Source organism: Alosa pseudoharengus, unplaced genomic scaffold (assembly GCF_046254945.1).
Source record: "Alosa pseudoharengus isolate Yale_2024_CS ecotype anadromous, Long Island Sound unplaced genomic scaffold, YU_APseudo_1.1 YU_APseudo_1.1_scf_3, whole genome shotgun sequence".
Taxonomy (NCBI): domain Eukaryota; kingdom Metazoa; phylum Chordata; class Actinopteri; order Clupeiformes; family Clupeidae; genus Alosa; species Alosa pseudoharengus.
Window position 1 is genome coordinate 24,451,785 of NW_027468718.1, and position 57,861 is coordinate 24,509,645.

Consider the following 57,861-nt stretch of genomic DNA (forward strand, 5'->3'; position numbering starts at 1 on the left):
TAAATCAGTCAGCTTTGATGACCTAATGGTTTTCAATTCAGAGCCCCAAATTACTCCTCTCTGTGAACTCCGTTTAACAATAACTAGACCTAAGCATGCATTGTAAATATATAAATATTGCACTCTAAATGTGTTATAATTGTTTCTATTTGTTGCACATCTACAGGTCAAAACATTGTTGTTAATTATCGAAGCTGCGATGGTGCTAATGACATCAATAGTGTTTGAAGCGGAATATAATATGGCATCATCTCTTTTGGCAGCAACTCACACAGGAGGGGACACACTGAGCTGAAAGGGAGAATAATATAACCAACAAAACAATACAACGGGTAATTGATATATTCATATTAATCATGACTGCTTAATTGGATAGAAGAATATTGCTCTAGCCCTTCATTCAGACGACTGAAGCTGCTATTTTAAAAACATTGCTCCAAATTGCAGATGGCATGATAAGTGAGGTAGACATTACAATAAATTAAAGATATAACCAGAACACAGGATAACAAAAAATACACCGCTGAATATAAATAGATTATATTTGTGTTCGGTTACTCCAAATCATTTCAAAACATTTTTGTACGATGCAGCACAGCTTTATTTATTGCATGGTATTATCCAAGACACATGTAGGCTTTTAGATCACAGTTTAAACATGAGCTTTTCTCGTACTCGGATACTGATTGCAGGTGTACTGAGCACCGAGCACCGTGACAAGCAAAGGTACAGTACTTTAGAGAAAGTTGCCTTTCCAGAAGGAATGAAGAGTGCTTTCAGAGCGAGGCTTGATATCATTCTAACAGGAGACCTACTCTGGGCACCGAGTACAGACTTCTGTCTACAGAACTGACCTGCTGCCCTTCCAGTAGTGCAGTCCTTCTCTCAGAATAGAGGTAGTGAGACAGAACTACTGTTTACTGTACTAAAGGCTAATGACTACTTTGGTCATTGTGAGGGAATAAGTAAACGTGCAATTCGTGAAAGGGTCAAGGCACAGTATTCTTCATAACAACTAGCTCTGCCTGCTTGTTCTGACAGTGGACTCTCCTCTCATGTGTCACAATGTGAGAAGTGCTCGGAGCTGATAATTTTTTCCTTGGTATATCATACACTCATTGGTTTGTAGCTGTCTGAAACTGATCGTAACCTGAACTGATCTGTGTTTATCCAGAGCAATGAAACACAGCGTCACTTGTGATCACAGCTGTCACTGTGGTCTACACACGTGCACAGGAGCAGAATGGAACAGATCATACCTCATTTACTAATAAACACAAAACTACCTCACACGGATCTGGCACAGAGGCTTACAGGCACTTGCTCCCAAGATTTTCAACTGAGTTGTAGCGTGCTGCATTTTACATGTTATTTCAAGTCTGATACTACCATGCCTACAGCATGCCTGACCTTGGCTGAGCTGTACCCATGATAGCATGGTCATCTAAGCAGGTACTGCACTATACCTCAATCACTAGGAGACAGGTGTGTGTGTGTGTGTGTATGTGTGTGTGTGTGTGTGTGTATGTGTGTGTGTGTGTGTGTGTGTGTGTGTGTGTGTGTGTGTGTGTGTGTGTGTGTGTGTGTGTGTGTGTGTGTGTGTGTGTGTGTGTGTGAGACATCCTCTGGGTCCTCCTCCCAGAGTGGATGGCTGGCGCGGAGAGGGGAACAGGCAGGCCCAGTCTCTGGTGCCCTACAACGCCGTCTCAAACAGAACACAGCTGCCATCCCGCCTGGCCGCCTTCAGAAGGCCGTTCACCATACGTGTGCCGCTCCTGTTCATGAAAGACTGCAGGGCAAATACCAAGACACGGTCAACTAGAGGAGCATCAGGGAAGCGGGACATTCCACTAACATTTGGTTCCTTTGGGTCTTAAATGTAACCACTAAAGAAAATTATGACACAGATGTCTATACAGAAAATATATCACCAAACAAGACAACATTCACACTGGGGTTTTTGCACCTTAAAGCAAATATTTCCTGACAATTGTTCTCTCTGTAACAGGCACATGCTGTGACAGCCTGTAGTATTATTAAGGCTGCTTGTGCTCCTTGTCTTGGTGCTCATGTTTATTACAGACTTTTTCATTTGATAAAAAAAACTGTCTGTGAAGTAGCAAAAAAGAAACAATCAATCCACATTTTTGTTAGAAAAACATACTGAAACAGTTGGCCTTAATATTAGATTTACTTCAAACCCCTGCCTTTTTTATGCAGCTTACACAAAAGCACCGACATTATCAGATGATTTAATGTATTTAAACCTTGACTGACAAGCATAGAAACCTAGAACTGGATCTGGCAAAGCTCTCAGTATGTAATAAGTGGTGCTAGACGTGCCTGGGAGTTGGAGTAATCTGATCTGGGGAGAGCGCCCTACAATATAGAAAGGAGACGTAAGGACCTGAACAATGTCTCCTGCAATCCGCCTCTGTGCAGAGTAAGGCGATACCAAATAAAGCAGCAGTGTGCTGAGTCTTTCAAATCACTATTTCACCAATTTCTAGCTGTAGCGGCCCTGATACAGCCGCCCTGATAAATTTGTACCGGGGACACAGAGGAAATGGAATGATGCCTACTTTTTCTTATTTCACAAAGACCTGTTTGAAGTTGCAATGTCGTATCAGCGCTCCCTGACAGATGCACATAAAATGGAATTGAACAATGAATACCAAGACCCTTATCGGAGAAGTGGCTTAAGGGGAAATATATCACAAATGAATTTCAAAGAAAAAAAAAATTAAGTATGAGCACTATTACAGTAATCCCCATAGAAACTTTATCCCAAATCCTGACAAAGTTGAACCCAATATTCCCAAATGGATAGTGCGGCAAGGAAGCAGCTTTTCTGGAATTACTCAATTTCAAAATTATATTTCTAAAGGGAGATAAGATGGATGTCTTCTGTGATAAAAAGGTAACCAAGCGATGGAACGAGGTTCTGAACCAAGTCCAGTTTCACAGAGACGGAAGCTAGAGTGCTACGTTCCAGTGGCTGGGAGGAACAAATGAAGAAGGGAAAAAGAAAAGAAAGAAAGCGTGATATACGGACAGATACTTTTTTCATCTCCGACAATGAAAGTGATAGAAAACGTCCTGGCAATTTCACTGGTGGTGACAGAGACAGGGCACAAAAGCACAGACCTAGTGGACAAACAGTGAGGTCACACATGTGGGTGTGGCTACCTGTTTGGCGGTGTGGAGCAGGGCGGCGGCCTCCTGCTTGCCCGTCTGCTGGACCATCTTGTAGAAGATGCCCTCGTGGTCCTGCAGCAGCACGTAGGGCTCGTCGTACTCGTGGATCCTTCCAGCATCCAGAACCTGCAATCAGTCGCAGGACACAGCGCACATGATCAGGGCGTGGGCCAGGCAGCCATGTACTTATTAACCTTCTCAAAGCAGCACCTCAGCTCTTTCACTGATGACTGAGGGACACGCCAAGACAATGAGAAGGTTCAACCATCTATTTCAGGTGACTCATATGAACGAGAAACTTGTTTGTTTTCCCAACTTGCTATAACACCCTATATAGACTAGAGAAGCAGTGAGGGGCCTTTCAGCACTTCATAGGGGGTCATCAAGTTCATCTATTGCACTGTAATTAACTGACATACACACACACACACACACACACAAACACACTCTCTCTCACACACACACACACACACACACACTCGCACACAATTTATCAATGTGTTTTTTATCTTAAAATGAAACACTGGAATAGAATGTCATTTCCTGAGTAGATACATGACTCGTTCCATACAGATAACCGTATCTGTGACCAACAAGCAGAGACTGACAGACCTCCACTTTACAGCCACAATGGGGTCAAAGAGCAGCTGATTTAGCTTAGTAACAGACCTATGAGTCCATTAGGGAGGTTTATTATTGAGGACAGCAGATTCACAGGGGTTCCTGAGCCCCTCTGTCACTCAGACAGTGCTGCAATATGGGGGCATTTGACACCAGGCCTGGGTGTGGATGGGCGCCCGCTGCGCGGCATTTGGTTGTCCTCTTCAACCCGTGCACTGGCCTCCTGACCGCCGGGTCAAGCCCTGTCCTGGTGGACGGGGAACAAATGCCACCACAAATGGCACTAATTGTCACCTCTGCAGGCTTTGGCATGGGAGAGGGCAAAGATCAGGTGGCACAGGGCACGGGCAGAGCTCTCCAGCAGCCGACCAGCCCGGCCCGACTGAGAGGGGCCCAGGCCGGCTGTCACAGGCACGGGATGTGGAGCACTTAACAGCACCCCGCCAAAGCTAAACACACCCAGTCCAGTTTCCAAGCACAGGAATATCTGACCCCTTCAAGTTTGCTGGCAAGAAGGAGTAGACTAGAAAGCCTTTTTGTCTTTTAAATGGGGTAAGAACACTTACTAGCCCACTCAGATTAAGTGTGACACTTTAGACATGTATGGGTCAGTGCTTATGCGATATGATAATTGTGTCCGTTTTAGTAACACGTCTCAATTAACATCCCTTATTTCCCTTTAGAGAATTGTGGAGATCCACTTGAAAAGACTTTGTTGAGTGGTAATTGGCAATTATGTTGAACAGAGCTGAGCCAATTTCCTGATCAGGAATAAAAGGGAGACAAATGTATCAGAGCAAATGATGCCTTAATGGCTGTATTCCACTGTTCTGCTTGAGTCTCAGTTAATCCACTGTGAACTCTGTAAATAGGAGACGGTCCTCTATCAATTTAACCGTATACCAAGAATCTATCATTACAGGCCTTTGGCAAATATTGAAACAGACAACTAGGCTTGGCCTTGGCAGAGGTAATGACAATAAAAGTCACATTACAGACACAGTTAACAGCTTTAAACAATAGGGTTCCATAACATCTCATCTGAACTAGCTGTTCCTATGTGACATTTCTAGAACCACTACATAACAAAAGGGAGGGAAGTCTCCCTCTGTACTCACCAATATGCGGTCACTGTCTATGATGGTGTTGAGGCGATGGGCAATAGTGAGCACAGTGCACTCCTTAAACTTCTCCCGAATAGTCTTCTGAATCAGCTCGTCAGTCCTGAGGGAGAGGAGAGCTCACATCTACCATCAACCATCCACATTCAAATATCATCAAACAGGCTATGAACGTTCTATAAGTATATAAGTAAGTATAAGTATAAGTATATATACTCTTTTGATCCCGTGAGGGAAATTTGGTCTCTGCATTTATCCCAATCCGTGAATTAGTGAAAGCACACAGTGAACACACAGTGAGGTGAAGCACACACTAATCCCGGCGCAGTGAGTTGCCTGCTACAACAGCGGCGCTCGGGGAGCAGTGAGGGGTTAGGTCAAGGGCACTTCAGCCGCTTCCTACTGGTCGGGGTTCGAACCGGCAACCCTACGGTTACAAGTCCGAAGTGCTAACCAGTAGGCCACGGCTACCCGAAAGAATTTGTTTCCACCCAGTGAATGAACTAAAATGAAATCCACTATAAGCAATGAACCTTCCATTGCTTATAGTGGATTTGTGCGTAAGTGTATATGTTTCTATAGGGGAAGCAGGAGTGCATAAGTGCAGTGGAAGTGGGAAGTGCATATGTGTATGATGATGTACCTGGGGTCCACATTGGCCGTGGCCTCGTCGATGACCAGGATGCGGTTCCTCCTGAGGATGGCCCTGGCCAGACACACCAGCTGCCTCTGGCCCACGCTGAAGTTGGAGCCGGCCTCGGCCAGCAGCGTCTCCATGCGGCCCGGCATCTCCTCCACCACGGCCCTCAGCTGCACCTGTGCAGGGGGACAGAGGGGCCAGCGGCCAATTACCCCTCAGCACAAAGGCCTCCTGCCGGCACCTGTTTAAACCCTCCACGCCCCAAACACCCATTAGCTGCCCGCGCACAAAGCAAGGCCAGGTCCGGGGCTGACCCGGGCCAGTGCCCACTTGTGACCGGCCTCTCTGGTTCTAATCCAGGCCATCAAACCCATTGAGGGGGGCATGCAGGAGCCCGAGCCCCTCTCAGTGGGGGGAAGCCTTCATCCCACTGACACTGGCAGCCAAAAACATCTCCCCAGCACTTTTCAATGGCTCCCAGTTACAAGCCCCACATTGAGCTGGGCCCCACGGCTCTAATGGGATTTCCCCCCACGCCTTGTGGCGAGCGGGCAGGCTGAATGGCCGCATTGTGCTGTGGGAGGGGGGGGGTGCGAGGGATCCTCCCATAGAGCCGTGATGGGGAAGCGCTGGGAGCCACGCAGGAGTACCTCTTGGAGTGCATTCCACAGGTCCTCGTCCGAGTGCTGGTTGAAAGGGTCCAGATTCTTCCTCATTGAGCCCGTGAAGAGAACCGGGTCCTAGGAAAATGGAGGGACACACAAAGAGATAGAGAATGAGAGAGAGAAGGAGCGCTTTGGGCTTAAATGAAGCGGGGAGCAGGTTGAAAGGGTTAAGACAAGCTTTACAAAGCAGCCGCATTCAGCAAGGTGGAGCTACTACCACTAACCTTCCGCACAACAATGCAATCAGTAATAAGTTCAAATGATTGGCAAAACCAATATAATAGACTAAGGATGTAGCCCTGCGAGTGTCTGCTTCACCTTCTTAAGGAACAGCAGTGTTCATCCTATTTGTCCAAATGCACAAACACATTTATCTGTTTATTAGATGTTATGCTGTTATGGACGTTTAACACAATGGCAGAGACAATCTATTTGTAAGCCTTTGTAAACTGATTTGATACTTTCAAAGACTGGCATGCAATCACTGCACCTGGAATGTCAACATGCATCTGTAAATAACATATCCAACCCCTCCTGAAAGTAAATCACAAAAATGAAAAGGTTTTGACTTTGTGTCACATTATGTCACGTTACGTTATATCCCAAAAGGTTATGAGTAAAAAGATGAAAATACCAAAAATAATGAACACAGTTGTAAACATGGCTTTGTCACCTGAGGCTGAAAAATCTGAAGATAACTTACTAACTTAAGCCGTAGTAATGCGTGGTAGCCACAAACAAGGGCCTCCTAAAATGTTCAAAAACATCAATTTGAGGTACAACCCTAACAAACAACCCCTGAGCTCTTCTTCACACAAGCATAGCTTGGTTTACAAATTTCAACCATACAACAGTCCCCATGAAACAAATTATCAATGATACGTTTGATAAATTTGGTCTGGCAAGGCCTTGACTTTTTCCAATTGTTAATTAAATAAAATAAAACTACTCACTCAACACCAACCCAGCAACACCATGTTGGGTTTTAGAAAAGATGCCACAATGTATGGAAGACTGGAAGCTAAGCTAGGACTGGAAGCTAAGCTAGTAGCTTCCAATGCTGTTCCAATAATAACCCCTGTGCGCCTTGCCTCCACTCATATTGTAATGTTTCTACACATCAGTTGAAGGCCATAAAATGTTGAATGAACTCAATCAATACACATACTGCACGCCCTGCATCTATTCTTTGCTAACAAATACAGTAGGGATATGACCTTCAGTGGTGGTCAGCGAAAAAGACCACTGAGAAATCACTGACCACCTAAGGAAGCTATAACAATTGGCTAGAAGCCCTCTTTCATGTGTGCTCTGCTCTGCTTGAGAATGGTCCTCTCTGCTGTGTGGCCTTCCACAGCCCTTCAAGTGGGCCCTCAGCCTTGCCCCTTCACACCTAGCACAGAGGAGCTTCGCTGTACATTCAAACATATTATCACCCGGAGAGAAGAAATACTCTTTTCTGATTGGCTGGTGGGGTGGCTATTAATTCTGAATAACAGGACACCGTTCCATATCAATGCTTATGAATGGTAACTATAACAACCATAGTAGGACGACGGTTGCGAAGCGTTATCCCTTACTTAACATTGAAGGTATTGGAACTCAGAACACTGAAAAGACTCCGAACAAGCCCTTGAACAAAGCATTTGCAATTCACAGAACGATGTACTGTAGAAGAGTATTTGCACATGTGCATGTGTTCTTCCAGTAACCCTTTTATCAGCAGGCAAACACTGCTGGGCTTTCTGTCCATGAAAAATGACTTATTTGATGACATGTTTACAAGCTTGACATCAATCGGAAAACACTCTGACTGGTCCGTTTTGCCCATTGTAAACAATGCAGATAAAAGAGAGGCGTCAAAGCCTGTTAACATTCACAATGCAGCCAAGGGAGTGGAATACATCAGCATTTAACACAGCAGTAATCTTCTCCCCATCACGTGTCCAGTTAGCACCACGAGAGCTGGAGAGTGGAGACAGATGGGGAGCAGTGCGATGCGTGTTATTGACAGACACTCGCCAGGCGCTCTTGGCAGAAGAATTCAATCTGAGGAGCTATGGCTTCAGCACAGTTACTAAAATCAGTTTCTAAAAAAAACAATGTGCATTCACACAGCCTGAGATCTACCTAAAATAACAAGACAATTTCAGTAAGGTAGATCCAACTGCATGGAGTTTGTGCTTACCTTTCGTCCTTTTACCCTCCAGTTGTTGTTTTTTTCACCGAGTAATGCCAATAAGCTTTCTTCCTCCAGCTTCAGTAAACCTCAATGTCATTAAAGCAGCTCAAGTCCCAATTCAGTAAAGGTTTTGTGACACTCTTTAATTGAGGATCCGATGTTGAGTTGGACACACAGCTTTTCCAAAGGTTGATTATGTGCTCCAACAATTCTAAGCCCGCTGTTTGCTGGGAATTCATTTCTGCTTTGATGTCATTCCTCTAGTTTCAATAGAACGTGAAATGGATTCTTTTTAAATGCCACATACTAATAGAAGTTTATCATAATCAAATCTAAGGGAAGCTGGATAAGAATGGAAGTGCTGGCAGCCGATGTATGGAATACATATCAGAATCTGCAGATTCCCAATCACAAGGCACGGCAACAAGCATCTTATTTCCAGTTATTTTCCATTTGAAAGGCTGACTGAATATCACTTAAACTATAAGATGGTGGGGAGGAATATAAAGAAGGTCTCCAAATGTACTACACATTTGTAATGGAGCAGTGGAGGCCATGAGCAAGGTGAAGTCTGAAATATGGGAATCCAGGAGAGGAATCAAATATAATTTCAAACAGGAAGTCAGCAGAAATATGCAAGCTTTTGATGAGTACCTCAACATGTATTGAATAGCAGAAATTCCCATGCTTTAGGTTGAATTACCAAAATAAATGATTCAGGGGTTGTTTATTTGATTAAGGATGTGTTTATAGCCTAATAAAAAGACATGCTATATTTGCAAGTGTGCAAAAAGACACAACACACACACACACACCTGTGCAAAGAAAGAAACACACACACACACACCAGGCTCGCGGCTCGTGGAGAACATCTCATCCTGATCGCTCAAGCTGAGGGCACAAGAGCTGCTTTAGAGCGCGGAGAAAGCTAATCTGGAGCAGCGCTGATACCAGAAACCCATCAAGGCCATGACAAGCCCCTTTATGAACTTGTTTTGCAAATCTCAGCTGCAGTCTCTCATGTGCTAAACAACTCCTGCTGCAGTAAATAATGGCAAATGAGCAATCTAAGGGGAAGTGGCAAAAACTCTCCAAAGCAGCTTTCACTTTTTTCCCTTCTCCTTTGAGGGTGGAGTGTGGAGGGGGTGGGGGGAGTAATCTCCTGTCAGTTATGGAGCTCCTCTCAACCCAAAGCAGCCGTGGGCCGCGTCTTCCCCTCCACTTTCCTGACACCAACCCCCTGGCTGGCATTTTCTTAATGTGCTATCGGTTTCAATGAGCGGAAATAAAGTTAAACTGTCTCAAGGCATCCGTTTGTCTCACTTTCAAGCCCCTACAGTAAGCGAAGACTGAAATACTCTTCACCGCCCCCCCCCCCCCCCCCCCCCACCCCACCCCACCCACGCGTGTTAAAACAAACAGGCCGTGTGAATAAGAGCCAAAACGTACAAAGGTGTTAGGTGTCACATGACACTTGGAAGCTTACCTGCCAAAGACTGAACAATTTGCCTGGGGAAGGCCACAGAATCATCATCCGCATGGGAGAATATCCGCTTACGTTCACAGCGCACACTCAGATCTCTCAGAGTGAGTTGTTTTTATGCACAATTATTGTTAAAAACTCTGAGCTTGCCTCATCTTTTTGGACAATGAAATGAAATGAAAGGTGTCTCTATCAGTTCCTACCAGCCCCATAATTCCATGTGACAAAACAAATCAGCATCAAAAACAAAGTAAAACAAATCAGCATTAAAAATCAAAGTAAAACAAAGTTCAGAGCAGCTGCAACAATGGCGCAGTACCTGTGGGATTATGGACATTTTCTGGCGCAGGGTGTGAAGGCCGATCTCGGAGGTCAGCACGCCATCGATGGAGATCTTGCCCTGCGGCTCTGCCAGGCGGAACAGGGCCGAGACCAGCGAGCTCTTCCCTGCCCCTGTCCTGCCCACGATGCCCACCTTCAACACAGCACAGGAGCTTTGGGTTGGTACACATGCGCAGATCAATAGGTCAGTGCACCTCTAGTTCAGACAACACTGGCCTCTTCACTATACCAAGTGAATACGTATAAATACAAAGAAAATCTTTAGCTTGTTTTCACTTGTTCTCCATAAACTGGGCACTTTATAGAGATAATCAGTGTGTTTGTATTGCCTGCTGTAAAGGCCCTGCTTCTGGGTAAAGAAACTTCCAGAAGTTTTACTTCGTATTCGTCCCTGTTCTCCACGTCCTGCTCCTGTGCCCATCTGTCAGTGCTCCGTCAGCGCACTGCTAACACGGGAGACGTGCCGTCGTCTCCAGATCCCGGCCGCTGGCTCCTATCAGCGCATCAGTTGTTAAACGAGACAACCCCGAAAGACATCTGACATTAAAAAGGCAAAAGAGCTCGCAAGTTTCAGCCACAAGAATGTGATGCTATCTCATCCTCTGCTGATTTGGCCTCTGAGGGTGCTATCATTTGCGTTCCGCATGAATCTCCTGAAAGTTGCTGTGCGCAACCCCTATATTGTGCGGATCTGAATCTGACAGAAGACCCAGAGAGCAAAAGCAGGCTAATCAGCACACTAACAAAGCCACACAAAAGACTCAGAAGAAGGCAAATTAATCCAAGAATCTAGGAGTTATCTTATTTTTTTTGTCATATTAAAATGGAAATGTTGGGGAGGAAGACTTTCCAACAGCTATCAAAAGTATCAAAGATGATCTCAATCATCTCTGTCTGTGCTATTCATACCAGTGGTAACACTGTGCGTCTCTTTCACAGCCTGTCAGAGAAATGGTACACTACAGATTATTATACGAGAAACACTAGATTATTATGCCGTATGTAAAACTACGCTGCTGTCTACATGGACATGGTATGGCATGTTCTGGTAATATGACCTGAACTACTGTAGCTGGCTTTTGTTTTTGCAAACATTGACATACTGTAATGTTTGCTTCAGTGTTAACTTTGTTAATTCATTGCTATGTACAAATATGTCTGCAGCCCTGGATGGTGCCGTGTCACACCTACAGTACAGTATATCAAAAAAAATAAACACTGGATTTGTGAAGCCTGTCTATTTCAAAGACTTGAGCAACAAAGAGGTGGCAGCCTTCTCTCTGCCACTGGCTGGGGTCAGGTGGTGTTAGTGGTGCAGTGGCCCTGTGAGATAGCCGTGTGTACCTGGGGACGTCTGACAGCAGCTCTGCCACTGGCTCCCAGGCCTCTGAGGGACCATACGGCTGCACAAAGCCCCTAAAGCCCCTCAGCATCAGAGCAGGATCCCTCCTCCCCAGGGCACACACCTCCTCCTCCTCCACCACCACCTCCACCACCCCGCTATTTATCAGCCCATCCATTGTGAAATCAGCTGGCCCTGGCCAACCGCAACCATGCTAAATGCTCTCCACCTCAGCCCTTTATCTCAGCCCTCCGTCATGCCCCTCTCCTCCTCTCCTCCTCTCCCCCTCTCCTCCTCTCTCGGGGGGTCCTCTTGTTTCCTTTACAGTTTCCCCCTCCACCATCGCCGTGCGTTTCCTCTCCTCACTCTTTCTATATGGCGGCGCCGCGCCGCGCCGCGCCGCACGCCCTGCTTGTTGTTTCCTTTCATATTGTGAACACATACTGTAGCTGTCACCGCTCGGCAAATTGCTAATGAGACCAAATGGATCCACTCCAGCGCTCTTAATTGCATTATATGTATTCCATGAATCATAAATTGTATATTCCTGAGGGATCGTTTAGCACAATAATAAGTTGCTTAAATAATTGATTTTGGGGAGGGGACATCATATGGAAAGGAGCAACATTACACCTTCTACACACATATTGATTAAATTCCACCAACGAGCAGAATATTAAAAGTGCATGCATTTCCCTAAGACTATTGGCAAGGGCTGCGCCAGGGTGTCATCAGCAACATGTGGACTCAGCATGCACAGTGTCAACTTCTGAAGATAATTAATGTGCAGGACCCACAAACACCACAGAGGTCACTATCTGCGTTGGCCACCCATGGACATATCGGAACACGAGAGGCAACGCTCTGAGTAAAACACTCTTGCTTTCTTGAATTACTGACTGGAAAGAAAGTAAAGAATGATGAGTGGCAATATCTAAATAGTCATCACATTCAATTGTTTAATTCTAACACATTAATTTGTCAAACACACAAAATTGGTATGATACAGATAGTATCCTAAGCAATACATAGTTTTTAAATGAAGATGCTCCCATGTGAAAGACTAACTGACCTTCTCGGTGGGCTTGATGGTGGCTGTGATGTTCTTGAGCACGAGGGGCCCGTCCTTGCTGTAGGAGAAGTTCACCTGGTCGAAGGTGATGTGGCCGCTCTGGGGCCACTCTGGCGGGGGCCTCTTCTGGGTTTCCCAGGGGGCCTCACTCTCCAGCTCCGTGTACTCCACCACCCTCTCCACCGACGTCATCTGGACACCACAACACACACATGACATGGCATTCCGCCACTGTTCACTATTAACCATATCAGCTGTTCCATTAGAACCCATGTTAGCGGGATACTCTTGGTTATTAGTGCCACATAGCTGCAGCATGAAGAATCCTTTTCTATGCTAATAGCCCTACCGCCACTGTAGTGAGAGGGATATGGATCACCACATGCAAATAATACATTCAGGCAATACATTCATGCAAATACATTCATGCAAATAATACATTGACTGGACAGACATATATAATCTATGCACAATCTGCAAATTTCAAATCCCATGATAAAAAAAATAACTTCACTTTATTTAACAATAATACGTTTCTGTGCTGTTCATTTCCTTCAGTACAGGTGCGGCGGATTTTGTGCTTGGTACCATATTCTCCACCTCTGCGCTCTGCCGCACTCCCCACTGGAACATCCCGACCAGGGTGATGGCGTAGGACAGAGCCAGGCCCACGCCTCCCGCCTCCAGGTCTGTCAGAGAGCAGGTAGAAATAAAGCGCTGCGTTCCACACCGCCACTCAAGCACACCAGCCCGCTCTTGTGTTCCCTTTGAGTCCCCTGTGTGCTGTGTGCTGGGTGCCTACCGTCTCTGAGGAAGAGGCATCCGAAGGCAGTGATAGTGACGAATATGGAGCAGAGGCCATCCAGCCGCACGGCGAACCAACGGGAGGTGGTCAGGAATAAAAACCAGGCCTCTGACAGACAAGACAGTTTCACATCACATCACGGCACACACACTCACATTTGGGGAAATTGGACTAGGTGACAATACACACACACAATCACACACACACACACACACACACACACACACACACACAAGAACGCCCACACACACACACACTCATTCATTTCTACGCATGAATTACGCATTTCTGACAGCAGTTCACAAAAAATGGCTTGCGCACAACACAAGAATGGCACAAATTCAACAAAAAAAGTGTACATACTGAGAATGGTGCAAACACACACACACACGCACACACACACACACACACACACACACACACACAGCTAGTCAAGGGTCAGACCAGAGTGCAGGTCCTGATGTGCATCAAACATCTGCTGGAACCTCTCCTGGGCTTTAAAGGCACGGATGGTCCACAGCCCTTGCAGGGAGGAGGAGAGGTGGGAGAACACTGGACTGCGGGCTGATGACAAACACATCACATGTTTACATGTTTACATACACGCAATGCTATTCACATATACTTTTCAATTTGTGTGCAATTTTTCATACAACCAACACATTCCAATAAAATGTCAGTGACCACTGTCACTATTCATTTCCCTAATGTTGAAAAGGAGTTAAAAAATAAACATTCTGCTTTCTAAATCATTTGGTGCTGCACAGACAAAAGAAACCTAATACGCGTTTCTATTGCCAGGAGTGGACAATGAGAAAATTCACATTTCTGGGTGAACTATCCCTTTAACTCCTCTATGGAGAAACACACTAGGCCGGGGAAAGAGGGAATAAAAGTCGGTTCCCCCTTTTCATTAGCAATTAGCCAAACACAAAGGAAAGAAGGCTGGGTTTGTGTGAGGACATTTTCCCCTTTATGGCGTCTTCAGGCCCGGCCTGAGCCTTTGGCATGGTAGCTCCCCGTGAGGAGGATGCTCGGCTGCCTCCCATGCCCCGGCCATGCCCACTGGCATTTCTGCCTTTGTCTGGCGTGTCATGAACCTGCAGCACTCAAGGAGACTGTGTGTGGGCAAAACTTTAGGCCACGGCCACCCTTTGGCCTTTATGCTAATGGCCCAGGCTCCTCTCAATGGTTCATTTGCATTTTTGCCTTTTTTCTCTATTCACTTGCTTCCCAAACAGTGGAGGGCAGAGCTGTGGCAGAGAGAGTGAGAGAGAGAGAAAGAGAGGGAGAGAGAGAGAGAGTGATAGAGTGAGAGAGAGAGAAAGAGAGTGAGAGAGAGAGAAAGAGAGAGAGAGAGAGAGGGAGAGAGTGATAGAGTGAGAGAGAGAGAAGGCTTTCGTACTTGTGGACTCCAGGCGCTTGATGTCTCGGGAGGTGTGCAGGAAGTACCGCCGCAGATACAGGAAGACGGCAAGGAGAGGAATTATGGGAATGAGGATCCACGGGATGATGACAGAGGCGACGATAATTACACCAAAGATCTGCAGAAACACCTGGACATACAGAGAGAGAGAAATACACAGAGACATGAGCACATGACATACTCGGGTCAATTCAGTAGTATTCACCATTTAATTCTCACACAAACTTAGAGCCATAACAGTAGTACTTGCATAAGGGATAATGTATAGAACGCCGGTCATTATCAGGAGGGGTATTGTTCCGTCCTGAAGGGACCCATTTCCCCATAATGACCGGCGTTCTATACATTATCCCGCTTATTACACGGCTACTTGCTAAAACAAAACAATAAACTGCTCACGATATGACTCTTTAGCCTGCCTAGGCTATAGCCTATTTGTTACCGTTCCATCAAGGCTTTTGCTGAGAAACAAATAGTTTGCAACAACACACGCTGAACTTGAATCAAACATTCTTTAGAACACAGCTGATCAACCGTCTGCTTTCCCTTTTGAATGAAGTTCCAGTCCTTGCTTGCGTAGTGATTTGAAAGATGTGAATTAGAAGCACAAAACTCATTTTCCTTGACAGCGGTCTGTTATACTTAGCAATGGTCCGTTATTGAGAAATAGCAGACCACCGAACATTGGGGAAGGCCCATTCAAGTGAATGGAGCATTCTTCAGCATTATGAAGAGCCCTGTAATAACTCCAAAGAATAGTTTACAGACAGAACTTTCCAGAACTTACTGACTTAAGCACAAAAGAAAGTAGACAACAATGCCATGGTGTGTGGCTAATGGGTGAACTCTAAGTATTCCATTTCTTTGCCTCCACAGTGAAAGCTCCAAAAATACAGGCCAAGTACATGACAACATGAACCAATGTTGACTGACACAGCCACAAGGGTCATTGTGGTGGTGGAACAATGGTTCCTGAGCCACTGTTCCTCTGTGGTTTCCCCCAGCTCACTGAAGGCCCTGGCTTAAGGTTACAACCCCGGGTTAACTTTTACCTTCCCCAGGTGTGAACCCAGGCCACGAGGGCCTGCCCCATGAATACACACTCTCATACTTGATGAGCTCATACCATACAGTGGGTGTCTGCTGAGCCCCCACAGGAGCCGCAAGTCAGCTCCAATAACACCATGACTCGTCACTTCTGCTAATGGATACATGACACAAGCAGACCACTGACCACATGGACTGTAATTCAGTGGCCAGGGCTAGTCTGAGGCAGTGGCCATGACACAGCACTAGGATATAACTACAGCCACAGAGAGGACTGACAACACAGCCACACACACCAGCTGATCATCCCCAACTAATTACTGTAGCCTACATTTCTCACCTATAGTGATTATTGCAATGTACAAGATAAGAGAACGTACCACTTTGTCTCCTAAATGCAATCCCATACAAAATCTTTCATAGCATACTTTAAATTCCCCAATAGCTAACACAGCAGATACCATCACCAATGGTTCTAAATGAGAGATTAATGAGAGATTTTTCAATCACGTGCAAGCTTTCCTAAACAAACATTGTCACCAAAACCCGAGTCACAAAATATTAACTGCTACAGACTTCATATTTATCCGATAGCTGATAAAATTGAAACCCCAAACCCTGAAATTAAAGACAACCCACGAGATGGGCTTCTGAGAGAGAGATTGAGATCAGCATGTTACTTTCAATGGTCTCATACTAGCCTTCAGAGATGAAAATTTAATTTAGCACCTTAATTACGGATGTTATCAGGTGCTTAGGCACACGTTTAAGCATGATCACTTTCAGTGTGGGTTTCATGATGAAAAGCTCCTCAATTCGGTTTACAGCACAGATAAGAGGGTATTACCAGGCTTGGAATCGCAGCAGTGGAGCAAGCACAATCAGGAAGCGCGCGCGCGGGGGAACCTACCCCAGCACAACTGATCTTGCAGAATTTCACACTACACAAGTTTCAATCTGGCCCACGAGGGAGAATATGGTTGGGCTACAAACATGACCTGTATGGGAAAAGAGGCCAAGCTCTGCATCATTACCATCAGCATCCTAAATAAACACCAGGGAGGGAAACTTGGGAGAGGGGGGTATGGGGTGTGTTATATGTTATATGTTATATGTCATGGGGTGTGTTATGTTATATGTTATATGTTATATGTATGAGGCTGTGGATATCCTGCATGGAATATAATAAGAATGATATGTGTGAAAAAGAATATCCTTATAGGACAATAAAGACTCTATACTATAGATATTTTTTAACTAGAGGTGAGAAGAGAAGCTCTTGCAAGTGAACTAGTCAAGACTCAAGACTGAATTGGCTTGAAAAGGGTTCAAGTACATGAGTGAAACTGCCTTGAGCCTCTGAGCACAGGCCGGCGCTCGGTGCGGTCTCAGACGGGGAATGTTGTCGGACAGCGCAGGTCATCTGAGGGGAAACGCTCGCGGCTGGAGTCATTTCCTAGGAGTCCGGCCTCCTCCACCGCGCCTCTGCTCCCAGGAGCCCCGCCGTCGCCACCACCCTTGTTTGATGTGATCCGTTTGCCTGGGCCGCCGCTTATCGCGGCAGTATCAGACAAAAAGACCACGGCCCCCACCCACACCATGCACTGATGAGGAGCGATTACGGCCCGCCTGACCCCCCGGACCTCCCATCACATGACCCACCCTCGCTGGTGCCCCCTCAGGACAGACTACTCCCCGATCCGAAGCCTGCCGCACATAAAAGTGCATAAAAGCTTTTGTATGTAAACAGTATAAATAAAGCATTACCTCTAATTGCCGCTTAGCAAGAAAAGGCAGCTTCTGTAGGCATGCGATTCGGCCATTCAGGCACACAGGGCGTACTGGTGCAGCTAAAGACCATTCACATCTCCACTGACCCTAATTGCTTTATTTTGTAGGTGATACCGATCGGGTCTTTGATGTCCAAATAAATTCAGAAAATTGAAGTTAATTGCTATATTTGTGCTCACCACTGATAAGGCCTGTTGTTCCAACAGCGGAACGTAAACATTTCCCTACAATTAAACATCCCCCTGGACATGAGGGGATCTGTGTAGTCCTTCCACTTCTTTTTTCATCCTCCCTTTATGCGCTGTCAGTGCACGCCGTGTCTAAGAGAGGAGCCACCGCTGGGAAAAAACTCAAACAAAACGGGAAGTGAGGGAGAAAAAAAACGACAGCTAAAAAGACTGAAAAAAAAAGACAGAAAAAGAAGGAGCCGGGAGAGGAGAAAAAAAAAATCGCTGGAATTTTGTCCCTTTTCTCAAACAACACACACTTTCCCTGACAGGGTGGCACAATAAAATATAGGGGTCAGTGGTACTGAAACAAATGAAGGCCGTTCCACTTTCAGCTGGCCACAATGGGAGTGACCCAGTCCATTCTCCAGTGTTCTCGGCCTTTCTTTGGGCTCTAAATGCCCAGATGCTGAGGCTTTTCTTTGGGAGAAATGACTGTGGACACCTCCTTCACTTTTTCCCTTTCTGGGCCATTTTCACTTCATAAAGCTGCAGTCAATGTGCTTTTTGTATACCACAAGGAGGGCCTGACACATTCTGCGGTGGTCTCGGTCACTGTCTACATTGGTGGCTCAAGTAGTCCCAGGATTAGGCCTTTGTGTCCTGTGAAAAGGTAGAAGAAGTCACTTATTTGGGCTCAGTCAAGCTGCTGATTTCCACCCCCCATCTTGGAAATAAGAGAAAGGCTTTGAAATGCACTCTCTCTTTCTTATAAATCACAAGCCTCCCACAGCCCAAACAGCTGCCTCAGACCCTGTGTACCTACATGCCACAACACACACACACACACACACACACACACACACACACACACACACACACACACACACACACACACACACACACACACACACACACACCATTTCAAGCAGAACAGGAAGGAAACGGCTCAAAGCAACAAAGCTCTCCCCTTATTTCATGTTGTATCCCCTAACATATTCAGGGCCATTTTATCAGGCCCCTGTCTTTTAATTCACCCTCTGCTGGGGGTCTGTGGTGTGATTTCTGCCCAGCTCTCACCCCTGCCGTCCGACTGGCGGGACCTGGCTGTGCACGGAGGGGCAGCGCGTTTCCACGGTGCCCGGCCGGTGCCAGTGGGCCAGTGGGGCAGCTCCACTCGGCTCGGGCTATGCGAGGTATGTGGGGGCCGGGCGGCCGTGCCAAAACAGACCACACAGACGCTGGAGGCTTTTCACCAGGGGCCCAGTGGCCATCACCAGCGCCATAAGGAGGAGACACACAGCAGCGCTGAGAGAGAGAGAGCATCTGACTCAGCGCCCAGCTTGGGTTACTTAGGAACACACACTCACGCACACATGCACAAACACAAACACACTCATTTACACACAAATCAATGGATGCAGGAGTGCACAGAAATGCATATGCACAACTAGGCCACAGTTAGAGTTGAGTGTCTCTCTCTGTTCAGCTGAACTAAGAAAATAATATAAATGATATATTATATTATTATAAATAATATAAAACTATAGCATTCAAACACAGGCCAAATGCACACATAGAAGTAACTATACACATCGATATTAGTGATGGACGATATCAGTCTCCACAAAAACAAAATGCTCAATTAAACAGCCCAACTCCCCTTTTTCATACTCATACAAAATCTGCTTATTTTCCCTCTTTCTCTCAGCCAAAGCAGACAATGGATGTGTCAGAACACAATGGCCAGTGGAGGCATCTGTGGTGTAGAGGTATCACACCAGGCCGGCTCCTCTTCTGTGTCTTGTGTGACATACGTGGTATGTGTGCACTGTGCAGCCTAGAGCAGGGGCATTCTTCTTCACCTAACCTCAAACACACACACACACACACACACACACACACACACACAAAAACACACACACAGACACACATACGAACACACACAAATACACACTCAAACCCAAACACACACTCAGTTGGCCACAGGTGTCTAAGGGATGGGTGAAACCCCATCCTGCTCCTCTCCAGGTTTACGTCAGCCATTCTCATGTCCCCATGGAGCGGCTGGAGAGTCCCGGCGACACAATGCAGGACAAAGCACACGCACACACACACACACACACACACACACACACACACACCCACACACACGGTCACACCCGTCAGTGTTCCCCCAACAAAGGCCGTCTCACATGTGAGCGTCTTCAGACTGCCTCAGTCACATGCCGCCCCCTGTTCTCCCCGACATGCCATGCAGATAGATCACCGTGAATGACCAGGGGCTAGCGCTCGATCATTTTACCAACACCATAATAGAGCTTCTGCGCATAATATGACAGAGTACCATCGCAGGTGATTATGCGTGTGTGTGTGTGTGTGTGTGTGTGTGTGTGTGTGTATGTGTCAAAGAGTTGCCTCTGAAAAGTTTTTGGTCACTTGACTTGGCTGCGGCGGTGGTGTGGGTGTGAGATGGAAGCCCTAGCTGGTGTGCTGATGACGAGTAGCGTGATGGTGTGGAGTGTGTGGGGGACCCCACAGTTAGCGGTGTGGCATGGTCAAGAGCTCTCGCATCGGACCCGTCCATTCAAAGCGCCACCCCCCTTCCAGCGCGCCCTGGTATTCTCCCTCAATTGTCTTCACACCCTTTAGGATCCACTTGCTGACAACACAGGCAACCTGGGATTTAAAGGTCAAGTCCAGACAAAAGGGAACTATTGCCAGTGCCTGAGGTGCTTTTAATTGACATTTCTTCCTTTGTCCGCCCAACATAAAGAGGGGAGAGCCAGGGCACTTTTTCAATATCCTAAATTGCAGATAAACGAGACCCGGGGAAGAAATATGGCTTTGGGACGTACCCAGCCTCTGCCCACTTGAGGGCCTCACCCCATTAGAGCGGCGAGGGGGGCCGGAGTGCTGGAGTGCTAACTCCTGCATAAAGAGCGTGGCTCAGATGCAAATCCCCACACAGAGAAAAGGCCTCTCCCTACTGTGGGAGATAGAGCAGTTAGGGCATTGTTTATGAACTTTCACTTTATTCTCCCTGACAACCATTTAAACAATGACTGTTGGAAAATGTCCCTGCACGAAGCGCGCCACAATGGGCAGGATCAGCAGCCTTTCTGTCCAGCTAATACCTTCATAAAGAGAAGGGAAAATCTTCCTTCCTGAAAGAATTAAAGAGAGCTCCATAAAAGGCACCTGCAAACAAGCCACAGAAAGGCCAGCAAACAAAAGCACTTTGTCCAAATGATGCCACTTTTGTCCCGTCCACAATGGCCCCATGATTTCTATTGCGGCAAAAGAGCACATTGTGCATAAACAATGTGCCACCGTACATATAGTGCACACAGTGAGGTAATTGGCTTTGTTCCGAGCTTCTTTTGACCAGTCATTTCAAATCAGCAAAAGCCAGACTGTAGCATAGGTACATCATTGATCTCTGTCTCCAAGTGCTATTAACATGCAGAAACGTAGGGAGACGGTTGACATACAATTACAACACAAAAGGGCCAAAAAATGTGACAGTATCCAGACTAGATTTCTCTGAGATCCTCAGAACATGTGGCTTATTTCTCTAATAACTTCCCAGATAATCAGTTGACCAATCACACTATTTTTTATTGTTTTTCTGTTTTCCTGTGACTTTTCCTGTGCACCCTCCATCCTACTTTCAGAGACTTTAAGACCTGGTTTTGATCCCCCTGATCATTAAAACTATGCCCACACACACACACACACACACACACAGAAGAGGAAACAGAAAAAGGCCCTTTGTGCATATGATCTTTTGTGCGTTCACAATTTAAGATGGCCTTTGTCTCGTGTGAGATTGGTATCTGCCACAAACATCACTCAGGCATTGTGGCGGGGAGATTCGTTTTCAGGCCGCCTTTGTTCTTCTCTGTGGCCCCGGCAGAGGAGCCACGCCTGCTGCTCTGCCTCGGACTGAGCGGCAAACATTCCCCCCCTTTTGTGGCGCAGGCTACACGGGCCGGCTCGTCTCGTCTTCTGCCGCTTTATCGCGGGACATGATTGGTGCTGGTGTTTTGCCGTGGCATTTGGTAACGTTAGCTGGCCAGGTGCCACCGAGGGCCCTCAGGCCGACCAACCAACAGTGGAGGAGACAGAGAGAGAGAGAGAGAGGGAGAGCGATGGACTGAAATAAAAGAGAGGGAGAGAAAGAGAGGAAGGAGAGAGAAAAAGAGAGAGAAAATAGACGTGTTGTGAGAAGGTGCAGTCATCTTTCAAAAGTTCCAGTCCAATGCGTCAGTGACCCCCCCCCCCCCCACACCAAACCCCTTCTTCTCTTCTGCTATCGTGGCTCATGCTGCCCCTGTTATCTTCTGATATTCCTTTATGTTCCTTCCCTGCCGCTAGTCCGGCTCCTGTATCAGCTTCCCAGCAGCCTGGTCCCCACTGAGCGTCTCCTTGCCCGTCCCCCGGGCACGTCCGGCGCTGTGTGTGTCGCCGCCGTAAACACCTTGCTCCCCCGCGCTCTGCCCGCCGGCCGGCCGCTCGCTCGCCCTCTTCCTGTACGCTCTCGTCGTCCGCCACGGTAACGGCAGCGGGCCACACCCCCCTCTGGCCCCGACGTGATGGCGCGCCGGCACTTTTTTTATTAAATCTGTGCAGGCAGGCGCTGGCCCGCGCCGGCCGCTAATCCCAGAGTAATTGTTTCCAGATTAGGAGAGCCGGGCCACAAAGCAGGCCTAGCCAGGCATGAAATGGCCTCCGCCACGCCGGCAGCAACGGCAGCCCAGAAAACCTGCCGAGGTGCAACTCACCTGGATGAAATCCACAAACGTCCACGGCAGGAGAGAGTCCAGATGGCCGATGTCCTTAGAGAAGCGGTTGAGGACTCTACCTGAGGTGGACAGAGCAGACAGGAACACAGGAGATTAGCAGTGAATGGGCCTTGTTGATCAAGACATCGGCTCCACTTTTCACTTCAGCTCATCATTTTAAATATTAGACCTAGACTCTGTATACATGACTGAATTTGAAATGACTAAATCTTCTCTCTCACACACACACACACACACACACACACACACACACACACACACACACACACACACAGGACAGCCTGAAAACACAGGTATGACAACAAGCAAAGGGCAAGCTGGTGGATCTGTTCCAGTGAAGTTTAAACATTTGAGATAAACATTTTATCAAGGCTGACCTTAAATGTGCTTCCTGTACAATTAGGTAATATCAACGACACATCGCAACCTCACACTCTTATCCATGAGCTTCCTTTACCCGCCAAACAATACGTTACTCAACGACAGCTTGGGGTTTACCAGTGGCGGTCAGCTGCTTCCACTGAAACCAATCTCTTACTTAAGTGGTAGTCATATTAACAGTTTGTATACATTCAAGGCAATATCAGATGGACAAATAGAGGGTCTTATCTAGATTAAACAATGAATCATTATTTGGTCTCTGTTGCACAAAGGCTGCCCTACTCTCAGATGAATATGTTGGGGACCCTTTTGTTTGGGAACAAAGAGGGAACACAGGCTCCATACCTGCCTCCCTACCCTCACTGGCAGAGTCAATGACGTTAATTGATTTGCCTCCAATCTGCTCAGGTGCTCACTATCCGAGACGAGGCTGTGCAGGTGTTCCGCTGGCCTTTTATCCCAGTCTTTAGAAAGCAAAAAAAAAAAAAAAAAGAAGAGGAAGGAGAAAAAAAAAAGAAGTTTGTTCCCCTGCTCCCAGACCACATAAGATTACTCTGCAGCTGCCTCTTGAGAAAGCTTTAACCGCAGGAGCACTCGCTCGCTCGCTCGCTCGCTCGCAGGCCAGACCCAGATCTGCAGGCCAAGAGGGCTGGCACGGCCTGAGCATGGCTCTTGTGCGTCTGGGCCAGGCCGTGAGAGCCGAGCCAAGCGGAGCAGAGGAGAGGAGAGGAGAGGAGCCGCTCTCCCCCCCGACTGCTGAAGGCCACAGTTGACCAGCTCGAGATGGGCAAGGACACGCTAGAGGCTCCCATCAGAGGCCTACAGCTAATCATGTAGACCCAAAAGCCTTGGGCTTCTGTGGTGGTGGGCAACTTTGACTTGGTCACAACGTTGCAGTGTTTCCCATACATTGACTTATTTGTGGCAGCCCACCACAATATAAACACTGACCACCACACAATGATTTTCTATGTTGTACTACTTAAATGGGATGAAATCCTCATTGTAGACCTATGTGCACCTTTACACAGCCTCTCCTTGTGTCTCTGTCCCTCAACAAACCTGCATGCACGTTTAAAGAAAACATTAAAAATCCTGCAAGGATTTTATTTGTTCAAAATTGTGAACTCCCCCCGTCACCTACCACCACAAATAGAATTAAATTCTGTGGGAACTACTGTGTTGCGAACGGTGAATCATTGAAAAAACAGTTCAAATCAGTTTGTTTTATGAAATGGACCAATAAGCTCAAAAATGTAAATTGTTTCAGGTGAGCCGTTAAATCTACAATAACAGAATTATCCTCCACTTATTTAAAAATACCAGCACCTTACTACCAGATGAATATATTACAGTTACCGTTACAGTTCTGCAGTATAAAATATGCTACATGCCCTTAGCCTGAGACAATTCCAGTCCTGTGCTGATTTCTAAAGCTTCAAAGGAAGGCAAATTAGCAACCTGTTCTCTTATCTCACTGATAAGGGCTCTCCGTAAATTGGAGCAACAGTGCAGGAGGAGGTCTATAGTCTGACCAGGTAGCAGTCGAGCCCCCTGTCAGGACAGATAACTGGCCGCACCTGACGAGTGTCTGATACCCCATGGCCACAGCACACAAATGAGCAAATGGGAAACGGCAGCAGAGGCAACAGAGGCAGAACTGTTCCCAGGTCAGGGAGGAGTCCGTGGGGACGTGTCACAGAGCACTTCTGGGGGGGACAAAGGTGCGGAGGGCGCTGACCTAAAACTCCTCCGGACGACGGCAGTGTCGTCCGCGGCAGTGGGCCCTGTAATCGCAGCCCTCCACGGCCGTAAGCAGCTTACAGCTTTATCCCGAGCGCCACGCATCCTCACCGGCACCCGCGCATGCAGACAAGCGGCAGCTTTCCATAACAGCCATCGCAGGAAAACCCCAGCCGGCACATTATTCGCCCGCGACCAGGCGATGGCAACGCCGCATAAAAAATAAAAAAATCAGACCTGATTCAAAGTCAAGTGGCGTAAGCACGTTGTTCACTCAGAGGCAGACTAATCTTATTCACAGTGTGAGTGGCCCTTTCGCGGGCAGATCTCCTAAGGGGAAGGCCCCATCATAAGCGACGTCTGTCACAGTTGCCATTTCTTTGAGAAGGGCTCCCTACTCCATTTCAAATACAGGGAATTATTTGTCTGATTGCAGCCAACTGTTTATCCTTGAAATTTATATATAAGTGTTGACGTCTAAGCCACTCCTGACCTAAATCCACGTTGAACAGGAGCACAATGCACTCGGGCTCGACGATACATTACGTATGATTACATCATTGCCGTTGCAGGCTATTCAGAAGACACTGTATAGACTATATGCTGAGAGCTTCACTCATCTATCATATTGCCTAAACAGAGGCGAGGCGAGGGGGCTTTTATGCACCTGTCAGACCATACAGACTAGATAGGTTTCAGCTATGCCGTTACACAAAGGGCCTGGATGCATGGATGTGCCTATGAGGTAAGACAGGACAATGACAAAGGCTTCCATCACCTAAAGTTTTGTTAACAACACAGCCTATTGTGTGCTGAGGGTGGACACATTTCAAGGCACCGACTGACCGGCTCGGCATCAAACTGCTCCTGGCGGCTTAGGGACCCCCAGGTGTGACTTGCATCACTTTTCAGGCACAAGAAGGGATGTGGACAGCCACATGCTGGGGTGGACACCTGGGCGGTGACACCAACCCCCCTGCTCCTCTCCTCTCCCAGTCCCTCAACCGCACGGACACTAAGGCTTGGGCTGGGGTGCGGCAGCAGCCACGATGGACCATTTGAGGTAGATACACAAAAAGGGTGTGTGTGTGTGTGTGTCGGTGTGTGTGACGAATCGCAGTTCCCTGTCATCATCTAGATAAGCGGGGCAGGCTCTTGCACACGGCGTGGGGGCGAGGGGCGGCCGGCTGGGCCCCCGTTCTTTCAGGGCGGGAGGGGAGGGGAGGGGATGGGGGGGGGGCAGAGGAGGAGGAGGAGCGGGGAGGAGGCAGGAAGAGACTGGGGCTTCACCTGCGGGCTCCTAGTGGGCCCCCCACACGCGCAACGAGCACCTCGTGCTGCCGGCCCTAATACATTCCAAATCCATTCTCCCCGCCCGTGCTGCCAGGGCCCAGCAATCTCCTGGCGCTCCCTTTCATGCAATTAAATGGAGGAAGTTGCAAGTGGAGGGGAGTCCTATCAGCTGCACCGCATGCATACACACCTGCACACACACACACACACACTCCTGCACACACACACACACACACACACACACACACACACACACACACACACACAGCTTCAGTGATACCTCTAACTCCACATTCAATTTACACTCCCGCCTCCACCCCTCCACACACACACACTACTTGCCCTGATAGCATCTCTTCCTCACTGCAACACTTCCATCCACTTGCTCACAGGTAGCAAGTGCAGCAAAAAATATAGAGGTGAGAGCGGTTATGCCTCCGTGAAGGCAATTAGGCCTTGACTTTGTAAAACATAAGCCCTCAGCTCCCTCAGTGCACGCGTGCGGAGGCAGAGCCAGCCCCACGCACCCCTGGGGTCTCACGTCTACAGCTACGCCAGCCTCCAAGAGCCTGAGGCTCCACGAGCTTATCCTGCATTCGATGCCAAAACTAGTAACGACATGGGACCCGGCGAAGGTTTGGGTCTAATATAGCGACAGGGATTAGCCAGCTCAATAGCACTAAAATACTGAGGGATCAACTGCTACACGCTGGTCACAGTTCTGTAACAGGGGGCTTGAATAGAAATTTTCATTTTTATTTTCTGCATTTCTGTCGGAATAAAGAATATTCTTTTCTGTCTGAAGGAATATTTTCCACACCAGCATGGCAAATCCAAAAGACTCCCAGCCACCCAATACACCTTCAATGTCCAGAAACTCTCAAAGCTCTTCAAAAACAGGACTCTGCCAACACGTTTTGTGCTGCCTTTAATCAAGTCACTCTTCACACTGCTGAGTACATACTGTATCAAAGCCCAGTCAAACAGTGTGCTGCCACAAACGCAAAGCTGTCCTCACAATGCCCCGCCATCCATCATCAGTCATCAGTCATCAATGATTAGCACACACATATAGAACATGACTAAGCCAACATTTGTGAAACACTAACCTTTTAGCCCTGAAAAGACAGCAGCCAACAGAGTAGCACACACACACACACACACACACACACACACACACACTCACAGCATGCTTAACAGCAGCATACCATATCGCTTACAAGTGTAAACAGTTGTCAAATCCTACACAATGCGAGCACAATTATATGTGCATTACTCACTCTGTGGTGGCAACACACAGGCAAGCGTGACAATAGCCTGCTTTCCTTCCACTCACCAAATTGTCAATGAAACAAAGACAAAATAAGACAACACAAATACCACCACATGAATTACAAGTACTGCTGGCAACAAGACAGCTATAGTAATTACTGACGACTGGGATATTACTTCAAACATGAGAGTACAAACGGGGTCACTAGAATGGCATGTCGTTGCTTACATTTACCAGTTTGTGTTGGGTACATGTAATTGTACATGAACATGTAACTCACTCCTTGTACAAACTACTGGCCTGGCTCTTGCGCCAGTTGGAAGTAATAACAAGCACAAAGGCACTGAACGTCAATAGCTGTTACACTTATCATTTACTACCCTTAGCACGGCATAAAAGACTATTAAAAGTCTATCGGAGTGCCCTGCCCATGTGCAGATTAGCTGGAGACACACCCCAGATAAGCCATCAGGTACCAGAGTGGCTCGGAAGGAAAAACACAAGCTCAGAGTTTAAGCCCAGGACTGTTTGCATAATAAACATCCAACTGAAACTATCCTTCATCACAACACCGCTGCCTGAAAGCTGTGGAAAAGCCACAAGGATCTGAACACCCAGAAATCATGCTTGTTTCATTCAGCCTGGGCTATGACTCATTACTGCTATACTAATAGGTGTCGCCCTCCTGCTGAGTGCTGTGAGCCGTGAACCAGATTCTGTTGTGCCCCTATCTAAAGATTAGTCTAGAGCAATCATACACTGACAGCAGAACAAAGCAGGGGAACAAAACAACTGAATCAATTATAACTTACATTCCAGGAAAGTGTCCCCCGTGTGATGACTGACATGACTTTTAACAGCAAATAAAAGCTTACATTACAAAGTCAGAGATCCTCAACAGGCTCTGGTGTATACTGTACAATGTTTGTCCAAGTGGGGCTGCCAGAATCAGAAGGGGAAAAAACCTTTCGACTCAGTAACCGTGCCTGTGGCGTTTGCTCAGTTTTAAGATTGCGTCCATCTGCCCTCTGCCACTCTGTCCAAACGGCTACAGCCTACAAAGCTAATGAAATAATCTAGGAGTTCTGATATGTCACTGAGCACAAATGAACTTCAGTTTACCCACCTCTGCAAGGCAAACAGCTTGCTATTTCCAAGATCTACCACAAACACTAGTCATTCAGCTTTACTGTTTGTCTTTTTTTGTCCCAGTTCACAGTTAATAGATAACACAAAAATAGACAATACACACACACACACACACACACACACGTTTCCAAAAGAAACACAGAGCACAGTTGCTGTTCGTGGCACTTGAGTTGGCTGTTGTGCATGTTTACACATGTGTGTGGTGGTGTCAGACTAGTGGTTGCTATGAGATCTACTTAAACATGTCAACATGTCTTTCATGAACGTGACAAAATCAGAAGTCTGGCTTTGTCAAACCTGTCATTGCTTATCAAAGGCTCCATACAGATCCATTAGATTCTGGACCTCCAAATAAAGACTTGATGGAGTTGATAGAGCTGTGTCTATTTGGCACAGCAGTGTAAGAAAGATAATGAACTGAAATCACTTTTAAAACCTCATTCAATACCAAGCATGACAGCCATCCCCAAATATGAACTGCAAAAATGAACAGCACTTCATTTATAAATGCTTCGGCTTTTTGACTCATGCTACTACTTTTCGGGTGCCTGAGATGTGGCAGATAATTACAAGAACAAGCATGGGTGCTCATTTCAAAATAATCTATGGCCCTGTTCTTATCATGAAAATGTCTCAATAACAGGCTGCACTCTAGTGGTGATTATCTACAATAGCACAGACGCAGCTTGAATCTCCTGGAACTAATTTCCATATGAGGATGGTTAAAAAATATATATATATATGACACTAGATCTCACTATTAACTCATGATTAAAATCCACCTCCTTATACAGTGGGTTAGGCAAATAAGATTTATAGTTTTATCCATTTCCATTATCATTCAAATAATATTGCAAAATGAATATAAAATACTAAATATTGCTGCTGCAATAACAATGTTGTATACTTAATAACGCAGTAACATAAATTGTTCTGACTGTACTCCATAAAATATTTTTTTACTTTTAGTTTTTTAAACTCATCTCTTGAGTGTTGGCGTGTTTGGTGCAGTGGGCCTCACCAATAGGATTGACATCAAAGAAGAGCACGGGGGCACACAGGATGCTGGAGAACATGCGGTCGTGCAGCCTCTGGGCCGCCCGCACCAGGACGTTGAAGAAGACCATGCTGCGCAGGAAACCAAACAGCACGGCGGCTCCTGTCAAACCTGACACCAAAACACACACACACACACACACACAAACCACCAAACAACACCCAAACATGCATCTGAATCTCAGGAGACACATAAGAAACTCAACCATTCAGCTGGACATGTTCCAAACACATCAGCCCTTTCACTCCCTTTACTGGAGTGTCCAGCCACAAATACAGAAGCAGGTGTGTGTGTGTGTGTGTGTGTGTGTGTGTGTGTGTGTTTGTGTGTGTGGAGGGGGAGGACACTGTTCTTAATCTCTCTCTCTGTGCTGAACCGCTCTTTTGAAGCCCAAGCTGCTGAAGGTAAAGAATGGGCCGCGAGCGTTCCGAGAAGAAAAGGCCCATGAAAATTGGAAAGGTGAGGAGTCAGTGTAGAGGACAATAGCAACAGACCTTAGAGCAAGCCAATACGGGCAGAAAAGAAAAGCGCTGCTATCTTTCGCTACAGCTGAGGCCCAGGCATACATGATAGACAGTGGGCCTTGAAGGCCCTGGGCCCAGGCCAGAGCACTGGATGAGCTCACTGAATGCTCGGGATTTTGGAGCCTCGGAGGCGCACAAAGGCTCCCTCTGCCTCACCTGCGTAAACACCCAAGTAGAGGTCAAGGTCCAGCTGCTGCGAGGCATTGTGGCCATTGAGGATGTGCTGCGTGACATTGAGATGCTCCTGCTCGGAGGCCCTGCCATGGGGGGAAGCAATCACACGCACAAGGACAAATAAACATTCCCGCCGTACACAAAAGAGGGGAGCGCAGACGTTCAGCTGGAGAGCTACAAGGTTAACCATTATAACAAAGTCCACAGAAAAAGGATATTCAAAAGACTCTTACGGACCAAGTAGCTACAGCAACTTAGTTATAGGAACAGTCCACTTCTAAATCAGTTTAAGTACTAACTACTCTCCCCCAAAACCGTTTTCTCCTTTGCATTCGCACTGGCCAAGTGACCTTAGGAACTGATACTGAAGGAGGGTGTAAGAAATGACACGGCAACGGTGTTTATAGCGTTGTCACTTGCTACAGGGTTTAAAATAGGCACCCACTTGCCTCGCCAAATGTGAGTGAATTAAATAACTAGCCCACATTCTGAAATTATTTCAATAACCCTCACTATCTACTGTCGCTTCAAGCAAATCTTGATGCTGCACACAATTTGCTTTTTTTTGCTGTGGAAAATAGCTGTAATCAAGCAAGCATGCTGGTTAATAGTATCCTAAAGTTAGTCATCAGATCCATTTGGAAAATGGATTTATTCCGGAGAGCTCATTGATGTTTGATTTTATTGTCACCGAAGTATTAAATAACATCTTGTATTTTAGTGGAATTGTTGCCGATAGGTTAGTAAGCTAAGTTACAGGTTATGATGAACATGGTGTCATGTAAGTGTTGGAGAAAGAAGGAAAACATTAGCGAGTTGTATTCGTGTGTATTCAGGCAAATTGCAACAGAAAGTGATGCATCGTTTGCGTAGCAGACATTATGATTATGCCATTGCACAAGGAATTCTTTTGGGTCTGGACTGGAGCAGAGTGCTTTCTGCATGCCGTCCATTCTCGTTAATAAAGTCTCTGACAGTAGTATATTTCCGTATATTTTGCTTAGCAGATTTTAAAGACAGCACGGTCTGACAATGGGTTTGGCTTATGAGTTCGACCAATCACGTAGAACTAGGTCACTAAAGGTACCTATGCTGAAAAGGGAAACGACCCTGCCCTGAAGTAGGAGCTGAATGAGTTACAGGAACTTTGGTCAGAGGAACTTAATAATCCCCAAATCCGTCTGGAGCGAAACTGCGAAAAAAGGGGTTAAAGGAACGTTATGTTCTAGGAACTGCAAAAATCCCTCTGGTGCAAAACAGGCTAATGTCCAATAAAGTTTACTTGACCTCAGGTTGAATATGTCAGTTCTCAGGGCATAAAAGAACTTATATTGGAGTTATCATGGCTAAACTCGACAAATGCATCTTGATGTTTCTTTAAGGGCTTTTTACAAATTGAACAAACAAATAATGCTATATGCAATACTTCAGTAAACAAGTGGTTCTTACCAATATGCCAGCCACCAATCTTGAAGGATATATGAAATCTGTAGAGAAAAGACTGAAATAAGTCATAAAGAACAGTTATATTGGTTTCACATTTATGATTATTTGATATGATTACCACATTTATTAGTGCTGATTATACAAAACCAAATAAAAGACTGCATCCACTTACATGAGCTAGCAGATTGAGCAGGACAAGGACCAAAAGCATGAACACATTGGCACCTGCCCTGTAGTACTTCCCATACAGGCCAAAGGCTACAGTCCCCTCAGTACGACACTCCTCTGCTGCTGTGTGCTCAACCTGTGAAAATGCATACATGAATTGCTTAACAAACACTCTGTAACTATATGTGAAAATGCATACATGAATTGCTAAACAAACACTCTGTAACTATATGTGAAAATGCATACATGAATTGCTTAACAAACACTCTGTAACTATATGTGAAAATGCATACATGAATTGCTTAACAAACACTCTGTAACTATATGTAATAACATTGCTACATTTTGATTTGTGGCACAGCATTTGCAGAAAAAAAAAAAAAAACATTTTAAATGGAGACTGCATAATTTATGAACAACAGTGCAACATGATTTGGACTAATCTCGGAAGGTAAGGTAAACGCTGCCTTAAAGGGACACCAGGCAAGCCTGATGCTTTTTCTCTACGAAACTCCCCCTCGCTCTGTTCTGAAGCTCTTTTCCTTTTCTTTGCGTCTTCCATCAAGGGTTTTCGCTGCTTCTTCGCCGGCTCTGCCATTTTACACACGTTTGCAACAATCGCTAGCGTTTGGTTAGCCTGCCTCTGTGCTGTGGATGCAGGATGTAAACTGATCCTGCTTCGGTCGGCGGGTACGATACACTGAACTTGCAAGCGGGATATTTTTCTCACAGGCAGTAGGGGCGGGCGAGAGAGTCTTCATTCGCCCTGTAATGAGTCATTTAACCATATACCGACTTACGAAGATGAGTAATTAACACGAAAACATTGCCTGGTGTCCCTTTAACAGAGATACTGCCCACCATCATATAGGGAATTCCACATGCTCACGGCTGTCTAGAAAAACAGTAAATGAAAAGCTACTGCCCCCTTGTGGTAAACTAAGTTCCAATTACTCAAGATCTTGGACCTACAGTATATTAATGTTAGTAGTGTGAGTTAGTAATGTTAGTAGTACCCAGTGTGAGTTTTCTACAAAAAGTAATATTCCAGTCATGCACGTCAGATTCTATGTTTACAAGAATATTTAAAGCATTATTTAGATTTTGTTCATGCTGTTCATTTGTTACTTTGTCATTTCCACCTTGAGTAGACAGATAGCCATGTTCTATTCTCTGCCACTATGCTTTCCCTGTGTACACCTAAATAATGACAGTAACTCAGTAATAATCATCAGTAACTCACTCCTATACACAAAACACCTGTCTGATCGCTTCCGTTCACAAGTTGGAGCTTACGACCATCCTGAGTATGTCAAAAGCAAACAAAACAAACACAGAGGAACAGTTAGAAGAGTAGTCAGTGGCATTCAGTCTGAACTTCTCAACTCCACCACCTCCAGTACCCACCAGGCCCTGCTCAGTGGCGTCCATCACTGACAGCATGGAGGAGCAGTGGGAGGGCATAGAGCTCTGGGAGAGGGTGCGGTTGGCCAGAGAAGGGCCCAGTGTTTCATGGGTGGGATCAGGACTCTGCGGCTCGTCCTCTTCCTCTCTCTTCAAGAGCGTGGTGAAGTCCAGACCAGAGTTCACCAGCTCGGAGAAGGTGCCACGAGCCACCATGTGACCCTGAAGAAGATGAAGACGAAGATAAAGAGGATGTAAACACAGAGCCGGCAGCAGATCACTGTCATGAAGAGGAGACTGAATGGTGCACCACGCACCTCCTTCAGGACCAGGATTTGGTCAGCAGCCTTCAGATACTGCAGCTGGTGGGTGACCAGGATGCGAGGCTTCTTCTTGAGCAGGCCACAAATGCACCTGATCAGAAAACAAGCAAACCACAGTCTTAGGTAAGTACACATTCACAGAATGCACTTACAGTGCAACCGGAAAGTATTCAGACCCTTTCAAGTTTTCCACATTTTGCTATATTTCAGACTCATCTTGAAATGGATTCAATTCGTTTTTTTTTCTCATCAGTCTACACACAATGCTCCAACACTCCACAAAAAAATCAGGTGTTTGGAGTTTTTTTGTAAATTTATAAAAAATAAAAGTCTGAAATATTAAATTAACATAAGTATCCAGACCCTTTGTTATGACACTTGCAATTGAGCTCTGGTGCATCCTACTTCTATCAATGGTCTTTGAGATGCTTCTACAACTTGATTAGAGTCCACCTGTGCCTAAATTAATTCATTGCCCATTATTTGGAGAGGTAGACATCTCTTTATATACGGTCTCACGGTTGATGGTGTATGTCAGAGTGAAAACCAAGCCACAAGGTCGAGACAATTGTCCGTAGACCTGCAAGACAGGGTTGTGTGAAGACAGATCTGGGCAAGGATACAAAAAAAATCTGCAGCATTGAAAGTGCCCAAGAGCACAGTAGCCTCCATTATTCTCAACTGGAAAAGTTTGGAACAACTAACAGTCTTCTTAGATCTGGCCGCTCAGTCAAACTGAGTAATCCGGGACAAAGGGCTTTGGTCAGACAGGTAACCAAGGACCCAATGGTCACTATGAATGAGATTCAGAGTTCCTTTGAGAAGATGAGAGAAGCATAAATAAGGACAAACATCAGTGCAGCTTAGTGTCTGGTTTGTTCCACACACTATTGTGGGCAAATAGTTCAGTCGTTGTTTCATCTGACTAGATGATTTTACTTGTCATGGTCTGAGAGTCGTTCAGGTGCTTTTTGACAAACTCCTGGCCTCCATCTGCCTAATTGGTGAAGTGCTGCACTGATGTTTGTCCTTCTTTACGCTTCTCTCATCCTTCACTCCAAACACCTGATTTTTTTTGTGGAGTGTTGGGGTATTGTGTGTAGATTTATGAGAGAAAAAAATGAACTGACTCCATTTTAAGATGAGCCTAAAACATAACAAAATGTGGAAAACTTGAAAGGGTCTGAATACTTTCCGGTTGCACTGTACGTAATATACTGTACATAAAGCAATAAGCTACCTTAATGGTGTCAAATGCTACCCTTTAATGGTGTAAAAACAAACAACAACCAAAATGAGTTTGAGCCCCTGCAATTCACTTACTGTTCAAACAGATGCTTCCCCACCTCTGCGTCTACTGCACTGAGCGGATCATCCAGCAGGTAGATATCAGCGTCCTGATAGACAGCCCTGTAATACACAACAGCAGATAAGAGCTCCCCCAGCTACATCTTTATCAAACACATAGAGGATGCTGTCTGCCAAGAAGCTCTGGTTCAAACAGTACATGTTCCAAGCTATAAGAGGGGTCTGAGGTCTCTTTGGATAACAGCAGGGCCCAATTGACTGAATGGAAGTGGGAAGTTAATGAAACCCTAGCATGGATGTTTCATCTGTTGTGTATTACTTGGTAATTTACTCAGGTGAAAGATCATTTTGATTTTGGGCATTATTTGCTGAATCACCTTGGGTGCATTAACTACACCTCTAACCTGACGGTGAATGCAGGTTGGGCGAACCCAGGCATGAAAAACACACCTGGCGAGGTTGACACGGGCCTTCTGACCTCCGCTCAAATTGGCCCCTCGGTCACCAATCACTTCCAGGTCACCATCTGGCAAGAGCTCCATGTCCTGATAAAAGTCATGGAAGGAACTCATTAATATGCTTCTCTCATACCGCACATTGCTTATAAAACATTAACAAGGAGGCCACATTTAAAGCATGCATGTGGCTATCCATACAGCCAACATCAGAAGAGTCCACTTCTGCATCTCCTAAATGTTTTTAAGGTATGGCCAGACTAATTGAAATATGGAAGAATGCTTCTGAGCATGTGTTGTACCGTACGGTAGTTAACCAGCTGACACAGCAGTTTGCCAAATCCTCAACTTATTTGCATTCAAATGACTCTGTTGACTAGAAGTCAGCTTTAGGCCTATTTGAATAGGAACTGATAACAGTTTGGGCATCAAGTTAAAGGCAAATTTGGTTCAATCAGATAAATTTACTGAAGCATGACGTTTAGCTCACAAAGAACTACCTACCGTTGATTTAGTTTATGTTAAAAAATGTTAAGCTGTGTAACCTAATGAAAATATCCCTTTTGGAGTAGAGCAGGCATTTCACTCATGTGCTCCTTAATGGACACACATACAGAGTTTCAGAAGCATAAGCACTCTGAGCAGATCAAAAGAAGTCGTCATGTGTGCAAAACCAACACAAGCCGTTGATGCTGTGTGCTTAGCCAATAAATAGACTCCAAACCCATGGCAAGCCCATTCCACTCACTTGTGCCTCATGACTAAAAGTGATGACAGGACATAGGCCGCTTACTCTCTTAAGAGCACATGCTCGGAGGACTCTTTCATACTTCTGAGGGTTGAGGTCCTTGCCGAATAGGATGTTACTCCTGATGGTCCCCGGAAAAATCCAGGGCTGCTGGGAGGCGTACGTCAGCTCCCCTTTCACCTTGACAACCCCTCTGTCCTGGGGCAGCTCTCCTAAAATGGTGCTCAGCAGAGACGACTGGAAATGGACAGATAGAGAGGAGCCTGAATGGTCATCCAAACGGACCCGTGTATGTACAGTACGTATAATAGAGGAGGTGGTCGTGGGATCATCATGGGACAACAACACAATGCTGTTGGAAATGACATTCTTAACTGCCTCGAGGTGGGCATGATAAGGAACTGAGCTGTAAAACATGATGGTAATTTTGATACCATAGATTTAATAGAGACCCAGTCAGACCAATAGTATGAAAAATCAGGAACAGAGTTTATTTACAATGATGCGCATCAAGGGAGAGACAGCATGACTTCACCTAAAGATCTATCAGCTGCTCTAACTAGACAAGGAAATGGTTAGGGTTTAAGTATCCTTCCAGGCTGACAGAAGATGCCGTTGGTCATCCCATCTCATGTGACCACACTGAATCAGACTCTGATTAGTGGTGCCTGGCAATCCGGAGCAGATAGCTACTGACGCAGCCATGTCGCCACTAATCAGAGTCTGATTCAGTGTAGTCACGTGAAATGGGCCAGGGAGATTGCGTTGAGTAGGGCTCCTGTCTTTCGTAACGGAATAGACAGTTTTGGGTGATAGTTTGTTGTAGCAGCTATCCGGCCCCGTAAAAGAAGGAACAAATTGTGTGCGCACACAGGTAGGGCCTACGTCAACGAATCTCCGGAGAGTTACAGATGTTCGATGCTGGGTCTGGGTGAGAGATCACCATCACTGGGTTTGCTAAATTGGAAAATCTGTCAAATTTTGAGACCAGTCACTTTAAGGTAACCAATCAGGAACATGAGTCAGTTTATGTCTCAACATGTATGTCTATGTATGTTTCTGACCTATGGATTATGTGTATGTGTGCTTTGCAATTGTCTGCTAAAGGTACTCTCTGATACTAACATGTCTGAGTGTCAACCTGTCCCTGCTTGAACTACTAATTGGCTTAGTTTTTTCAGAGCTGCAAAGCTATTTGAATTTAAGAAAACTTCCGCCTCATCTGCGTTGTTAAGGGAACTTACTTGGCAGCTTTGTCTGTCTGTGGCAGCCACACATGGTCAGCAGCATTAGTTGGGCCAAACTAAGATAAAGGTTAGGACGCCTATTCAAAACATCCCAGTGCTGCTAACATTGTGTGTCAGCCAATCAAATATACCACAAAATAATTAGGAGAAAGAAATTATGTGTCTAAAACTTTAGGCTACATGTTATGTGTTGTATGTATTGCAACTAAAAAGTACTGTAAGTCCGTTTTGTCTTTGTCTTCCCTCCTGTCAGTCGACATGAGGCTTGAGTGTGAGTGTGTGTGTGTGTTGGCCAGCTGATATGCATGAAGGTCACATTTCTGTTACAGACTGTAACTGAGAATACACATAAGAAAGATGCATCTGACTGTTAACTGTATTGAATTTGTTTTTTTTGCTACCTCTCTATAAGATAATTATTTTTGGGTTTTTGCTTGGGATTCAAACTTGTTTGATTTACTAAACTAAAGCCAAGACCAATTTGAAGGTGTTGCTTGTCAGAGGAGTCTTAAATTATTTTTAAAAATGACATTTTGATGTTGATAGCATACCATATTAATTCAGTCAAGAGTTACTTCTCTTGGCATGTTTTGTTTTGGTTTGTGTTTGGTAAACATGTCTGAATTATTTTATTTTGTTTGTTTTCCTGTCAGTGCTAAAAGAGGCATGTAATGCCCTTGTTTGATATTCTTGTTAGATTTGCCAGTTTTGGAAAATTATGTGCCATTGAATTACAATTGTCATTGAATAATTTCTACAGTCCTAAGTGTTTGTTTTTCCTCTGTCTGGAACAAAATGGAGGGGGTGATCTCTCAGTCCTGGTTCTGGAGATGGGCCTCTGGAAACACCCATAAGGGAGCTGAACACGCCTTACAAGCAGACCAGGGCTGTTAGGTTGCTACAGCCCATCTTATCTTATCTTCCCCTGGTGATTCAGGCCCTAGCCATAGAATAAAATATACTCATAGAAGCCTGAGATTCTATTATATGTCAGATCTGTTGGCAAGATCACTAGACAACCCTGCTCACAACAACAAGTAAGGTAACAAACCACCAACATTTGATTAAGTGACTACCCATTGGGAGTAGTCCCGCTTGAATTGTATGACTATGGGTGTAGTTACGCTTGACTTATGTAGCCACTGAAGTATATAAGCACTCCTAGAATGTAAAGCTCCTTGTTTCAACCAGCTGTGTTGTACTATCCTCACTCTTTGCAAAGATTCAATATAATTGGATGATTTTGATCACTGGCTCCTGTCTCATCTTCTTGATTCCGAATTGATTTACCTAACAGAATTACAAGAGGTCCCGGGATCCCAACATCTGGGGTCAGAACCAGCTTTCTGAAAAACTGTGCATGGTGAGGTCTGGGACCTTGGATTTGGAATCCTGAAAACCCTTTGTTGTCTGAGACAGCAAGGCGAGAGGGCTGATCTTCTGACCCCCGGTGACGGGATCCTACTGAAAGGGAATTCTCCTGAGACGTCAGAGCGAGAACCAGTGATCAAGCAAAAAGGTGAACGTTCGGTGAGTAAAATAAAAAAAATTAAAAAATCTCCTCCGTAGAGAGTCAAGATTATTTTGTAGTAGTAGTCTTTGGATAAAAAGAAAACCAGAGCGAGCAGGCTAAGGGTTGACTCATCATAAATAGAAAAACTACTAGGAGGGCTATTTGGTAGAAGTAGTCCTATGATGAAAAGAAACCCAAAGTGAAGAGGCTCAGGGGTGATTCATCCTAAATAGAAAAACCTAGGTTTATGAGATCCTCTTGATATTTATAAGGACCTCTATGTAGTGCTCATTGGTGAGGGAAATAACAGTTTTTCATGTTATTTGCGATGAACTAAAGTGTATATTTACAAGGTTAGCCTCAAATTACATTGATTGAATCAATGACTAAAATGTCATAGGGTCGCAACCTCCTACATCATCCTCCAGTGTTTTATATACATTTTGATATCTGATATCTCCGCCTAGGAATATCTGTTGTTGTAATTAAATTGAGTGAAGCTTTGCAGGGAAAATTAAATCCTGTGTGCTGTGCTATAAAGAGTGTTGTATGCCTAGACCAAAGCATCAAGGCCATCCTTGCTCTCCCCAATCCACTACAAGTCACAGGAGCACATATGCGAGATGATGGGTATGTTAATTATATCAGATTACATATTCCAGTTTTGGTTTACATTTTCTATTTGTAAATTTAATGAAGGCCCCATAGAAAGTATGACCATTTTGCTTAAATACTTGTTTCTCCAAGCTTCCTGCTCCCCATGCTAATAATGGCTAGGTGTGTCCTGCTTTGAGGCCACCATACGCTATGGTGAGCGACTGGCTGAATGGGCGACAGTGGAAGAAATACAGGTTCTGAGGGCAGAGAAGGTTCTGGATAAAAGGGGGAGAGGGGCACAAGTGATAGAACTTTTAGCTTGGACATATGTATTAAGCATTGCTCTACAATCTTGTGCTTCTGGCAGTGACAACACTGACAAGAGTTGAAGCATACATGTATCAGTTAAATTCATACTTGGGGGCCAGTTTGGCAAAGTTGTAATCTTACCAACAGCAGTGAATTTATCAAATTGTTGATGCTATGACGCACTTAGCTCTAAGACACAGTGTTATTGGCGACAACATTTTAGCTAAGGGGATAATCTTGCAGCCTTGCTGCAGATCATAAGGGGGAGTCTGATTAAGAGGGCGAGCCGTGGCCTACTGGTTAGCGCTTCGGACTTGTAACCGGAGGGTTGCCGGTCTCTATTAAATCTATGGTATCAAAATTACCATCAAACAGAAAGAGCAAAGGACAAAACCTAAAGGTTAGGGGCACAGGTTTGCTGGAATGTGGTGGCAAGGTGCCTAGCGAACAGATTTGGTGAAGATTAAGGGCAGGCGATTTCAGCCTTTTAGAACTAACAGAACATTAACCTTGCCTTAACTGTGATCACCAGCAATCTACAAGTCCAGCGTTCATGCTGGCCTTAAAGTAGATACAATTTAAAGCTTTCAGATGTGCTGCAAGTAAATGTAATGAGAGACACTTTCATTACTTTGAAAGTCAAATGGGAACTTTCACTTACTTTATGAACAGCTTTCAAACATTTTTGGTGGCTCTTTCTAAATGTCTTTTCCCAAAAGAGTACAATCACTATGCAACAATAACGAATGAAATCAGAGCATCATTCCTTTCCATTATGGGTTCTGCATATATATTGACTCAGATGAGGGAAATGGAAGTGGACTCTGACCTTTCCAGCTCCTACAGGTCCAATGACGGCCAAGAGCTGCTCCGACTTCACAGACAGAGAAATGTTCTGAAGAGTTGGTGCATCCAGTGTCTTCACAGTGAGCATGCAAAGATGAGGAAATGAATGGCACGTTTTTCTACAAAATGTTCATGTGTGGTGGTGTGATGACTAGTAATGAATGAAGAATGAAGCATACAGATTGAGTACCTTGTCCCAGTAGCAAATTAAATCTTGAATCTCAACCATGCACTCCCTTTTGTCAGTTACTGGCAGGCACAGATTCTGGTATCCAATTTCATCCAGGAGGAGAAACGTCTAAAGGAAGACACAATACATTACAATACAATAAGGAAGACATAATATATTGTGGGGCAGTCATGGCCTACTGGTTAGGGCTTCGGGCTTGTAACCGGAGGGTTGCCGGTTCGATCCTCGACCAGTAGGAACGGCTGAAGTCCCCTTGAGCAAGGCACCTAACCCCTCAGTGCTCCCCGAGCGCCGTTGTAGCAAGGCAGCTCACTGCTCCGGGTTAGTGTGTGCTTCACCTCAATGTGTGTTCACTGTGTGCTCTGTGTGTTCACTAATTCACGGATGGGATAAATGCAGAGACCAAATTCCTTGTATACTTGGCCGAGAAACCTGATTTACATTTAATTTACATTTTTACATTAATGATGATGATAGTCGCATTGAAACTGTCCCCTTGAGCTAAACCAAAAAGACCCTATCAAACTTGACCTTGATCCTTTTGACACTGATGCGGGCCTCGGCCACCTTCTCTATGGCTGAGGGGAAGAACAGGGTGATGGTGAGCCTCACCGCCCCAAACAGGGACATGGCCACAAACACACTGCTGGCTGAGATCTTGTTCCCAACCAACACGAACACGGCGAAGGTGATGAAGACAATGATCTTGCTTGCCACAAAGAAGGCAGCCATGTTCAGCGCTCGAAGGTATGAACTGCTCATGATGTTGGAGATTTCTTTTCTAAGGTAGAAAGAGAGGTGTTAACCTGTTAGCAGCTAGTCAACCAAAGCTGTTTGCTTCCATGTCTGTCCCATATGAGTCTAAGGGCCCTATTTTAGTGATGCAAAACCTGGCGGAAAGGCTACAACCATCACAACGCAAAGCTTATTCCTATCGTAGACTCGAGTTTTTCCGCTATGCTCGTCTCTTTTTTTGAGTAACGCGCCAAGTGGTGTGGCAATTAATGACCTAAGGAGGGGTCTGACACATTGTCTAAAAATCGCTGTTGTACACTACCTAAAACGCATTACGCCACTAACAAAGGGAAACCTGGTCAGAAATCCATGGCAAGTTGTTTATATGTTATTTAAGAGTGCATTATCAACAGTGATATGGGCAGGTGCACAACGTACCCTGCTTCTCTCTCATCCATGCAAACCATTACAAATTTGGGAAACATAATTAGAATGAAGATATTACATAATACATCTCACAATGAGTAGTTATTCACCATCATTTGCAAATTGGTAATGACGGATAAAAGTGATTAGGCGAGAGGCAAATATGAAGCACATCTGAAGACTCACTAGATGTAAGCAGCAACTCCTCTGCAGGATAAATGTTTTTTATTCAGTCATTCCAACATTATTGGGGTAAGTATTGCTTTTTTCAATGGTAACCCATTGTCAGTCAATAGTGAAAGTAATTAACTGTGTACCGGTATAACGGTTTTGTCATTGACTGACACCACGGTGAAGTTAGTTTCACTTTGTCAATGAGTCTAAATAATAGACGAGTGCAAATGAGTGTAGGCTATACTCTGCTAGGTTTTAGTAAAGCATGGTTTAGTGGAATAACTATTTCATACGGTCTTGCGTGCAAGCAGATTCCTTCAAATGCGCCGCTGACTATCAAAATACCGATGCGCTGTTTGAAGTTGCGCAGCTAGCTGTTTAACCCATTCACGCTGGATGCTGCATGACGCAACATTGACCCTCCCGCTGGATGCTGCGTAGCGCAGCATGCTTTTTATGTCATGTTTCTAGGTGCTACAGAGGCTTAGATATTAAATTTTGGTAAACGTTGACAATTTTTAGTATGTTTTCAGAAAACCCTCAGGAAATAAGGTTATTTAGTCTAGAATGCCATAGGATTCTATAGGCGTTTTTAGCAGGCATTTTAGGAGTAAATGGGTTAAGGGAATGACAGATGTCACTCTCATTGGTATAAATGATGTTACGCCCAAACACACTCATGACTGATTAAGAAACTTAGAAATACCTTGTTGCGCCATCCGCCCGATGTTTCATAATGAACGCACTCCCAATGTGAACTGGACATCCCACTAAATTTAAATAAGCTTTTTGCCAGTGACCATGCAGTTTTAAATAAATATACTACAATGCATAAGCAATTGCGCTTTGACACTATCAAGCCTGAATATGAAATTAAACTAATGTATCATGATTTCTTTGTATTTCAACTACTGTATACAGCTTGTATAATCTCACAGTTTTATAGTCTATAGACTGTGAGGTTTAGGACAGAAAGTTGCAGTTGTCTAGTTAAGTTCAGTTTTATATTCATTGCTATTCATGATTCACAATTGAAAGTAAGTACTTTTTTATGCATGCTGATGATTTTTTAATACATGCACTACAAAATAAAAACACAAGTACAATACATTATACAAGTCCAAAAATATATTAATGCAGATGGCACAACTGCATCTTCCTGTCACCTGTGGACATACTTTTTTACATTACATGTGCTAAGAAAACTAGCGGCCTTTGTAGTATAATCTATTCACAAATATTAAAAAAAATACCACTTTTTATATTATTCTTTTATAAAATATATGAAAAGTATGCAACACAGAACAATATTCAAGTCATTTACCTCCTTATATCACTGACCAGGCCTGAAAAAGGCTTCTCCCACGCATACATCTTAATGATCCGGATTCCAGACACAACCTCGTTCATTATACGAATCCTGCTGTCAGTGTGCGCTGCTGTTCTTCCCCTACAGAGAGACACGTAGTTGTTGAGAGAGTTGAGAGTAAGAACCATGTTTGGCAAACATCTTTAATTTCACATCACTGTCTAAGACCGATGTATGAAAACTCTCTCCGGGTTATTATTCATTCAATTAAACTTCCGTTTACTTAACGTCTTTTGAGTAATAGTAAATAAAACAGCCAGCCATTCAGCCAAGCTGTTGCCAGGCACGCGCAGGCACATAAACAGGAAACATCGGCTCAAGAGGAATTCACCCAGATGTGTATGGCAACACTGAACAGACACCTGAAAGTTGAGAATAGTTGTCCAAATAAGGTTTGTACTGGCATCAGAAGAACCAAAACAGCCATTCCTGCAAGGCATGATGGTCCAATCTCCTGCCATAGCAATGCGGTGACTGCTGCAGCTTGCAGGGGTCCAACCCATAAATAGTGCAGGAAAATGGTCACCTTTGAAGGGTCAAATCCAAGTTATTACATGACACTTGAAATGTGGGTACAAATTGATGTTTTTGATTCATCGGTTATTTTTCATCCTGATTAGTTATTTTGCTTTGTTGTTCCAGCATCACTATATAAACTATACTTTATAAGACTGGTTATATCTGTAACTTCTGGATACTTCAAATGAACACTCATTCTCGTTTCTTACTTCTAATCTAATAATAATATAGCACCTATGTGCCTCAAGTACAGCAATGATGTTTAACAAATTAGGATTTCTTTGGGTTTGTAGAAGAAAAGTACTGTGATTAAGCTTCCTACCTCATCAAACTTGTTGACATCATTTGATAAGAGGTTTACAATTTGTCCAGTTGTTGTTTTCCCCATTGCTGTACTGTTGAGGCAAAGAGCCTTAGGGGAAATATTCCATTAATGAATTCAAAAACATCAGTCAACAATCCATGCACAATCCATGCTAACACACTAATATTCAACTAAAATGCTATACACAGTCACTTTGAAAAGTGTGTACCTTATAATTATACCTGAGCAATTACGAATTAAGTCCATCAATACTAATACTCTTGGCTCTTGGTTTACAGGTACTGTCACAACGTTATGTTTAAAATGTTGTGGATAAACATACTAAACAATATCTAAATCTAAAAGTAAAATATCCAAAACTTATCTTCTGAAGGGGTTAAAAACAAAATTCAACTCATCTTTGCAACAGACAGATTAAATGTGCCTAAAATGCTTGTGTATTGTAAACATTGACAGTTCCCTCTTACTCTCTCTCTCTCTCTCTCTCCCATAACTTGATCATAATCTGTTAACAAAGTATAACTGAAAAGTATCTACTGCGAACAATTCAACTGCACCGCGGACATCAAAAACTCCAAACTAACCTTTCGATAAATCATGTGACACATGGCCACACGGATCTTCATACCAGCTCGCTGCACGTGATAGAAGTAAAGATGGTGAAGGACAGCCAAGCCTAAAGTGGAGATGGATATGCCCACTGCATAGCCATAGGCCTCATATAGGGCAACCCTGGCATCTGGATGGTACCCCTCAAAATACTGAATCAGTTTGCCCAGCAGCACAGGTTGAATGACTTTGATCACCTCCTGTTAAAGAGAAAGGGGTAGGGAATAAGCATAAGAAAATGCAAATCTATACAATTAAAAGAGAACAACAATGTAAGATGACACTTATAATAATTTGTTCCAGTCTATTCTATCGCATGCCCCTTACCTCTATAAAAGTGTAAACTCCAAAAACAGCGTAGGCTCTCCAGTAGCATTGTATGAGAACTTTACCTAGTTTGGGAGAACGAAAGTCCTTTGCAGCCTGTCGAACCTCTTTGTCCCAAAGCCTTTTAATGTGTGGGGGTTTAACAATGAAGATGAAAAGGTTTACAAGTAAGTTATATGGACAAATTCACATAAAGGGTTCAGTGACACTTACTTTTGTAACTCTTCCCCCAACCATTCAGACCCATCCTCAGGCAGCACATTGTACATGTCATGCTCCTCCAACCTTCGAGTATACCCGACGCGGAATAGAGGGTTGAGCCAGCTAAACACGCACACAAATGACACGAACAAAATTACAAACTGCGGAGTCAACAATGAATTCATTATATGTGAAAAGGTAAAAACTGCGGTCTTTCAGTAATGTTAGTGAAGTTAAACAAGATCACAGCGAAGATAGAGGCGCTGACATCAATTTAGAAAGTCTGTCAAACCTCACTGACTAGTGACAACCCTGCATCTGATATTGCGGACATAACGTTAGTATTTATTGGAACACAGCAAACAAATACCTAAAAGCCGGTCTGTGAAGTGATGTCTTCCTTAAAGCTAGCTGGGCAAAATGCAGACTAGCACCTATTGACACCGGTTATTCTAACGTTACTTGGATGCAGCCTCACACTGTCAGGTACTGCTGCTAGCCACTTACCAGAAGAAAATCTTGGAAAGAAGATTAGCAGTTGCCGAGGGATTAGATTTCAATTCATTCCGTGGCATTTCCATGTTTTGTCAATATGTCCTTGTCGACTGAGTTATACGTTTATTCTGAATATTAGTTTAGAGAATAACCTGGCGACGTGTAGCATTTCATTTTGAGTGGTGTTCATACCGGCTAATTTAACACCGGACCAAAGGGCCATATGAGCAAATCATACGAAGCTGTAATCACGAGAAGGTACCGCCCACATAACGGGGATTGGTGGGAATTTGTAAATTGACAGTTCCACTGTAGGTTTGGTAAAGTAACAGTAGGGGGTTTCCACTGTTGGCCCAAATCCCTGTGTTATGAAGATTGAAAATGTGAAAGATTGAAGGGGAAAAAAACTTGCATAACAGGATCTCACAAATATCCCCTATTTTAGTAGCCTGACGAGCCAGACCCACATTAAAATGTAGGGTCTAGGCAGGGATGGATTACTGCACGTTTCCTACCGGGCCCAGGCCCAGGGGCCCAAGAGGTCAGGGGGCCCTGAAGCCCAAGCCTTTGCATGGAGTCATTGCCTCAATATCAACAAATCAGGATGTAGGCTATGAATCTGATTGAATTTAGTATTGGCCATCCCCAAAATGCACCAGAATACAGGAAATCACATCAAACAAATGAAAAAAATTATGGGGGAGGACCCCCAAACCCCCCCTCCCACATATGCGACAATTAGTGGGGGACAGCGCTGAGTCCCATGCGTTTTCCCACCAGCGGAGCTTGTTGGCTAGTTCAAACTTTTGCCAACTTAAAACAAGCTTAACTTGTGCCACACTGTTGGCCAACAGCAACATCTATCTTCTTAGTTTTCAAGTAGCAGGGAATTCAAGCCAAACCGTTGCAACTCTGCCATCAATCATTATGTTAAGCCCGCCTAACGACTCTATACACAATTTGATTGGCCTGATAGAAGTTTAATTTTTCGAGCTCACAAGCCAACGGAGAGTTGCTAGACTAGCCCTGGAAGCAAATGTAATTTGCTGCCGCTAAGGTGCGTCTAGATTTCTAGGCTACTATTTTAGAGGTTTGCCGCCCATTGTTGATAGGCCTAGCTCGACCAAGTAGCCTAATGTCACGAGGCTGAAGTTAGCACCACTTTCAGATCACGGGGGAGTTAATTTTCAATTCCACCTTAAATATTGCAATTTTCTACCACAAGGGGGCAGGGTTGACCGCAAATCCGCGATAACACAGGCATGTGCCTGTTGCAGATGAACAGGCATTGTTCACAGACGTTTAAAATTGTTGACTCCATTGTCGAATGTTTTGATAAATGTTGCCTTTTGTGTTCTATTAAATAACTTGGTCATTTAGAGGGGGGAGGGTTATGTAGAGGGTGGCAGATTATGTAGTTTTTTCTTTATTTTCTGTGCTGGATCTTTTGATACATGTTGTGTTATGTTTTCTATTAAATAATCTTGTACATATTGCAGTGTGGGGGGGGGGGGGGCTGGTTATGGAGTTTGTAGCAGATTATGTATTTTTTCTTTACTTTCTGTGCTGGATCTTTTGATACATGTTGTGTTATGTTTTCTATTAAATAATTTTGTTCATTTTGCACTGGGGGGGTTGGTGGCAGATTTTGAAGTTTTTCTACAGTAAATGTATTCCCTACGGCCTACATGTCATTTTGCATCGGCCTTTTCAACACATTATAAAACTACACTCTCTCCTCTTTCCAATGACACCCCACTTGTGAAATTCTATGGTGGAAAATTGCCTTTTTAGCCCTTTGAAAATATAGTAGGCTATGTATTTGTGAAATTGCAGAATTTCAGCACTAGAACAGCCACACTCATCTCAGGAAGGATTTTGCAAGGGATCTTTCACCACATTCTGAAACTACACTCTCTCCTCTTTCCAATGACACCCCACTTGTTAAATTCTATGTTGGAATATGGCCTTTTTAGCCCTTTGAAAATATAGTATGTATTTGTGAAATTGCAGAATTTCAGCACTTGAACAGCCACACTCATTTCAGGAACGATTTTGCAAGGGATCTTTCGCCACATTCTGAAACTACACTTTCTCCTCTTTCCAATGACACCCCACTTGTTAAATTCTATGTTGGAATATGGCCTTTTTAGCCCTTTGAAAATATAGTATGTATTTGTGAAATTGCAGAATTTCAGCACTTGAACAGCGACAGACATCCCATAATGACACCTCACTTGTGAAATTCTATCGTGGACATTTGACCTTTCCACCTCTTAGAACATATAATATGTGACCGGGTGTAGCCTACTACAAGTCTCGATTAGTGGGTCAGCGAGGTATGTTGCGCTCAAAGCCAGGCTATGCTGTGACACGAAAGTGGATCTGTTTTAGTGTCGCTATATCACCATGGTATCTTATGCTGTCAACCAAACAGGGCAGGGCTCGAATTATCTTTTTGTCTTTAAGAGGGTCTCTCTATCTCATAAAAAGTGCATAGCCTAACAAGGCGACGAAATAGCCTAGGCGTACAATATGCGCACGGTAGGCTAGGCTTTACCTTGACACACGCACACAACAGACATAGATTTTTCATAGAAATTGATTGCTTTTAATTAATTTCAACATATTATTGATTGTAATAGTCCATATTTAATTTCAATTTCACAATACAAAGAAATAGACTAAACGATTTAGTCTGTGCCATTCTCAATTTTACAACGTGACTCATTTGAACCAGACCACCGTCTCAGATAGGCTATCCTCAGTGTCAAACACAATAATGCATGTAGTATAACTTATACACAGGGAAAAAGCACTAACTGCCAGAAATTATAAGCCATTGCAGCCAAACTATGTTCTAGTATTGTTGAACCGTGGAAAATTAATAGACGAACAATTTTGGAGTTTGCACTGAGATGTTGTCGGGTAGCCATTGAATATTCCGACATCATTCTAGGTGTTTCAAAATATCTGGGAACTTTCTGGAGCTCTGAATGGCAGAGGATAGCTACAGATCATCAGACAACACAATCATTGTAGGCTGCATTATGGGCCATAATTTATGGCTTTGTCAATCAACATAGAAGAGGTGAAGCGCAAGTTCAACAGCAAATAGGACTTTTCAGCACATATCAAAACCAATGAACGCCTATGTAAACACTCGCATCAAAGCAGGGTGACTTCTTCAGATTTTCGAGTGCTGTCAAAACGATCGTATACGGTTTGCTTATATAGTCTAGTGGTGTGGTGGTGAAGTGTCATGCTGCGTTCAAGAGCGTAGGGTAGGTCTACGTCCCGTAGCATATATTTTAATTTTACGTCTTTAATGGTAAGAGATCGCACAGGGATGGATAATGAGCGGTTATTTAAGATTAAATTGCAATGCCAGACACCTTCAGATATGAGAGACCCCCTCAGATTTTTGACTTTGTTGCTTTCATGGGAGCCAGTCCTCACTCTATGGGAGCTCGGCTCCCTCTGGCTCCCACGTAATTCGAGCACTGAAACAGGGGCTATAGGCCTATACTACGAAGCGGGGTTACTGGCTTATCTGGGTAACTTCGAGAGTAACTCGATCACGTGTGGCGTAACTTCCCGATTAACCCGTACTACGAAAGGTGGATAGGTTTTAACCGAGGTATGCTGCCATGGCAATTTACACTGCATCTCAAACCTGCTCCGACCAGGTTATGTTCTTGGTTAACCCGAAGTTTCTCCCGAGACATGTCGGCGTACCTGGATGATCCATACGACATTGGAGCGCAAATCGTGAGGGACTCTCTTCGCAGGGCGAGGGGTTTTATAGACCGCCAGAAAAAATATATAGCCTAGCCTACCCGGACGATATTCTCTATGAAGATATATATTGTCAGCCGAGGGAATTTGTTATCTTTGTCAGATGATCTAGGAAGACGTCTCATAGCAATGCCCGTACGTGGACATTCATGTATTCAATCGGTGATGCAAGAATACTGTAGGCTATGTCCGAAAATAAATCGGACAGAGGCCTACAGTATGCTGAACATCTGAGCAAGAATAGCCTAAAATAAATCGGACATAGCCTACAGTAGGCCTAATAAATAAAAATCATTATTTTCACAAACTTGTTGAATTGAATGTCATTACTGTACCCTGCACATAAAGGCTACACATTTCCACAGCACCAGAATCCGACCGAATGCCTCCCTCAACCCCCTCCATAATCGGCCTTCCACTATTATTTGCGATGGCCAACTCCTCTGCTACTGTAAAACACTCTGGTGCCTTTCCTCCTACAGTAGTGTTCGAAGACACCTGTTTCTTGTTAGCTGTAAAACCGAGGCCAAGTGAAGGCTATAAGCTAGGCCTACATGTTTTCATAATTAAGAAATATTAATGCAAGCTATAACTCTATATAAACCTACTATTCTGAATAATGTTTTTGTGTTTCATTTTCACCTGCTGCCATGTGCGTTTGGCAATGGTGTTGCATCTGAAATGTTCATAGGTTTAGGCATAGGCCTACACTAAATCAGTCAATGGGGGCTACTTAAACATTAAATTATCCTTATTACCAGGCACGTGCAGAGAAGGGGGGCTAGCCTACAGGGGCTAGCACCTGCCCTTTTGCCCCTTTGATGTCCAAGTGCCCTTTTGACACGACCCGTTTTTTACTTTTTAAAATGTGTAATACTTCCGCTAGTTCCAACGTTAATATTCGCTAAAATGTCTCATTAATAGTTTGTGAAATTAGAAATTTACAAAAATAACAACCCGTGACGTCATACATTCAGTGAACTCTCAGAAGGTGCACGAAGGCACAGTGCTGCAGGAGACGTTTGGGAGCTGCCTATGTTGGGAGCACGGTAAGGTCACTTGGCAGTTAGCCTATCTGAACATGCAATAGTATTCAGCTTAGAGATAGAGTATAAATGTTTTAAGTTGTTTCATGTTTAATGAAGTAGGCTATTAAACCCGTTTTAACCATGTCACGGTCCATCCATTTCAATAACCTGGCAGCTTCGAAAATCTAAGGCTGAACGTTCATAACATATTCTGTTTAGGTTACTGTTATAGTAGCTTAGGTTAGTAGACCTAGTTCATAAAACAGAGTAGGCAAACCTTTTCTAAATCGTCATAAGCCGACGACATAGGCTAGTTGTTTATCTAACCCAACTCCACACGTCGTTCTCTGTTTACAGTAGGCATTACGCGTCATTTCACTCAGTGGCCACACGCACAGCACGTGAATCTGCAAGACACCAGCTTCAGTTTTGAGGGTTTTTTTTTTTCAGTTTTGACTAGGCAGAATGAAAGGTGAAGATATCTCAAACGTCATTATGACTAGTGCAAATTATTGTGCAAGACGTTGCTCTTTAGTTCTGTAGCAGATCGAGCCCATCTTATTAGACATTCTCTTTCAGCTAATTTCCCCTCTCCAACATAATCGAAGAAAAAGTGGGCTTATTTCTATGAATGGAAGAAGAATAAGCAGGCTGTAATGTCTTGTTGACATCTAAAATAACTAAAACTCAGGGACACCGTGCAGGTTTATTAGACTCTCACGTTATCAACTGGCTTGATCTCTGTTTCGTAGCCTACATAAATTAGTAGGCCTAGGCTACTAAATGCACCAGCACCATCTACAGGAAATTCCATTCATAATGGTGTTGGCTGTAATCGAAAAAATCAAAGCAACATTGAATCATCAATTCTTGCTGCCAGCTCCTGTCTTGCATAGGCTGCAGCATTAAAAAGACGATTAAAAACTCCTTCTCCCTCTGGCTGCTGTGACATGGTGCTAATTAGTGCTATTACAAAGTTAACAGTTACTATGTGATTTGATGATTTGAACAACAACACGCTCTTCTCCCTAGAGCCTAATTTGCATAGCAATACAGATATCTCTAACGACTAGTCAAAACTCTAATTCAAGATATCTATAATTACATTTTGACTAGGCAGAATAAAAGTTATAAATATCTCCAATTTCAGATATCTAATCAAAACTCATTCAAGATATAACTTGATAATAGATATCTACAATCAAATTATGACTATCCCTAACTCCAGTTTGAGATATCTACAACGTCATTTTGACTAGTCAAAATTCCATTTACAGATATCTACAATGTCATTTCGCCTAGTCAAAACTTAATTCAAGATATCTGAAAAGGAACATGTAGATATCTTGAATTGAAGTGAATTAAAGATATCTTCAACTGAAGTTATGACTAGTCAGAATCAAATTGTAGATATCTCTAACTGGAATTACAGATATCTACAATTCAATTGCAGATATCCGTAATTCACATAGTGGATATCTGCAACTGAATTGTAGATATCTGTAATGATAAACCCCATAGAATAGAATGGCAAATGTGGCGTCATTTGTCCTAGAAAGAATGTCTTTGTGGATATCTGAAATGACAATTATGGATAGGAAGAATTCAATTGCGGATATCTAAAATGTTCGTTTTGACTAGGCAAAACTGAATTACAGATACATATGCAATACATATCCAGTCTAGCGGGTAAATGTTAATATCGCTTGCCATACGGTAGTTCACTGTGATAAACATTAAAATTATAGCCTGACAAGCCAGACTAGGCAATAACATATTTGCTGCCGCTAGGGTGCGTCTAGATTTCTAGGCTATTAAAATTAGCTTTGAATTTAATCAATAAGATGTAGCCTTATAGCCTATGATCTCTGTGTAGACAAGAACATGTTGTTCCATGTGCCCTTTTTTAAAATTTGAGCCCCTGCCCCTTTAAAGGTCTCTGCACGCCCCTGCTTATTACTGTAATCTATATGCCCACTTCTGAATTGGGTTGCATCTGTAGGCCTTTCTATGAACTCAAAATAGGCTATTTAATTATTTCAACTCATTTCAGACATTCCGCAAGCTACTAATCCTCCGTAACACATATTTGAAGAACACGTGGGAATAAAACTTTACTTTTAGGCATTTAGGCTACCGATCTGTAATACGTTGCCAACAGCCTTGCTTTGCTCACTGCCGACGTATTTGATTTTTGTCGTAGAGTGGGTTTTAATTCCTCATAACTTGTCATAATAATTGTGCATTCCTCATCCGTAAAATAAGGTGATCGCGTCATCATTGAAAGTGGTGACTTGCGCTGCAACCCGCCCCTTTTATGTGAACGCGCACAAACTCCAATTAGGTTAACCCCGGCTCAACAAATCAACTTCATAATCAGCGTCGTAGTACCGATTAACACCACTTAAGATAACCAGGTTTTGTCAACCCTGGTTTAACAAAGTAACCCTGGGTTACATCTGGGTAGGTTAAGCTCCCTTCGTAGTACAGGGGCTAACAAGAAAAAGGTGTCTTTGACTGCACCCTCTACAGGTGGTGATGGTGCCACCCGATAAATTGACGCTGGTAGCGCTACTACCGCTACTACTGTAGGAGGAAAGGCACCAGAGTGTTTTACAGTAGCAGAGGAGTTGGCCATCGCAAATAATGGATACAGTAATATGACATTCAATTCAACAAGTTTGTGAAAATGGTGATTTTTATTTATTAGGCCTACTGTAGGCTATGTCCGATTTATTTTAGGCTATTCTTGCTCAGATGTTCAGCATACTGTAGGCCTATGTCCGATTTATTTTCGCATACAGTATTCTTGCATCACCGATGGAATACATGAATGTCCACGTACGGGCATTGCTATGAGACGTCTTCCTAGATCATCTGACAAAGATAACGAATTCCCTCGGCTGACAATCTATATCTTCATAGAGAATATTGTCCGGGTAGGCTATATATATTTTCTGGCGGTCTCTAAACCCTCGCCCTGCGAAGAGAGTCCCTCACAATTTGCGCTCCAATGTCGTATGGATCATCCAGGTACGCCGACATGTCTCGGGAGAAATTGTTAGTGGAGGGGTGGTACTTATAAAGGGTGTGGTTAACGGAAACCTCGGGTTAACCAAGAACATAACCTGGTCGGAGCAGGTTTTAGATGCAGCATAAATTGCCATGGCAGCATACCTCGGTTAAAACCTATCCACACGTGATCAAGTTACTCTCGAAGTTACCCAGATAAGCCAGTAACCCCGCTTCGTAGTACAGGCCCCTGGTCGGGACGAGGTTATGTGCTAAGTTATAGCTCAAATCGTGTAAACTACCGCACACTGACCAATCAATTGTCTTAAAAACGAAGTTCTCTCATGTGTAGGATTCTGTCATATATCTGACAGGTGGAGCTCCGCCTCTACTAACATTTTGGATCTCGAATGCGCTTTAATAGTGCTGTGCGTGCAAATATCCCACTTTGGACGTTAGGGGTGTAACGGTTCATGTATTCGTATTGAACCGAAACGGTACGGGCGTCACGGTTCGGTGCATGAATTTACACGGAGAATACACGGTATAAAAATACATAAAACTCGTGCGGATTAATTAATGTCATGCGCAATTACTGTTAAGTAGCGAGAGTTACGGGAGTTCTTTAGCGACACCTAACGCTAATCTGTAGCCTCGACTTAGCTCTGAAGCTCTGATTGGCGCCTATGTTTTTTTGTCAGGTCGTTGGTCGAGTCCGTCAGTCATTAGCAGCACTAAGGTTAGACCCACAAGAGTTAGAGGATCCGCTGGTCTCTTTAGGTTCGCAAGTTTGAGAACTTCAGTTACAGTAACGTTAGTACAGGCGAAAGAGTGGTGGATAAGATGAAACTGTGTGTCGGCGTTGTTCAGCAGTTGTTGGGTATGTGAGTGGAAAAAATGCTACACATATTCGAAGCCATCACCCAGATGATGTAGGCTACTAATCACTGAAACGAGGGGAAAAAAACTTCCCCTGCGCTTCAGCAGCCTTTGGATACACATACAAATAGGGCCAAAACCTATGGCTTAAATTAAATGATTTCGTAATGACAGAAAGCTATGTAAATCGCGTGGTAATTACCTTTATTTTGGGGTAACTTGTAACTTCTCACATGAGGAGCTGGTAGTGTTAAGTGCATAGACAGTAAAACAAAGTGACAACGCTAACCAGGCTAATAAACAAACCATGCTACGGTGAGTTAACGTCAAAGGGCAAAGTCACGTGACTTCTAGTTGTAGTCTGTTTATGAAATGAAAGGAGCAATTTCGTTTAAAAAAAAAAAGGCAAAATAGTGTGATATTTTCACAGTTAGTAGGCTAGATTATTACTTTACACACAATGAAAAATATTGAGGCCAATTGTAGACCCTTCCATAGCCTATACAACTAAACACAGATGTTGAAGGTCTTGCTTAAGTGGATTTTTAAAAATCATTTTTCTATGTAATTTGCACTTTCAGAAATAAGAGATGCTGTAGGCCTATTTTCAGTTTTATAACTGATTGTCTTATTTTGTTTACAAGTTACAGATGGAGTCTGGGTACTTATTGTACTCTTTAGCCTACATCTTACACACTTCAGGCTGTTGCAGATAGCTCAGGGAAGACTATGACACTAGGTGGTACAGCCTGAGACATGTACAAAAAAAAAATGCTTTCTGCATTTTTGTTTTGCTTTTCCCTCCATTGTACCGAACTCGTACCGAACCGTGATGTCCGAACCGAGGTATGAACCGAACCGTGACTTCTGTGTACCGTTACACCCCTAATGGACGTGCATACCATATAACAACTGATGACAATTGATTTATTTGATGTTATAGGTTAGACACAAAAAATGACCGCAGTGTAGATTAAGCTATCGCTCATGAATGCGGAAGTAATTATTTTTAAATAAAGGCTGTCTTGTGCGTCTCCACGTTACACGATTGGTCATAGTCATCCTAACACCGAGAACGCGCACAGATCTGAGCTGAAAGCCTAGTTTGACAAATATATCACATAACTGCAATCGTAGTATCACTTAACGTATACCCCTGAGTCAAGGCTTTGTCAAGCCTCGATATGTCTACATAGCCTAGATATGTCTAACGTGCTTCGTAGTATACCCCACAGGCATGGGAAAACCAGGCTCAAGTCGCAGAGACGCAAGTCGCGAAAAACGACTTTGAAGTTGTTGTTTTTTTTCAAAATTAGTTATTTTCGTATTTTTGCAGAATGTGCAAGTTGACGTCCTAAAGAAGCAATACCATGTTTCAGATAACATCATTGGTTGCTTTAAAAGTTTATATTTTGTCTTTGAAAATGGTTAAGTTTCAGGAAGTAAACCAGCGTTTGAATTGGGCGTGACTATAGAGTGGTGAAGTCCCACCCCTTCCGTTATCTTTCAAAAAAATTTGAACGGCAGTCTATGGCGAAAAAGAAATTATTTTCTGGTCCCGGTTGACTTGTGCCTTGAATTACCCATATGATGTTTGTCCATTTTAAAGAAAATTTTTCATGTAAACACATTTGCAGTTTGTTTCGTAACTATTGAATTACAACATTGTGAAAGATCGTAATTCCAACGACTACAAATCCATCAGTCGCGCTAGTGACGTTAGCTCATTCACAGCCACACTAGATTGTACAAGCATACCAGCAACAGGTCTTAATTGGGCTTTCCTTGCCGAAGAAAATACCAAGTTGCATTCGTCCATATACTGTACATTACATACTGTTAAGTGACATAGCAGGCAGCAAGATGCAACCGTTAACTAGCATAACAGCTCTTATCGTTTCATTACGTTGGTGACGTACATCGTTCGAGACGAGAGATGTAGTCGACTGAGTGGATTCGCACAAAACCAACATAATTTTTCACGTCAAGAAAGTACTGTTGTTCGATAGACTTCAAAAGTTATCTTTTAAATTCACACACATCATATATGCCTACTACCATATGGTTATTATTACCTCTGAGGGGTATTTCACAAAAGCAGAATTAAGAAATCCAAGATAAGTGATAAAGCGAGGTTTGACATAGCGTTGTCTGGTCATCCTCGTTCAACCGGTTTCACAAATGCCAATCCAGGATGAGAAGGAGCAGCTATGTCAAACCAGGTGTAAGTAATCCTGCCAAAGCGTGTTCACGTCTTTCTATAAAAGACGTCATGGATCGATCGCAGATTTACTGATGCAATGGACAGGATGCGTGCGCCATACTTCAGTCCGTCAGAGCAGCAGCTGCTGATTGAGGCCTATGAGGAGGTTAAAGAGAAAATCACAAAAAAGAGTAACACGGCCGCAGTAATTAAGGAGCGTGAAATGGGATGGCAAACTGTGGCAGACCGACTAAATGCGTATGTATTATAGGCCGGCTAAATGCGTATGTATTATAGACTTAAATTTAAATGTCGCCAAGAAATCAATTGCACTGAAACGGTCACAATACATTGTGCATTGACACTTTTCATTGTCAAGAATGTAGCCGTCTCTTCGCATTCAGTTAAACACAGACGCACAGTTCAATCACCGTAACCTGTGTTTAAAGGTGGTTTTGTCAATTAAAATGTATAGCCTATAGTCTCTGTAGGCCTATGCGCTAGGCTACATTCCAGCACAAGTCTTTCCCAGACATATAATATTACACATAAAGATAAGAGAATTTCAGGAAATAAATTAAATATTTATAAAGTCGATGTATTGAGATAGTGGCTTTGGAAGATATAGCGTATTTTTTGGTATTATTCATTGCAGCTCTTTGAGTATAGGCTACTCATTAAATGTGTAATTGTACTTCCATGACAGATCAAACATGACGGGCAAGAAAATGACTTGGCAACAAGTAAAAATTAAGTATAAAAACATCTTGCAGACTGGTAAGTGCACTGGCTCAGACCAGAAGATAAGTTGTACATTTGCGTCAATGTCCGGCTCTTCCCCCAGATTCACAGTCATTAGTAGCACTGTAGGACTGGACTGTGTCCCTTCTGTAGTGTAATAGT

The 57,861-nt window shown here is 44.0% G+C and overlaps 1 protein-coding gene across 1 annotated transcript; it reads right to left on the reverse strand.

The window, feature by feature from the left end:
* Positions 1-599: 599 nt before the first annotated feature.
* On the reverse strand, positions 600-47,622 carry LOC143099892 (ATP-binding cassette sub-family C member 4-like). The gene is made up of 31 exons (XM_076262803.1): positions 47,597-47,622; positions 45,556-45,666; positions 45,343-45,463; positions 44,991-45,215; positions 44,404-44,493; positions 43,925-44,088; positions 43,518-43,643; positions 41,390-41,639; positions 40,859-40,966; positions 40,652-40,741; positions 36,202-36,393; positions 35,404-35,498; positions 34,969-35,055; positions 33,640-33,736; positions 33,326-33,544; positions 31,923-32,054; positions 31,754-31,791; positions 30,287-30,387; positions 29,571-29,717; positions 22,690-22,769; positions 14,877-15,027; positions 13,916-14,035; positions 13,469-13,579; positions 13,255-13,355; positions 12,667-12,858; positions 10,230-10,385; positions 6,231-6,320; positions 5,584-5,756; positions 4,938-5,043; positions 3,190-3,324; positions 600-1,789 (listed from the first exon to the last, which is right to left on the reverse strand). The coding sequence occupies exons 1-31, from the start codon at positions 47,620-47,622 to the stop codon at positions 1,694-1,696; spliced, it is 3,930 nt and encodes a 1,309-aa protein (XP_076118918.1). The 3' UTR covers positions 600-1,693.
* Positions 47,623-57,861: the final 10,239 nt, after the last annotated feature.

Bases quoted from the DNA above. Each gene is read 5' to 3' on its own strand.
- LOC143099892 (XM_076262803.1), bottom strand. From the start codon at position 47,622: ATGTATCAAAAGATCCAGCACAGAAA. The intron at 36,394-40,651 runs GTCAGAGTCCAC...GTCCATTTCCAG, and splicing joins GACCTGTAGGAGCTGGAAAG to TCGTCTCTGCTGAGCACCAT. The intron at 15,028-22,689 runs GTGAGTTGCACC...CTGTATGTCCAG, and splicing joins CGTTTGTGGATTTCATCCAG to GTGTTTCTGCAGATCTTTGG.